General features: G+C 37.0%; 2 protein-coding genes and 1 pseudogene across 6 annotated transcripts; 2 read left to right on the top strand and 1 right to left on the bottom strand.

The window, feature by feature from the left end:
• Positions 1-8,277: 8,277 nt before the first annotated feature.
• On the top strand, positions 8,278-9,311 carry LOC124989691 (THO complex subunit 3-like; annotated as a pseudogene).
• Positions 9,312-21,440: 12,129 nt separating this feature from the next.
• On the top strand, positions 21,441-36,252 carry Rsph4a (radial spoke head component 4A). 2 transcript variants are annotated; one of them, XM_047558612.1, is made up of 7 exons: positions 21,441-22,235; positions 26,800-27,034; positions 30,991-31,731; positions 32,676-32,823; positions 33,542-33,659; positions 35,046-35,276; positions 35,831-36,252. In XM_047558612.1, coding segments are annotated over exons 1-7 (2,151 nt in total). In that variant the 5' UTR covers positions 21,441-21,558; the 3' UTR covers positions 35,832-36,252. The 2 variants fall into 2 exon arrangements, with proteins under 2 accessions (XP_047414568.1, XP_047414569.1); XM_047558613.1 differs by lacking the exons at positions 32,676-32,823; positions 35,831-36,252 and having other exon boundaries at positions 35,046-35,194.
• Positions 36,253-43,347: 7,095 nt separating this feature from the next.
• Zup1 (zinc finger containing ubiquitin peptidase 1) lies at positions 43,348-69,421 on the bottom strand. 4 transcript variants are annotated; one of them, XM_047558175.1, is made up of 11 exons: positions 69,145-69,421; positions 68,774-69,059; positions 66,664-67,227; positions 60,097-60,207; positions 57,300-57,421; positions 55,592-55,760; positions 51,301-51,489; positions 50,845-51,010; positions 49,149-49,300; positions 47,852-48,072; positions 43,348-43,595 (listed from the first exon to the last, which is right to left on the bottom strand). In XM_047558175.1, the coding sequence occupies exons 3-11, from the start codon at positions 67,211-67,213 to the stop codon at positions 43,548-43,550; spliced, it is 1,728 nt and encodes a 575-aa protein (XP_047414131.1). In that variant the 5' UTR covers positions 67,214-67,227; positions 68,774-69,059; positions 69,145-69,421; the 3' UTR covers positions 43,348-43,547. The 4 variants fall into 4 exon arrangements, with proteins under 4 accessions (XP_047414131.1, XP_047414130.1, XP_047414134.1 ...); XM_047558174.1 differs by lacking the exon at positions 68,774-69,059; XM_047558178.1 differs by lacking the exon at positions 68,774-69,059 and having other exon boundaries at positions 49,260-49,300.
• Between the last annotated feature and the right edge of the window lie 2,668 nt (positions 69,422-72,089).

The following is a 72,089-nucleotide window of genomic DNA, read 5'->3' as shown; positions in this document are numbered from 1 at the left end:
TTATCGGAGCCGGACAGGGCAGCTAGAGTCATCCACAGGCAGTCCTGCGCACTCCGGCGGTGGGCCCCGCCCACACAGCCAGCTTCTCCAGGTTCTCGGAACGGAACTGGCCCGCTAGTGAGAGCCTGTCTGAACAGAGCAGGCTCCGAGTCCCGGAGCCCCTGCAGTGCAGTGTACTCCTGCAAAGAACCAGCGGAGAGCCTCGATCTGCAGTCAGCCTCAGGGATAAGGGCAGGGCAGCCGGAGACCTCTTCAGGCGGCTCTGCCCACTCCGGCTGCGGGCTCTCTTCACGGGGCGATCCAAGATGGCGGCCTAGAGGGAGACTGCACCCCCAGTCGCTCCAGAACCCAGGAGTTAAGAAGGGGAGGCATTGAGAGACTCGGACTGAAGTGGAGCCACGGGTGAGTCTGCCCACCGGGTAAAGCTCGGCCCGGGTGGCAGGCCCAGATAGAGGTGGCTTATCGGAGCCGGACAGGGCAGCTAGAGTCATCCACAGGCAGTCCTGCGCACTCCGGCGGTGGGCCCCGCCCACACAGCCAGCTTCTCCAGGTTCTCGGAACGGAACTGGCCCGCTAGTGAGAGCCTGTCTGAACAGAGCAGGCTCCGAGTCCCGGAGCCCCTGCAGTGCAGTGTACTCCTGCAAAGAACCAGCGGAGAGCCTCGATCTGCAGTCAGCCTCAGGGATAAGGGCAGGGCAGCCGGAGACCTCTTCAGGCGGCTCTGCCCACTCCGGCTGCGGGCTCTCTTCACGGGGCGATCCAAGATGGCGGCCTAGAGGGAGACTGCACCCCCAGTCGCTCCAGAACCCAGGAGTTAAGAAGGGGAGGCATTGAGAGACTCGGACTGAAGTGGAGCCACGGGTGAGTCTGCCCACCGGGTAAAGCTCGGCCCGGGTGGCAGGCCCAGATAGAGGTGGCTTATCGGAGCCGGACAGGGCAGCTAGAGTCATCCACAGGCAGTCCTGCGCACTCCGGCGGTGGGCCCCGCCCACACAGCCAGCTTCTCCAGGTTCTCGGAACGGAACTGGCCCGCTAGTGAGAGCCTGTCTGAACAGAGCAGGCTCCGAGTCCCGGAGCCCCTGCAGTGCAGTGTACTCCTGCAAAGAACCAGCGGAGAGCCTCGATCTGCAGTCAGCCTCAGGGATAAGGGCAGGGCAGCCGGAGACCTCTTCAGGTGGCTCTGCCCACTCCGGCTGCGGGCTCTCTTCACGGGGCGATCCAAGATGGCGGCCTAGAGGGAGACTGCACCCCCGGTCGCTCCACAACCCAGGAGTTAAGAAGGGGAGGCATTGAGAGACTCGGACTGAAGTGGAGCCACGGGTGAGTCTGCCCACTGGGTAAAGCTCAGCCCGGGTGGCAGGCCCAGATAGAGGTGGCTTAGCAGAGCCGGGCAGGGCAGCTTGAGTCTTCCCAAGGTAGTCTCCCACACTCCGGCAGTGGGCTCTTCCCATACGGCCAGCTGCACGGTGCAGGCCCACAGTGAGAGCATTTCCGCACAAAGCCAGTTCCAAAACGTGGAACCAGTAGGGGGCTAGGGGCAGTATTCTTCGAATGAGCTGCTTTATCAGATTCCTCCAAGACATCAGGCTACTGAAGGCTGGGAGGTGATACACTGGAAATCTACTGGGACACTATAAGCCAATAGTGGAAAACTGCAATATCTCAGGGTCCCACTGACAACTGACCATTATGAGAAAACAAGGGAAGAAAATGTCCCAAACAAACCTAGATACTACATCAATAAAACCCAATGACAGCACAGCAGAAGAAATGTCAGAAAGGGAGTTCAGAATGTACGTAATTAAAACGATCAGGGAAGCTAATGAGGAGATGAAAGAGCAAATGCAGGCATTGAAGGAGGAGATGAAAGAGCAAATGCAGGCATTAAATGATCGCACTAATCAACAGTTAAAAGACCAAATACTGGAAGCAAGAGATCATTTCAATAAAGAGTTAGAGATACTGAAAAAAAACCAAACTGAAATCCTTGAAATGAAGGAAACAATAAACCAAGTTAAGAACTCCATAGAAAGCATAACCAATAGGATAGAACACCTGGAAGACAGAACCTCAGACATTGAAGACAAAATATTTAACCTTGAAAACAAAGTTGAACAAACAGAGAAGATGGTAAGAAATCATGAACAGAATCTCCAAGAACTATGGGATATCATGAAAAGGCCAAATTTGAGAATTATTGGGATTGAGGAAGGCTTCTAGAAACAAACCAAAGGAATGAACAATCTATTCAATGAAATATACAGAAATTTCCCAAATCTGAAGAACGAAATGGAAAACCAAGTACAAGAGGCTTATAGAACTCCAAACATACAAAATTACAACAGACCCACACCAAGGCACATTATTATGAAAATACCTAACATACAAAATAAAGACAGAATTTTAAAGGCCGCGAGAGAAAAGAATCAAATTACATTCAGAGGGAAACCAATAAGAATATCAGCAGATTTTTCAATCCAGACCCTAAAAGCTAGAAGGGCCTGGAACAACATATACCAAGCCCTGAAAGAAAATGGATGCCAACCAAGAATCTTATACCCAGCAAAACTTACCTTCAAATTTGACGATGAAATAAGATCCTTCCATGATAAACAAAAGCTAAAGGAATTTACAAAAAGAAAGCCAGCATTACAGAACATTCTGAGCAAAATATTCCATGAGGAAGAAGATGAAAACAACGATGCAAATCAGCACATGGAGGCGACTAGCCTAAAGGAATAGCAAATAAAGGAGAAACCAAATCATGTCAAAAACAAAATATAGTCACATTGACTAGGAATACAAATAATATCACAATAATGACCCTGAATGTTAATGGCCTGAACTTCATCAATCAAAAGACACTAGACTGGCAGATTGGATTAAAAAGAAAGATCCAACAATATGCTGCCTGCAAGAGACTCATCTCATAGAAAGAGAAACACAGAGACTAAAGGTGAAAGGATGAAAAAAAACATACCAGGCACACGGACTCAGCAAAAGAGCTGGAGTATCCATCCTTATATCAGATAACGTGGACTTCAAGCCAAAGATAGTCAGAAGGGATAAAGAAGGACATTTCATACTGCTTAAGGGAAGCATAAATCAGCAAGACATAACAATCATAAATATCTATGCCCCCAAAAGTGGCTCATCCATGTATGTCAAATAAATCCTTCTCAATTCCAGAAATCAAATAGACCACAACACAATAATACTAGGCGATTTTAACACACCTCTCTCACCACTGGATAGATCTTCCAAACACAAATTGAATAAAGAAACCATAGATCTCAATAACACAATCAACAATTTAGACTTAACCAACATATAGAATATACCATCCAACAAAGAACGAATACACTTTCTTCTCAGCAGCACATGGATCCTTCTCTGAAATAGACCATATTTTATGCCACAAAGCTACTGTTAGCAAATACAAGAAGATAGAGATACTACCTTGTACTCTATCAGATCATAATGGATTGAAATTAGAAATAAATGACAGAATAAAAAACAGAAACTTCTCCAATACCTGGAGACTAAATAATACACTATTATATGATGAATGGATAACAGAAGACATCAGGAGGGAAATAAAAAATTCTTAGAAGTAAACAAGAACAAAGACACATCATATCAAAATCTCTGGGACACTATGAAAGCAGTACTTAGAGAAGATTTATTTCATGGGGCGCATTCAACAAAAGAAGTAGAAATCAACAAATAAACAACGTTAACACTACAGCTCAAAGCCCTAGAAAAAGAAGAGCAGACCAATACCAAAAGTAGTAGAAAACAGAAATAGTTAAAATCAGAGCCGAAATCAATGAAATTGAAGCAAAAGAAACAATCAGAAAAATTAACAAAATAAGTAGTTGGTTCTTTGAAAAAATAAACAAAATTGATAAACCCTTAGCCACACTAACCAAGAGAAAGAGGGAGAAAACTCAAATTATTAAAATTGGAATGAACAAGGAAATATCACAACAGACAGGAGTGAAATACAAAACACAATTAGAAGCTATTTTGAAAATCTATTCTCCAACAAAACAGAAAACCTCGAAGACATCAACAAGTATCTAGAGACATGAATTACCTAAACTGAACCAGGAGGACATACACAACTTAAATAAATCAATTTCAAGCAATGAAATAGAAGAGGTCATCAAAAGCCTACCAAAAAAGAAAAGGCCAGGACCAGATGGGTTCTCAGTCGAGTTCTACAAAACCTTTAAAGAAGAGCTCATTCCAATACTCCTCAAAGTATTCCGTGAAATAGAAGAGGAGGGAACCCTCCCAAACTCATTCTATGAAGCCAATATCACCCTGATACCTAAACCAGACAGAGGCACATAGAGGAAAGAAAATTACAGACAATATTCTTAATGAACATCAACAAAAAATTCTCAACAAAATTTTAGCAAATCGCATACAAATATATATTAAAAAGATAGTGCACCATGATCAAGTGGGTTTTATCCCAGGGATGCAAGGTTGGTTCAACATCCAGAAATCAATAAATGTCATTCACCATATCAACAACTTAAAGTTAAGAATCACATGATTATTTCAATAGATACAGAAAAAGCATTCGATAAAATACAGCATCCCTTCATGCTCAAAACACTAGAAAAAATTGGGATAGTGGGAACATTCCTTAACATTGTAAAGGCCATCTATGCTAAGCCCAGGGCCAATATCATTCTAAATGGTGAAAAACTGAAAGCATTCCCCCTAAAAACTGGAACAAGGCAGGGATGCCCTCTTTCACCACTTCTATTCAACATTGTCCTTGAAACTCTAGCCAGAACAATTAGACAAACCAAAGAAATTAAAGGGATACGAATAGGAAAAGAAGAACTCAAACTATCCCTGTTCGCTGATGACATGATTATATATTTAGAGGAACCAGGAAATTCCACCAGAAAACTTTTAGAACTCATAAGTGAATTCAGTAAAGTAACAGGTTACAAGATCAATGCTCATAAATCCAATGCATTTTAAAATAAGTGATGAATCTTCAGAAAGAGAAATTCGCAAAACTACCCCATTCACAATAGCCTTGAAAAACATACAATACTTAGGAATTACTCTCACAAAAGAGGTGAAAGACCTCTACAATGAGAACTACAGAACACTAAAGAAAGAAATTAAGGAACACCTTAGAACATGGAAAGATCTCCCATGTTCCTGGATAGGCAGAATTAATATTGTCAAAATGGCCATACTACCTAAAGTGCTATACAGATTCAATGCAATTCCAATTAAAATCCCAATGATGTACCTCACAGAAATAGAGCAAGTAACCATGAAATTCATCTGGAAGAATAAAAAACCCAGAATAGCTAAAGCAATCCTTGGCAGAAAGAGTGAAGCAGGGGGTATCGCAATACCAGATCTTCAACTTTACTACAAAGCAATAGTAACAAAAACGGCATGGTATTGGTACCAAAATAGAAAGGTGGTCAATGGTACAGAATAGAGGACATGGACACAAACCCAAATAAATACAATTTTCTCATACTAGACAAAGGGTCCAAAAATATGCAATGGAGAAAAGATAGCCTCTTCAACAAATGGTGCTGGGAAAACTGGAAAATCATATGCAACAGAATGAAATTAAACCCCTATCTCTCACCCTGCACAAAACTCAACTCAAAATGGATCAAGGACCTCAGAATCAAACCAGAGACCCTGCATCTTATAGAAGAAAAAGTAGGTCCAGATCTTCAACATGTCAGCTTAGGACCAGACTTCCTCAACAGGACTCCCATAGCACAAGAAATAAAAGCAAGAATCAATAACTGGGATAGATTCAAACTAAAAAGCTTTCTCTCAGCTAAGGAAACTATCAGTAATGTGAAGAGAGAGCCTACAGAGTGGGAGAATATCTTTGCCACTCATACTTCAGATAGAGCACTGATTTCCAGAATATATAAAGAACTCAAAAAACTCTACACCAAGAATACAAATAATCCAAGCAACAAATGGGCTAAGGAAATGAACAGACACTTCACAGAAGAAGATGTACAAGCAATCAACAGATATATGAAAAAGTGTTCAACATCTCTAGTAATAAGAGAAATGCAGATCAAAACTACCGTAAGATTCCATCTCACCCCAATTAGAATGATGATTATCAAGAACACAAGCAACAATAGGTGTTGGCGAGGATGTGGGGAAAAAGGTATACTCATACATTGCTGGTGGGGCTGCAAATTAGTGCAGCCACTCTGGAAAGCAGTATGGAGATTCCTCAGAAAGCTTGTAATGGAACCACCATTTGACCTAGCTATTCCACTCCTTGGCCTGTACCCAAAGGACTTAAAATCAGCATACTACAGAGATACAGTCACATCAATGTTCATTGCTGCTGAATTCACCATAGCCAGATTGTGGAACCAACCTAGATGCCCTTCAGCTGATGAATGCATAAAGAAACTGTGGCATATATATATTTATAGTGGAACATAACTCTGCCATGAAGAATGATAAAATTATGGCATTTGCAGGCAAATGGATGAAATTGAATAATATCATGCTAAGTGAGATCAGCCAATCTCAAAAAACTAAAGGACGAATGATCTCGCTGATAAGCGGATGAGGTCATATAATGGAGGTGGGAGGGGTTAGCATTAGGTTTAGGGTTTGTTTTAGGGTTAGGGATAAGGAGGGTGGTAAGAATGGAGGAAGTAAGGACTGTATAGAGGGAAAAGAGGGGTGGGAGGGGTGGGGGGAAGGGAAAAAATAACTGAATGAATCAAACAACATTACCCTATGTAAATTTATGATTACACAAATGGTATGCCTTGACTCCATGTACAAATAGCGAAACAACATGTATCCCATTTGTTTACAATAAAAAAAAAAAATTTCCCAAACCTGAAGAATGAAATGGAAAATCAAATACAAGAGACTTACAGAACACCAGGTGCAAAAAATTACAACAGATCCACACCAAGACACATTATAATGAAAATACCTCACATACAAAATAAAGATAGGATTTCAAAGGCTGTAAGAAAAAAGCATCAGATTACATATAAGGGGAAACCAATATGGATATCAGCAGATTTCTCAACCTAGACCCTAAAAGATAGATGGGCCTGGAACATTTTTCAAGCTCTAAAAGAAAATGGATGCCAACCAAGAATCTTATATCCAGCAAAACTTACCTTCAGATTTGATGACAAAATAAAATCCTTCCATGATAAACAAAAGCTAAAAGAATTTACAAACAGAAAGCTGGCACTACAGAACATTCTCAGCAAAATATTCCATGAGGAAGAGATGAAATACAATGATGTAAATCAGCAAAGGGAGGAACTACCCTAAAGGAATAGCCAAATAAAGGAGAAATCAAGTTTTGTCAAAAAACAAAAATGAGACAAATGACTGGGAATACAAATCATATCTGAATAATAACCCTGAATGTTAACAGCCTGAACTCATCAATCAAAAGACATAGACTGGCAGATTGGATTAAAAAGAAAGATCCAACAATATGCTGCCTGCAAGAGACTCATCTCATAGAAAGAGAAACACAGAGACTAAAGGTGAAAGGATGAAAAAAAACATACCAGGCACACGGACTCAGCAAAAGAGCTGGAGTATCCATCCTCATATCAGATAACGTGGACTTCAAGCCAAAGATAGTCAGAAGGGATAAAGAAGGACATTTCATACTGCTTAAGGGAAGCATAAATCAGCAAGACATAACAATCATAAATATCTATGCCCCCAAAAGTGGCTCATCCATGTATGTCAAATAAATCCTTCTCAATTCCAGAAATCAAATAGACCACAACACAATAATACTAGGCGATTTTAACACACCTCTCTCACCACTGGATAGATCTTCCAAACACAAATTGAATAAAGAAACCATAGATCTCAGTAACACAATCAACAATTTAGACTTAACCAACATGTATAGAATATACCATCCAACAAAGAACGAATACACTTTCTTCTCAGCAGCACGTGGATCCTTCTCTGAAATAGACCATACATTATGCCACAGGGCTACTGTTAGCAAATACAAGAAGATAGAGATACTACCTTGTATTCTATCAGACCATAATGAATTGAAATTAGAAATAAATGACAGAATAAAAAACAGAAACTACTCCAACACCTGGAGGTTAAAAAATATGCTATTGAGTGATGAATGGATAACAAAAGACATCAGGGAGAAATAAAAAAATTCTTAGAGGTAAATGAGAACAAAGATGCATCATATCAAAATCTCTGGGACAGGGGAGAAACCTCAGCATGGCGGTGCCCATGGCAGTCATGGGGCCCTCGGCACTATGGCACCAGGCACTATGGTCCCCTGGTGCTTGGTAAGCAGTGGCCCATCGGGATGTAGGAGCTGTTCCGGGGCCACAGCAAGATGTGCAAGTTCCCTGCTCACAGTGCCAAGGTGTACTCAGTGGCCTGGAGCTGCACGGGTGTTGCTTAGCCTCCGGATCTTTCGACAAGATGGCCAGTGTCTTCTTGTTGGAGAAGGACGAATTGGTCAAAGAAAACAACTACCGGGGACATGGGGATAGTGTGGACCAGCTTTGTTGGCATCCCAGTAATCCTGACCCCTTTTTCACTGCATCTGGTGATAAAACCATTCGCATCTGGGATGTGAGGACTACAAAATGCATTGCCACTGTAAACACTAAAGGGGAGAACATTATTATCTGCTGGAGTCCTGATGGGCAGACCATTGCTGTAGGTAACAAGGATGATGTGGTGACCTTTATTGATGCCAAGACACACCGTTCCAAGGCAGAGGAGCAGTTCAAGTTTGAGGTCAATGAAATCTACTGGAACAATGAAATAACATGTTCTTCTTGACAAATGGCAATGGTTGTATCAACATCCTCAGCTACCCAGAACTGAAGCCTGTGCAGTCCATCAACGCCCATCCTTCCAATTGCATCTGTTTTGAGTTTGACCCTGTGGGGAAATACTTTGCTACAGGAAGTGCAGATGCTTTGGTTAGCCTCTGGGATGTGGATGAGCTAGTATGTGCATGGTGCTTTTCCACGCTGGATTGGCCTGTGAGGATCCTCAGTTTTAGCCATGATGGGAAAATGCTGGCATCAGCATCAGAGGATCATTTTATTGACATAGCTGAAGTACAGACAGAAGACAAACTATGGGAAGTGCAGTGTGAGTCTCCAACCTTCACTGTGGCTTGGAACCCCAAAAGACCTCTGCTGGCATTTGCCTGTGATGACAAAGATGGCAAATATAACAGCAGCCGGGAAGCTGGGACTGTGAAACTGATTAGACTTCCTAATGATTCCTGAGAGGGGGACCTGACGTAAGGAGAGGAAGACCTGCAGAGACACTCTGTAGTTTGGTCTGCTCTCTTGGACTTGGTGGATACCCTAAATATTTGTAAATTGGTAAAAATTTTAAAAGTCTTTTATGAGGCTGCCCATTCCTATTCCCTTCCCATTTTTTGTGTTAGCTGTTTCCATTTTCCCCCCAAGTACCAGTTAGCTAAGGAGGACTTTGCGCTATGGGACCTCCTATCTTCCCTGATTTTAGATATGTGGTAGACTTTGTTGAACTTGATGCTGCTTGAGTAATACCTAGTTTGGAGAGAGGGTGGGATGAGAATGGAAACTTTTTAATGATTAAGAAGGAAATACGTATGTATAATTTTGAGAGTTGAGCATTTAACACAACTGACTTTATTATGGAGTTTTTGTACTTACATAGCTATGGTATGATTATTACAGGAAGATATTGCAGTTTGTATTTTTTTTAATTTGAGAAATAGAGTTTGAGTAGTATAATTCTGTTTAATGTCCTAACCAAAGAGCCTGAAATAATAGGAAGAAAGCATTTAGTGCATGGACTCCAGCAATCCTTAGAGATCATCAGTTGTTTCTGTTAATATGTGTGTATGCCTGAATTCAGTATACACAGGATTTTTAGACAAATTATGACAAACACTAATAAAAGTTATAAAATATAAACAAAGACAAAATCAAGATAAGACAAACATAAACTAGAACAGAAATTTTGACTGGGGAAATTAAATAGTAATATGTAAATATTGTTAAAAAGAAAAACATGCCAGCTCCTCATGGAAAGTAAAACTTACCTCTAAGAGAAATGGCTCATGCCATTTCTACGAATGATATTTTGATTTTCATTGTTTCTTAATGTTTTCTGTCATTAGAAATAAAAAATAGAAATGTGCCTCAAAAAAAAAAATCTCTGGGACACTATGAAAGCAATACTTAGAGGAAAATTTATTTCATGGAGCGCATTCAATAAAAGAAGAAAAAAATCAACAAATAAAGGGCCTAACACGACAGCTCAAAGCCCTAGAAAAAGAAGAACAGAGCAACACCAAAAGTAGTAGAAGACAAGAAATAGTTAAAATCAGAGCTGAAATCAATGAAATTGAAACAAAAGAAAAAAATTGAAAAAATTGACAAAATAAGTAGTTGGTTCTTAAAAAATAAACAAAATTGATAAACCCTTAGCCACACTAACAAAGAGAAGGAGAGAGAAAACTCAAATTACTAAAATTTGGAATGAACAAGGAAATATCACAACAAACACGATTGAAATACAAAACATAATTAGAAGCTATTTTGAAAATCTATACTCCAACAAAAGAAAATCTCGAAGACATCAACAGGTTTCTAGAGACATATGAATTACCTAAACTGAACCAGGAGGATATACACAACTTAAATAGATCAATTTCAAGTAATGAAATAGAAGAAATCATCAAAAGCCTACCAACAAAGAAAAGGCCGGGAACAGATGGGTTCTCAGCTGAGTTCTACAAAACCTTTAAGGAAGAGCTCATTCCAATACTTCTCAAAGTATTCCATAAAATAGAAGAGGAGGGAACCCTCCCAAACTCATTCTATGAAGCCAATATCACCCTGATACCTAAACTAGACAGAGACATATTGAGGAAAGAAAATTTCAGACCAATATCCTTAATGAACATCGACACAAAAATTCTCAACAAAATTTTAGCAAATCGCATACAAAAATGTATTAAAAAGATAGTTGAACATGAGTTTTATCCCTGGGATGCAAGGTTGGTTCAACATCTGGAAATCAATAAATGTCATTCATCATATCAACAGACTTAAAGTCAAGAATCACATGATAATTTCAATAGATGCAGAAAAAGCATTTGATAAAATACAGCACCCCCTTCATGCTCAAAACACTAGAAAAAATTGGGATAGTGGGAATATTCCTTAACATTGTAAAGGCCATCTATGCTAAGCCCATGGCCAATATCATTCTAAATGGTGAAAAACTGAAAGCATTCCCCCTAAAAACTGGAACAAGGCAGGGATGCCTTCTTTCACCACTTCTATTCAACATTGTCCTCGAAACTCTAGCCAGAGCAATTAGACAAACCAAAAAAATTAAAGGGATATGAATAGGAAAAGAAGAACTCAAACTATCCCTATTTGCTGATGACATGATTATATATTTAGAGGAACCAGGTAATTTCACCAGAAAACTCTTAGAACTCATAAGTGAATTCAGTAAAGTAGCAGGATATAAGATCAATGCACATAAATCTAAGGCATTTTTATACATAAGTGATGAATCTTCAGAAAGAGAAGTTAGGAAAACTACTCCATTCACAATAGCCTTGAAAAAAATACAATACTTGGGAATCAATCTCACAAAAGAGGTGAAAGACCTCTACAATGAGAACTACAGAACACTAAAGAAAGAAATTAAGGAACACCTTAGAAGATGGAAAGATCTCCCATGTTCTTGGATAGGAAGAATTAATATTGTCAAAATGGCCATATTACCAAAAGTGCTATGCAGATTCAATGCAATTCCAATTAAAATCCCAATGACGTACCTCACAGAAATAGAGCAAGTAACCATGAAATTCATCTGGAAGAATAAGAAACCCAGAATAGCTAAAGCAATACTTAGCAGGAAGAGTGAAGCAGGGGGTATTGCAATACTAGAACTTCAACTATGCTACAAAGCAATAGTAACAAAAACAGCATGGTATTGGTACCAAAATAGACAGTTAGATCAATGGTACAGAATAGAGGACATGGACACAAACTCAAATAAATACAATTTTCTCATACTAGACAAAGGGTCCAAAAATATGCAATGGAGAAAAGATAGCCTCTTCAACAAATGGTGCTGGGAAAACTGGAAATCCATATGCAACAGGATGAAAATAAACCCATATTTCTCACCCTGCACAAAACTCAACTCAAAATGGATCAAGGACCTTGGAATCAGACCAGAGACCCTGCATCTTATAAAAGAAAAAGTAGGTCCAAATCTTCAACATGTCAGCTTAGGATTAGACTTCCTTAACAGGACTCCCATAGCACAAGAAATAAAAGCATCTTCTTTGCAAGGCTGGGGATACCGTGAGGATCACGAGAAGATTGACCCTTGAGAGACATCTATTGCTGGTGACAAAAATTAGTCGACTGCACTTTCTGCATCTCCACCCCAAAACACACACACACACACACACACACACACACACACACACACTTTTCAGCTGTGTATAATCAGTAAATGAAAAACATTTAAATTGAATGAGAGAGGTTTCAAGATGGCGGACTGGAGGGCGGCTGCATTTCATGTTGCTCCAGGACGCAGGATTCAAAAGAGGAGATAGTGAGAGACTTGGGACCAACTCAAAGCCTCTGGGTGAGTCTCTCCCGTTGGGGAGGCGTCCCGGATGGGGCGGTAGCCCCGGAATGCAGGGAACTTTGTGAAGTAGAGTTGCGCGGTGAAATGCCCCTCCCCCCGCTGAAGCGGTAAACACGGACAACTGGGAACACCATAGAGGTGGCTGCTCAGCACAGCGCTTGGACTCGGAGCAACCACTGGGGCTCCAGGCGGCTACCTGAGGAGAGCTGCGTGGCGAGCTGTTTGGACTCAGAGCAATCACTTCTGAACACTGGGGGTCTGCCTGGAGGAAGAGGAGGAACGTGGCAGGTCGCTTGGTCTAGGAGTGACTGCATCAGAGTCACAGGCGGTTGCCCGAGGAGGAGGCGAGTGGTGAGTTGATTGCACTCAAAGTGACCGCTCCTGAACACCGGTGGCCTGCCTGGAGGAGGAGCGCAGTGGGTCACTTGATCTCCGAGCGACCGCTCCTGAACACCCGGGGGGCTACCCTGAGGAGGAGGAGGAACAGGGCGGGTCACTTGGACTCGGAGTGACTGCCTAGGGCTACAGCGGTTGGCGGGAGGAGGAGACGCGAAATGAGTTGCTTGGACTCCTAGTGACTGCGTCGGAACACCGGGTGGCTGTCCGGAGGAAGAGGTGTGTGGTGGGTCTCTGGGTCTCAGAGCTATTGTACGGGGCTCCAGGTGGTGGCTCAGAGGAGGGGCCGCATAGCCAGGCAATTAGGTGCAGAGCAGGGTCCAGGAGCTAGGTGGCTTCTTGCTGGAAGAGCCGCACAGAGACACGCCTAGGGGCGGAGCGAAGTTTCCAGGACTGCGGGCAGAGTCTCTGAGGAGAGGCAGCCTAAGGAGACTCGTCTGCGAAGGGTGAGGCTCCCAGGTCCAGGAGGTAGGTCTGGGCCCCTGGGAACGTTGAAGAGGAAGGCAGCCCAACCCAGGCGGTAGTTGTAGATTGAGGGGAACCTCTAGGAGGGGAACTGACCAGCGAAACCTCCCCACTGGGTGAGTCTTCCCTGCCGGGTGAGGTTTTCCCACAAGGACGGTAAAACCAGAGACACAGGCACAAACAGGCCTTGCCTCAGCCCGCAGCCTAGTTCCCCTTTGGATGACCATTGGTCAACAAGTGGAGGCACCTCTGCCCACTATCAGGGAATATACCCCACCTGAGGGTCACCAACCCTAGACAGGCAGCTTCCTTGTGGAACACCGCATTATCACCTTTCTCCAAGACTTCAGGCTACTGAAGGATAAGACGGGATATATTAGCAATCTTCAGGGACATTATAAGTCAATAGAGGAAATCTGCAATATCTTAATGACCCACTGATCATGAACAATATGAGAAAACAAGGGAAGAAAATGCCCCAAATAAATCTAGATGTTACATCAATAAAACCCAACAACAGTATGGCAGAAGAAATGACAGAAAGGGAGTTCAGAATGTACATAATTAAAATGATCAGGGAAGCAAATGATGAGATGAAAGAGCAAATGCAGGCATTGAATGATGAGATGAAAGAGCAAATGCAGGCATTGAATGATCGCACCAATCGACAGTTAAAAGAGCAAATACAGGAAGCAAAAGATCATTTCAATAAAGAGTTAGAGATATTGAAAAAAAAACAAACAGAAATCCTTGAAATGAAGGAAAAAATAAACCAAATTAAGAACTCCATAGAAAGCATAACCAATAGGATAGAACACCTGGAAGACAGAACCTCAGATATTGAAGACAAAATATTTAACCTTGAAAACAAAGTTGAACAAACAGAGAAGATGGTAAGAAATCATGAACAGAATCTCCAAGAACTATGGGATATCATGAAAAGGCCAAATTTGAGAATTATTGGGATTGAGGAAGGCTTAGAGAAACAAACCAAAGGAATGAACAATCTATTCAATGAAATAATATCAGAAAATTTCCCAAATCTGAAGAATGAAATGGAAAATCAAGTTCAAGAGGCTTATAGAACTCCAAATACACAAAATTACAACAGACCCACACCAAGGCACATTATGAAATACCTAACATACAAAATAAAGACAGAATTTTAAAGGCTGTGAGAGAAAAGAACCAAATTAAATTCAGGGGGAAACCAATACGGATATCAGCAGATTTTTCAATCCAGACCCTAAAAGCTAGAAGGCCTGGAACAACATTTTTCAAGTTCTGAAAGAAAATGAATGCCAACCAAGAATCTTATACCCAGCAAAACTTCCCTTGAAATGTGACGATGAAATAAAATCATTCCACGATAAACAAAAGCTAAAAGAACTTACAAAAAGAAAGCCAGCATTACAGAACATTCTCAGCAAAATATTCCATGAGGAAGAGATAAAAAAACAAAGAAGCAAATCAGCAGAGGGAGGAATTATCCTAAAGGAACTGCCAAATAATGGAAGAACCAAGTTTGTCAAAAAATAAATAAATAAATAAAATTTAAAAAATGAACCAAATGACCGGGAATACAAATCATATCTCAATAATAACCCTGAATGTTAATGGCCTGAATTCATCAATCAAAAGACATAGACTGGCGGATTGGATTAAAAAGAAAGATCCAACAATATGTTGCCTGCAAGAGATTCACCTCATAGAAAGAGATACCCACAGACTAAAGGTGAAAGGATGGGGAAAAACATACTATGCACATGGACTCAGCAAAAAAGCTGGAGTATCCATCCTCATTTCAGATAATGTAGACTTCAAGCCAAAACTAGTCAGAAGGGATAAAGAAGGACATTTCATACTGCTTAAGGGAAACATAAATCAGCAAGATATAACAATCATAAACATCTATGCCCCAAACAGTGGCTCATCCATGTATGTCAAACAAATCCTTCTCAATTTTAGAAACCAAATAGACCATAACACAATAATACTAGGCGATTTTAACACGTCTCTCTCACCACTGGACAGATCTTCCAAACAAAAATTGAACAAAGAAACCATAGATCTCAATAACACAATCAATAATTTAGACTTAACAGACATTTATAGAGTATACCATCCAACCAAGAGCGAATACACTTTCTTCTCAGCAGCACATGGATCCCTCTCTAAAATAGACCATATATTATGTGACAAAGCTAATGTTAGCAAATACAAGAAGATAGAGACACTACCTTGTATTCTATCAGATCATAATGGATTGAAGTTAGAAATAAATGAAAGAGTAAAAAACAGAAACTACTCCAACACCTGGAGATTAAACAATATGCTATTATATGATGAATGGATAACAGAAAATATTAGGAAGGAAATTAAAAACTTCTTAGAGGTAAATGAGAACAAAGACACATCATATCAAAATCTCTGGGACACTATGAAAGCAGTACTTAGAGGAAAATTTATTTCATGGAGCGCATTTAATAAAAGAAGTAAAACTCAACAAATAAACGACCTAACACTACAGCTCAAAGCCCTAGAAAAAGAAGAACAGACCAACACCAAAAGTAGTAGAAGAAAGGAAATAGTTAAACTCAGAGATGAAATCAACAAAATTGAAACAAAAGAAACAATACAAAAAATTGACAAAATAAATAGTTGGTTCTTCGACAAAATAAACAAAATTGATAAACCTTTAGCCACATTAACAAAGAGAAGGAGAGAGAAAACCCCAATCACTAAAATTCCGAATGAACAAGGAAATATCACAACAGACACGACTGAAATACAAAACATAATTAGAAGTTATTTTGAAAATCTATACTCCAACAAAATAGAAAACTTCGAGACATCAACAGGTTTCTAGAGACATATGAATTACCTAAACTGAATGAGGAGGACATACACAATTTAAGAAGACCAATTTCAACTAATGAAAAGAAGAAGTCATCAGAAGCCTACCAACAAAGAAAAGTCCAAGACCTGATGGTTTCTCAGCCGAGTTCTACAAAACCTTTAAAGAAGAGCTCATTCCAATACTTTTCAAAGTATTCCATGAAATAGAAGAGGAGGGAACCCTCCCAAACTCATTCTACGAAGCCAATATCACCCTGATACCTAAACCAGACAGAGACACATCGAGGAAAGAAAATTTCAGACCAATATCCTTAATGAACATCGACACAAAAATTCTCAACAAAATTTTAGCAAATCGCATACAAAAATGTATTAAAAAGATAGTGCATCATGATCAAGTGGGTTTCATCCCAGGGATGCAAGGTTGGTTCAACATCAGGAAATCAATAAATGTAATTCACCATATCAACAGACTTAAAGTCAAGAATCACATGATTATTTCAATAGATGCAGAAAAAGCATTTGATAAAATACAGCACCCCTTCATGCTCAAAACACTAGAAAAAATTGGGATAGTGGGAACATTCCTTAACATTGTAAAGGCCATCTATGCTAAGCCCATGGCTAATATTATTCTTAATGGTGAAAAACTGAAAGCATTCCCCCTAAAATCTGGAACAAGGCAGGGATGCCCTCTCTCACCACTCCTATTCAATATCGTCCTTGAAACTCTAGCCAGAGCAATTAGACAGACCAAAGAAATTAAAGGGATATGAATAGGAAAAGAAGAACTCAAACTATCCCTATTTGCTGATGATATGATTATATACTTAGAGGAACCAGGAAATTCCACCAGAAAACTCTTAGAACTCATAAGTGAATTCAGTAAAGTAGCAGGATACAAGATCAATGCTCATAAATCCAATGCATTTTTATACATAAGTGATGAATCTTCAGAAAGAGAAGTTAGGAAAACTACTCCATTCACAATAGCCTCGAAAAAAATAAAATACTTGGGAATCAATCTCACAAAAGAGGTGAAAGACCTCTACAATGAGAACTACAGAACACTAAAGAAAGAAATTAAGGAACACCTTAGAAGATGGAAAGATCTCCCATGTTCCTGGATAGGCAGAATTAATATTGTCAAAATGGCCATACTACCAAAAGTGCTATACAGATTCAATGCAATTCCAATTAAAATCCCAACAATGTACCTTACAGAAGTAGAACAAGCAATCATGAAATTCATATGGAAGAATAAGAAACCCAGAATTGCTAAAGCAATCCTTTGCAGGAAAAATGAAGCAGGGGGTATTGCAATACCTGAACTTCAACTGTACTACAAAGCAATAGTAACAAAAACGGCATGGTATTGGTACCAAAATAGACAGGTAGATCAATGGTATAGAATAGAGGACACGGACACAAACCCAAACAAATATAATTTCCTCATACTAGACAAAGGGGCCAAAAATATGCAATGGAGAAAAGATAGCCTCTTCAATAAATGGTGCTGGGAAAATTGGAAATCCATATGCAACAAAATGAAATTAAACCCATATCTCTCACCGTGCACAAAACTAAACTCAAAATGGATTAAGGACCTCGGAATCAGACCAGAGACCCTGCATCTTATAGAAGAAAAAGTAGGTCCAGATCTTCAACATGTCGGCTTAGGACCAGACTTTCTCAACAGGACTCCCATAGCACAAGAAATAAAAGCAAGAATCAACAACTGGGATAGATTCAAACTAAAAAGCTTTCTCTCAGCAAAGGAAACTATCAGCAATGTGAAGAAAGAGCCTACAGAGTGGGAGAAAATCTTTGCCAATCATACTTCAGATAGAGCACTAATCTCCAGAATCTATAAAGAACTCAAAAAACTCAACACCAAGACTACAAATAATCCAATCGACAAATGGTCTAAGGAAATGAACAGACACTTCACAGAAGAAGACCTACAAACAATCAACAAACATATGGAAAAATGTTCAACATCTCTAGTAATAAAAGAAATGCAAATCAAAACCACCCTAAGATTCCATCTCACCCCAATCAGAATGGCGATTATCAAGAACACAAGCAACAACAGGTGTTGGCGAGGATGTGGGGAAAAAGGTACACTCATACATTGCTGGTGGGGTTGCAAATTAGTGCAACCACTCTGGAAGGCAGTATGGAGATTCCTTAAAAAACTTAGAATGGAACTACCATTTGACCCAGCTATCCCACTCCTTGGCCTATACTCAAAGGACTTAAAATTAGCATACTACAGAGATACAGCCACATCAATGTTCATTGCTGCTCAATTCACCATAGCCAGATTGTGGAACCAACCTAGATGCCCTTCAGTTGATGAATGGATAAAGAAACTGTGGCATATATATACAATGGAATATTACTCAGCCATAAAGAATGATAAAATTATGGCATTTGCAAGCAAATGGACGAAATTGGAGAATATCATGCTAAGTGAGATAAGCCAATCTCAAAAAACCAAAGGAAGAATGATCTCGCTGATAAGTGGATGATGATACATAATGGGGCGTGGGAGGCGTTAGTTTTAGGGTTAGAGTGAGGGTTAGGGAGGGGGGCAAGAATGGGGGAAGGAAGGACTGTATAGAGGGAAAAGAGGGATGGGAGGGGTGGGGGGAAGGGGTAAAAAATAACAGAATGAATCAACCAACATCACCCTATGTAAACGTATGATTACATAAATGGTATGCCTTTACTCTATGTACAAACAGAGAAAGAACATGTATCCCATTTGTTCACAATAAAAAAAAAAAAACTCAGTAAATGGAGAAAAAAAAAAATTTAAAAAAAGAAAACAAAACAGTGACATCTCAATCAATAATCCAAGCTTCCATCTCAAGATACTAGCAAAAGAAGAGCAAAATAAACCCAAAGTAAGAAGGAAAGAAACAACTAAGAACAGAAATCAATGAAATAGAAAACAAACAAACAAAAGTAATACAGAAAATAATCAAACGCAATGCTAGTTTCTAAAATATACAGAGAAGTTGATAAACTTCCAATAGGTCCAAGAAAAAAAGCAGAGAAATTATCATTATCAAGAATGAAAAAGGAAATATTACTGCAGACTCAACAAAGTTTAATAGAATAAGAAAGGGTACTACAAAAAAACACAAAATAACCTGCATGGTGGTGCACACCTGTAAACCCAGCTGCTCTGGAGGCTGAGGCAGAAGGATCAGAAGGTCAAGGCCAGCCTCATCAACTTAGCAAGACCCTGTCTGAAAATAAAATAAAAAGACTTGGGGATGTATTTTAGTGGTAGAGGTCCCTGAGTTCTATCCCCAGTCCCAGAAACACACACACATACACACACACACAAACACGCACACACACACACACACACACACACACTCCTCATGTAACAAAATTATTTTAAAACTGCAAACTACCAAAAGGCATCCAAGATAAAAGTGATATCTGAAAGTTCCTATTAATATACTATAAAAGAAATTTAATTTGCAATTTAAAACCTCCTGAAATAGAAATCTTCAAACCCAAAGTGTCCCTATAAATTTTATTAAACATTCAAAGAAATGGTGCCAATACACAATCCACTTCAGAGAATGGGAGGGAGTGCTTTATCACCCATTTTATGAGTCCAGAATTTGTAGGAATGGCTCAAGATGAAGCTGGGAAGGTAAGCAGGTTAAGAACTCTGGACTTTATTCTAAGAACAATGAGAAGCAACTTTGGGATTATTCAGTCAAAGTCTAGGTAAAGTTTGGGGCTGAAACTAGAACAACAATGGACATTTTCTTAGAATGTTCCTTTCAATTGCTCTTTTTCCTCAAATGGAGAGATAAGTGAAATCTGAATGTTCCTTCATGCTCTCTTTCTCCTGGTTCTACCTTCCTACTTTGCAGTTTTGTTGTGCTTTGTTTTGTTTTGCTTTTTGTTTGCTTTTTTTCAAAAAGAAAAAACCTCCATCATATATTACCAGCTCTAAGGGAGAAGAGAAAAGATTCATGCAAGAGAAAAAGACCTACTCTAAACCTTGCACAGTTAAATAGAAACCAATTTATAGTTCTAATTCATCTTAACCTTTTGTTTCATTTTTAGAATTCTAAATGTTCTAAATCTAGGGTATTTAACTTTAAGGAGTCCCAGAACCAACAGGAATTATCTGCAACATTTTGTGAGTGTGCTTAATTGTGTATTTTGGGAAGGGAAAAGATCCACAGCTTTTATCAAATTATCAAAGAGTTTTTTATTCCCCCTCTAAACGGGGTGGAGGAGTAAAATTATGTTCATCCATGAAGGTAAAATTTATCACCATTGTGAATCAGAAGATCATTGTAACATACTATACTATATAACTATACTATATAACATATACTATATATTATATGTACTATATTTTACTATACATACTATATATTACTATATATTAATAGGCAAAATCATGACATGAAATCATTGCAAAATTCTGAGTTCATATTTACATTATCAAGTAAAGATTTATTATATTGACAGGTTTTAGGGTTAACTTTAATTTCAAGTATTAGGCAACAGGTAATTTCAAGTATTAGGCAACTATATCATATAGGGTAATTTTCTGCACTACCTCCTTCTTGAAGATAGCATTCTCTCCCGCAAACCCCCATCTACCTAATATCTACCTTTCTTCCTTTCTGTCTCGGTCCCTAGCGCACCCTTACTCACAGACTAAATGCCTGGTCCCTCCGCTAATGCACGATAACTCCTCACAGTTATCAATCTATCAGACCTTAAAACCCTCCTGCACGGCACCTCCAATCCTTCCATTCAGTGCTCAAGACACAGAGGCTGGAGTTCTCGGGTTTCCAAATAGGACTGGTAGAGTCCAGGTCGGATTGGCTGAACTAGATAGAGCGGCAGGGGCTCCATCAAATCACAAACCTAGGAGTTTCCTCTTTCTTGGGCTCCTCCCTAGAATTCCTGGCAACCGACTTGTATTGTTCCCCTTAAGGAACCCGGCCTGGGGTTGCTATGGAGATAGGACGCTGCAACTTACAGCTTAATCACTTAAAAGACCTCAGCAAAGCACCAGCCTTGCCTGCCTTCTTCCATATCTTCACGCCCATTTCACCCAGAACTTTTGTTTTCTTGGCTCGTTCCATGGAAGACTCGACTTCCCCTAAGCAAGAAAAAGAAAACCAAGAACTGAGGGAAGTAGAGGGACCATGGGAAGAAAGGACAGCAGCTTCTCCCCAAGATCCTGACCCTCAGTCATCTGAGCCTTTGGAGGCAGAGCAGGTTCCAGAAACTGGGCCCCAGCCCAGGAGCAGCCCCCCTTGGAGCCCCCAGTCTAGAGCCAGCACATTTCTGGGAGATGTCACAGGACAAGAAGCATCACCTCCCAATTCCCCTCCTCAGCAAACTTCTTCCACTCCTCCCTTGACTCTGGTGGAGCAGGATCTTGGAGCCCCACTGCAGTCAGGCAGGACCACTACTAGGATTCCTGATGCTGGGACACCTCTTTTTGGTCCTTTGGAACAATCATCTGACAAGAGAGAGTCAACTTTTCATCTCACAAGACAATCGGAAGAAAACACCGTTCCAGAGCCTCAGCAACCCAAACCTGACCCGTATGGGCTGAGGGACCCAAGCTATGATACCTCTAAACAAAAAGAGCTGAGATTTGATATTTTTCAGGAGGAAGACTCAAACAGTAACTGTGATCTCCTGCAGTCTGAGCCTGGGGCCTCAGAAGTGACTCCCAGCATGCTTGAGGTTGCCATTCACAATGCTAAGGCTTACCTACTGAGGACCAGTAGCAAGTCGGGCCTCAATCTGTAAGTCTCCAAGATGAAAAAAAAAAAAAAAAATTGTCAGAGCAAATGGGGGTGTGATTATCTCTGTGTGAGAGTTTGTTTCTGTGTGTGAATGCCAATAAACTCGAAGAGATTTTATACTAAAAGAGAGTTAGTAACATAAGCTTTGTATCAAAGGACTCAAAACAGGTCACCTCTTAGGATTCTTCAAATTTCTTTGAAGAACATAGGCACACAGAAATAAAACATAGGATTTATGGTCAAGGGCTTTGTCAGAAACAAACAAACAAGAAAAGGTAGTGAAGTCTAAGCATCTTTCCGGGATTATTGTAATAAATAAGTGTCTGCAGGGATAGAGAGGTACAAGCCTGCAATCTAAGCATTCTAGTGCTTGCATGGCTTGGCTTTGAGTTCCTTCCCATCGCAGTTTTCATGGGACTGTCCTGATTTGAACACTGAAAGTTCTTCCTCATCCTAAGAAACCTCTTAGTCCTGGGCAAACTAGGAAAATTGGTCACCACAGGAGGCCTTAGAGCACATGCTATTTATCCAGTTCTCCCTTAAAATGGGATAGCCAGTTAACTTCAGGGCATTCCACTGTAGCTTTAATTTCAGAGTCCTTGACAGCAAAGCTCTGTAGAGATTCTTGCCTCCAGAGTTACATAAAAATACTCAGCTGAATTTTATGGCTAGAAAGAACTTTAGAAAACATCAAATGAACTCATTTGTTTTTAAGTGGAGGAAATGACTCTGAGAGAACAGAATTTGCTCAGTTCCACTGGCTCACATCTCTCCTATCTGCCTCTCCATCACTATGCTACAGTCACATGACCTAGTCAGTTTCAGGTTGTTCTCTCTGCACAGAAGTTGCCTTTCCTTAGTCTTCCTGCAGACTCCTGACTCTTCAGAATTCAGCTTCCATAGAACTTTGTTATTGTAACTTATTCTTTTCTTTCATTGCACGTAATGCCCCTTAAAATTTTGTAAACGTTTATGGGCTTATATCTTAATGTCTTCCTCTTCCACTGGAATGGATGCCCCAAGAGTGAAGGGACATGTGAGTTTTGTACACCATTGTGTACTCAGTGCCTAGCACAATGCTGTCAGCTGATGATTGAATGAGGATGCATGAATGAATGGCAGCACAGGCAGTACTAAACCATGCCCTCTGAATCAGTTTCAGTTCTCATCATAATGTGCTGAGGCGCCTCCTGTTTTGTCAGTAAATTCTGAGTCCTTAATGAACATGCAATGTGGCAAATATTTGCAGCTCTTACTAGACTTCGGGAAATGTAAAATATGGTTTTGAGTTCTAATGAAAAAAATATTTGATGTAAGAAATCTTCCACTAAACTTGATATCGAACAATTTAAAATATTATTTATTATCTATCATTTTAAACTATAACTTGCTTACACTGTGAGAATGTAATTTTGCAATTCAGTAGAAGATTCTACTTGAATAGCTAGGATAAATTTGTCATAACAAGCATGAGTTTATAAAACTTTTTGCAATTGCAAAAGAGCTTCATAAAAACACTTGTGCGTTTACTAAACATTTAAAATTGAATAAAAAAACTAAAGTGAGAAAATTTCCCTTACTAAATTATTTCCTAACTTACATTACTTAAAATTTACATTTGTTTTAAAATGCTGTTTCTGAGTTAATAAATGAATAGTTTCCAAAATATTCACTATTATCCTCTTTAGAGCCTGCAGTTAAAAACTACTTAGTAAAGATGCCTTTGAGCCCCATCTTTTATAAGCGAATCTAATTTGATCTCATAAAAACTATTTTTGTGGCAATGAAAATCTGTCATTAAATACAGGATCTAATAATACTTTTCCCATTATTGAACACAAAGCCTACAGAAAAGAATTATTTCCTCCTTTTCTTATCATTCTATTAAAACAAATAATTAATTGAAAAAATGGTGACATATGCCTATAATCCCAGCAACAAAGGAAGCTGAGGCAGGAGGATCACAAGTTTGAAGGGCAGTCTCAGCAATTTAGTGAGACCCTCAACAATTTAGCCAGACCCTGTTTTAAAAAATAAATAAATAAATAAATAAAAGATTGGGGATGTAGCTCAGTGGTAAATACTCTGTTGATTCAATTCTCAGTTCAAAAAATATATACTTATTATGCATTAAGATCTAATAAAAGCCAGGCATGGTGGTACTTACCTGTAATCCCAGTGACTTGGGAAGCTGAGGCAGGAGGATTGGAGTTCAAAGCCAGCCTCAGCAACTTATTGAGACCCTATCTCAAAATAAAACACAAAAAGGGCTTAGTGGTTAAGTGCCCCTAGGTTCAGGAATGTGGCTCAGTGGTTAAGGCCCTTGGGTGACAGAGTGCCAGTACTCTGACAGAGCAGATTCCTGCTGAGAAAGTGTGAGCTGCCTGAGAAAATGAAAAGTCTGAAATAATCAGCAAAAGATTAGAGACAAAACCGAAAGTTAGATTTAAAAAGCAGAGCACCTGATGGGTCTGCCAGTCCAGATAGGAACTGGAACTGAACAACTGAAAAAGGCTCCAATTCTTTATTTAAGGGGGAGTACATCAAAGGCAGGGATAAGGTTTCAGTGGGAGAAGTTCTGTTTCGGTGCTTGTTTCCTGGTGTGGCAGGGTCTTGCAGTAAACAGGTCGAATGACGTTTGGCAAGTTACACCCATCTCAGGAAGGCTGTACTTGAAATTGAGCAGTGAGCTAAGACAGGCTGCCACTTGAATCAGGTTTTCTGGAACCAGTGGGTTCCAACTGGGTGTTCCTAAGACCAGGCTTCCCTGCTTAGTGGCTTGAACATAACTGGGTTCACACACATGGTTCATAGGTGGCTCTCAGCACTTGGGTTCAATCCCTGGTGCGAAAAAAAAAAAAAAAAAAAAATCTAATAAAATACATCAGGTAAGGTATGAACTTAAAATTTTATGCAATACTTGAACTGAGGAATTATGAATAAAACATTTATGGACATTATATTGAAAAATAAAATGAAAATTTTGACTTGGAATCTGATTTCCCTAGACACTACTGGAGCAAATCAAACACTCTAGTTAAAACTCTTCTATTGCCTGGTAACAACCATCTTTTTAGTTTAGAGAGTTCTTTGTGAGTTTCAACACTAAATGGAAATTAGGCAAGCTCGATGGCATGTTAAAGAAACTCCTAGTCAAAACAATCCTGTTCATGTATAAGAACAGCGACATTTGGGGACAGAATAACATATTCTTTAAACATAATATTTGTGAACTGCCTTTCACATTGGTTCCACATAGAATCTACATATTTTCTTGTGATATTTTTAAGGTCTAAGTTGAATACATACATTATTAATGAATAAAACTCAAAAATAATATATCAGATCATTAATAGGAAATATATACTTATCGATCATGTATTTATTGTGTTTCTTTCTAGCAAGGGAGGAAATAAATAAAAAATAAAATTCTAATCTTAATCATGGAAAAACCTAACGCATTTTCTGAATAGGAAATATATAATATACAAAATTTCATAGCAGCATGTCAGTGTTCTCTGAAAGGGTTACTTTAAACTGAGGAAGAATTGTTTGAGAGAATGTCTTAAAGTGGTGAGTCCTTGAGCAAAAAAGGAATTTTAAATTATTTTTTAACAGGAATGATATATTGAGGAAAAATAAAGGTTCTCAGCTGGGACTTCAGCAAGTATGAAAGTGACTTTTGTTAGGTTTATCTCACTGGACAGAAGGTCAAATAATTAGAAACAAAATTTGAGAGATACAATGCACATCCAGCAGAGAGGTAATTTATGCACCTTTCCACATTGAACAGGAAGGTTTCTTTCCAACATGAAAGCAGTTTTGATCGATTTTTGTTTTCCTAAAAGTAAATCCACATTACAAATCTGCTATTTGAAAAATCACACCCTATCAGTTATGTATAAAATGCAATGAAATCCTGAGAGGGTAGGGATAGCTTCATTAATTCAGTTATGAAATAAAAAGTAGGGTTTTTGATACAACAAGATATTAAATGTCACTTTTTAATTAAGGGGAGTAATATTTGATGACAATTGTCTTTTAATTGTGTATGACTGGAGATTGCAATATGAAATGTATTTCTTGTAGGTCTAAAAACACTGAAGTAGATAATTGGCTTAAACAGCATGATAGAATCAACAGGATTTAAAAATCAAATTGGATTTGGTGAGGGCAGAGGAAGGGGAAATGGAAAAGAATTGAAGATAAAGCAGTGAAAAGTGTTTGTCACTTTGAAATATGTAACCAAGAGATTTTGGTGTCAGAAATGAAATGTAAAAATGTAACTGATGTGGAATATGTATCTTGTTATAATGTTTTTCTTTAATAACTTAAACATCCAAATTATTTGAGGTATTTTCTAAGAAAGTTCTAGGATAGATTCTTTCATGGTATAAATTATCTTCACTAAAATACCTTTGAACACTTCAAGTTGTTGAAGTTCCTTAAAACCCAACTGAGTCTGAATCAAATGATCAAATGCTTGTTTAAATGCTCTTGATTGTGTGTGGGAGTGTGTGTGTGTGTGTGTGTGTGTAATCTGAAATCTTCTCTCTTTGGGCAGATACGATCATCTTTCTAATGTGCTGACCAAGATATTAGATGAGCGTCCTGATAATGCCGTTGACATCATCGAAAATATCAGCCAAGATGTGAAAATGGCACATTTTAGTGAAAAATTAGATACACTCCAAAATGAGAATGAGCTGCTTCCAATGTATGAAATAGCAGAGATGCAGAAGGCACTTTTTCTCCAGGGAAATTTAGAAGGAGCTGATCAGGAATTAGAAGAAGAAATAGTGAGTCATTGTTATAATTTTTAATACTTAAAATTCTGAGGGTTTATTTGGATTGAGCAGGGTGTTGCTTTAAGTTTCTTTCTTTCTTATTTTTTAAGCAATTATATATTTTATAGCTCTCCAAATAGTATTTGCATCTTATTTTTAAAAATCTCTTCAAACCTTCTCCAATCAACCCCACTTTTCACCACCTACATCCTAACTTAGTTATTTTTACAGTTTCATATTTTGCTAAATGCTTATGGGGTAAGTTTCTCAATAACAGAAAAAATGGTTTCTTCCTATTTTATGAGCTCCAACTTGATGTTTCATATTAAATATTTGTTGAATAATGAATGAATGTCAGATATAGTTATACACCAGGTAATGGCATTTCAGAAAATGACAGCCCACATACATGACAGTGATCCTTTAAGATTTTAACGAAATGTAAAATTCCTATCATTTAGTGACACTGAAGTTGCCATAAGGTCATAGCACAGAGCATTATGCGTTTGTGGTTATGGTGTAAAAAAAAACCTACTGCACGACCCATTATATTGATGAATAGCACATAGATTTTTGAATACTAGGTGCATAGTAGGTTGTCATCTAGGTTTGTGTGAGTGCATGCTATGATGTTTTCATAATGACACAATCACTTAGTGACATATTTCTAAGAATGTGACCTTGTCATTGTGATGCATGAGTGTAATGAAAAATGAAGTTTTAAATTAAGTTGCATATTTTTCCCTTAAATTTTATTGAAAATTTAAGACTTTTAAGTCTTTTTAATGTCATTTGCATTCTTTTTCAAGGCAAGTGTCTTACATTACAAGAGGAAAGGAATAAGCGCTTCTTTTAATCTAAATAGATAAATAGGTGAAAATATTTAGAGAAAGTTAGTAACAAAGTGAGGTAGCTACATTAGAGAGTAAAATCTTACACGTCACAAAAATTTTAGCTTCAAATTTTTAAAAATAGTATCTAATATTCTATTACCTATTGCCTAGGTGTTTGTAATTTATACACTTCCACTGAAATTTCATGTCATCATTTCTAGACTATTTATAATAAGTTTATATAGTAGAAAACTTACTGTGTAGAGAGGTATCTTCAAAAGGGACCCTGTTGGGGTCTGGGGTTGTAGTTCAGTGGTAGTACACATGCCTAGCATGTGTGAGGTACAGGGTTCTATCCTCAGCCCCACATAAACATAAATTTATAAGACAAAGGTATTTTGTGTCCATCCATTAGAAAGGGACCCTGTCATGGAAAAGATAGAGGAGCAGGGAAAGATCAGGAAGTAGGCACAACTCCTACAGCTCAGCAACCCAAGGAGGAGACTCAGCCTGGTGTAGTGAGTTCCAGAGTGCTCAGACTGAAGGAACACGCCATAGGTGTTAAGGAGTTGATGGTAGGCTGTTTTGATTGTTTAACCATACAAGTGATAGGAGTGAGGGAGTGCACAGCAGGTGGGGATCAGGCAGCTAGGCAGACATTCTTAGGGCAGGTTAATCAAAGACTCCAGCGTAAGAATGGGGCATAGAGCTATCTATAAGCATAGCATCACGAGGCAGAGATCTGCATTCTAAACTTAGGGTTTGGTGGGAATACAAATAAACTGCATTTAATCCTCAACCCTGAGACCCTAAGCTAGATTCCATAACAAAGGTAGGACTGTTTTTAGAACCTGGAAGAGCTGAATCATCAGGTGCAGATGAAAAGCTCCATCTCAGAGTGGAAAGATGCAGGAACAGGAAGGGAGGAAGGTCTCTGAAGCAATGAAATCTGAGCAACTCTGTCCCACATTTATGTTACAGTGCTCATGGTTTTATTCCTGTTTTGGGCCACACCATGATTCCTGCTCTTAGTCCTCAACTTTCATTTATTCGTTCACTGATTCACTTACAAACTGTGACTGCATGTCAGGTCCAGAGAAGTACATGTGAAAAAGACTTCTAATTTTGAGTTGCTTACAATTTAGTGAAAGAGAAAACAAAGATTGGATAAGTGTAATATGATGGAAAAACTTGGGCTAAGAAGTTACATCTGTGTTGCAATGCTAGATCATTCCCTTAATAGTTGTGTGACCTTGAGCAAGTAAGTAACCTTCTAGCTTTGGGGACAATCACATGGCAACAAGCTGAGCAGCAGAGGTAGTCAAAAGGTATAAAATACGTATAAAAGTCTGGCATATACTAGAAATATAGCAGTTATTATTATATTGTTTTGACAGCAAGCTACAGGGTCAGACAGAGTGGAATAACTCTGGTGTCGGCAATTCGGCGAGGCTTTGTAGCGCAGGTGATATTTCATTTGGAACATGAAGGATAAGTAGATCACCAAAGTGAAGACTAAAAGAAATAAAATTCTGGGAGAAAAAAGAACAATAATAGAGTTAGGAAAAATGATTTGTTATGGTTTGGATAGGCAGTGTCCCCCAAAAGACTCATGTATGAGGCAATGCAGAAATGTTCATAGGTTACATGATTATAGAGTTCTGACCTATATAATAATTAATCAGTGGATTAATCTGTTTTATGGATTAATAATTTGAAAGAACTACTGTACTGGGTGGTGACTGTATGCAGGTTGAGTGTTAGAGGAGGTAGGTCACTAGGGCCATGCCTTTGGGGTTTATGTTTTGTCCCTGGCAAGAGGAGTTCTCTCTCTGTTTCCTGGCTGTCATGTCCTGAGCAGCTTTCCTCAGTCACACCCTTCTGCCATGATGTGCAGTCTCAGCTGGGGCCCAGAGCTTTGTAGTCAGCAAACCATAAACCATCAGCCCAAATAAACTTTTCCTCCTCTAATTTGTTCTTGTCCAGTATTTTGATCACAGCAATGAGAAACTGACTAAAACATTATTCACATTTCAAACAGACATATATCACTTGAGTTGGATAGGAGAACTCCTGTAAGCAAAAAGAACCGAGTGACAAGATGACTAAAAAGGGAATTTGAGAACAATAATGTAGGGCTCAATTAAGAAAATGGGAACCATGGCAAGAGGCTAAGAAAAAATAGGTCTAGAGGACTGAGTAGGATTGAAAGTGATCCAAATGCCAAAGAGAGTTTCACAACTCTACATCAAAAACATGAGGATTTTAAAAGACATTATCTTTTAAAATACAGAGTAATAATACAAATACAAGCAGATCATTTGTAAGAACAGCAAGTACTCTCGATTTCTCCATCTTGTGAGTCGACATTTTGTCTTACAAATTATATTGACCTCAGAAAATTCTCTAACTTTCCTACATTTTTACAAACGTTTTCCTACAGTATACTTGAGACTCTGCCTGTTCATTTTTCTATATTTCTATTATAGAATTAATTATTTATATTCTCTTCATTATTTAAGTCCAAAAATATTTATCATAAGTAGAGGCAAGCATCTGACTACATCTGTCTTTGAGTATAGGCAATGCCTGAGCACTTATGATGTTTTCTTTTTATTTACCCTGTATGTTACCCTAAATATGTTAACATATTGATTTTTATTTACCACAAGCACACACACACAAGTAAAACCATGTATTTAGTATTTTTTATGTGGCAATGTAAGCACATATATAACTATGTTCTTTCTAAATACATGTGTACATAAGTTAGATATATATATATATATATATCTTATTTTATGGTAGTAAGAGTTACTTAAATATTTTTTATAAAACAAGGGTGTTGAGTTTTTATCACTGATAGTAGTTTTTATTTTTTTCTGCGTAAGAGCACACACTAAACAGGGCCACTATAAAATATTAGCGAGTATAAGACACAATGAATATAAGAAGTTACACTTACAAGTAATAAGAATTTAAATTCAGGAATTATATTTTTGAGCTAAATCTTTGAAAATTGTTTGAAGAAGTGGTGGAGACAGAAATTAGCGCTAATATCAAGACGTATAAGAAGGAAAGGGAAGCAAGCATTCCTTTATGGACGAAATTTTAACCACAGCATTTGTTTTCCAGGCTGAAGGCTCTCTTCCAAATGTAATGGAGGCAGCTTTTTATTTTGAACAAGCCGGAGTTGGTCTGGGCACTGATGAGACTTACCGCATCTTTCTTGCCCTCAAGCAACTTGCCGACACCCACCCGATTCAAAGATGCCGTTTCTGGGGCAAGATCCTGGGTATAGAAAAGAATTATATTGTAGCTGAAGTAGAATTTCGTGAGGGGGAAGATGAAGAGGAGGTGGAGGAGGAGGATGTAGCTGAAGAGAGGGACAATGGAGCTATTGAGGCTGATGAAGATGAGGAAGATGAATTCCCAAAGGCCTTTTACAAGGCCCCACGGGCCATACCCAAAGAAGAAAGTAGAATGGGCGCCAACAAATATGTCTATTTTGTTTGTAATGAACCAGGAAGACCGTGGGTGAAGTTACCATCAGTTATGCCTGCACAAATTGTGATGGCAAGAAAAATCAAGAAATTCTTCACTGGGAGATTGGATGCCCCCATCATAAGCTACCCACCTTTCCCAGGAAATGAGAGCAATTACTTGCGAGCACAAATTGCCAGAATTTCAGCAGGAACTCACGTCAGCCCTCTAGGATTCTATCAGTTTGGTGAAGAGGAAGGAGAGGAGGAGGAAGAAGTGGAAGGAGGGCGAGATAGCTTTGAGGAAAACCCTGATTTTGAAGGCATCCAAGTGATGGATCTAGTGGAATCCCTCTCCAATTGGGTTCATCATGTACAGCACATTCTCCCACAGGTAGGGGTATTTGCCAGGTGATGTACAGGTTTAATATAGCTGTGTGCATTCATTTTTAAAACAGTTCTTTTACTCTATCTTCATAAAACCTGAATCTTTATTTCAAGAGCACTATAGGATTATAACAAAAATGAAAAATAAAAGCAAACATTATAGGATTATAACAAAAATGGAAAGAAAAAAAGGCCAACTATAGGGCAGGTATATAGAACCTATTGTGGCAGGTGCTGTTAAGAGTAATATGTCTATAAAATTATACATAATCATATTAAATTAATTCATGTATAAATCTCATATACATGTATGTAATTTAATCTTCACAAAAATTCTATGAAAGATTGAATATTCTTATTTTTATTTTATAGATGAGGAAATTGAAGCAGAGAGTTCAGGAAACATGGCAAAGTAATATAGCTAATATGTAACAGATGTGAGGCGGTGCAGAATGGACCCAGAGTCCACCCTCTTAACCATCTGTTATTCTTCCTTATTTGAGGGTAGAAAAATCTTCATTATACTTTTATCTAGATAAGAGATATTCTTAGCTCTAGATAAGTTGAGAATTATAACTGCCTTATTACCACACTTAAAATTTTGTTGTTAATAACCATACCATACTAGCTTTACTTCATTTACATAAACCATATATTACAAACAAGTAAGAAAAAATTATTACCTTTTCACTGATAGTTTTAAAGCATATATAAACCTTCAAGTCTTGCAACTTCAAGAGGTGGACAAATTCTTGAAGTAAATAATATATTTTATTTTTGAAATAAATAAATGGAAATAGCTTTGGCAAATATCTGTAGAATGAATGAATGGATAATTGACTGATTCCCACATAATGAAAACTCATTCTAATAATTGCTTTAATAGGAACAAATATTCTGAAATTTTAAGGTCCTCATGAGACTATTAAATAATGCAAAATTCATTTCCAGGGTCGCTGTAATTGGTTCAATCCTGTACAAAAAAATGAGGAAGAAGAAGAGGAGGAAGATGAAGAAAAAGAAGAAAAAGGCGAAGATCCTGACTACATAGAACAGGAAGTGGGGCCCCCTCTTTTGACACCAATCTCTGAAGATTTAGGTAACTTTACATGACTATTAGCCCAGAGTCACATAAACTGTATAATGTGCAAATAGGTTAAGAGTTCAAATCTCTAAAAGTGAACTGGAGCCAGGAATTCCTCCCCTTTCCCCTTCTTGTGTTCTAGAACGTTGGGAGAATGCTGCTGTCCATACCAACATGCTCTGACAGAAGCTGAAGGAATGATGCGGGGAGGGAATACAAGTGGGCTGTAGCTTTTGCTGGAAATGTTCAGTGTCTTGTGCTTTATTCTTGTCTTGCTTTTTGCAAACCTAAACACATGGTGTAACTGTAGCAAAATATCACATGTGGCGCTTACATCTTTACAATCACTCTAGTCCCACATTCTTGTTTCTTCTTGCCTGCTTTGTAGTGATCCTCTGTGCTTGCAGCCCTTAGTCTCTTCCACAGTAACAATCTGAGCTTTCATTTGGTTATGAAGTAGTACTCCTTCTACCACAGAAACTCGCTCTCCCTTAATAAAGCCTCTGTTGCAAAAATGGATATATGCATGTATATACATACATATATTTCAAATTTTATTGTTCCAAAACACTCATAAATTCTTTCCTGATTTTATGTTAAGCTGCCATCTTAACTTTTCCTTCTGTATCAAGTATGTATCTATGTGTATAAGATTTATAAAAATAACTTTGGTTATACAGTAGATTCTTGTCTGTTTAAGGATTAAGTTTTCAAATCTCTCATTGGGTTCCAGAGATTCAGAATATGCCCGCTTGGACAACACGGCTGTCCTCAAATCTCATCCCCCAGTATGCTATTGCAGTTCTCCGATCCAACCTTTGGCCTGGAGCGTATGCCTTTTCCAATGGCAAGTAAGTATCTAACCACTTACAAAGTCATTGTTGTGACTGTTTAACTCTGGAAATTATATTGTCACTAGCATATTAAGCTACTATTGCTTTAACTCATCTTTGACATATCAGGTATGTGTGGCCTAAGATGTATTCAAATAGCATCTGTATTAAACAGTAAAATACGTTAGAACAATTCAGGCTTTTGCCTTTTCATCTTAGTTATGCAATTAATTGAATTAAAATATGGTTTTTCATCTATGATTATTGGGATAATTTACTTATATATTCACTTAGATTAATGGAGATAATTCCAATCAGTGTTTAAATTAGTTTAAGACTCAGATCGTTTTTGTTGAATATCTTGGTAAAAGATAATTTTAAATATGCTTATTTAGGCTGACAATCTCAAGGAAATGAAGATATAGAGGTTACTAAAAATCCTTTTATCCCTCACTTGCATGTACACTTCTGTTTGTCTCATGCTTCTATTTCTTTCCTAAAAACCTAGTGTTGAAAGCTCAACTGAATTGGAGAGAGCTGAGCTGCCAAGAGTATCTTGTGGCAGTTAAGCCTTTCATGGTTACTGTGCTAGCATAAGCAAGAGCCAATTTTGTCTTCTCCCTATTCCATTTTCTCCCATTGAATGTCCACCAGTGGAGGATCAGATAAGAGGGCAGAGATGTGGGTGTCATAGATGTAGGGTCCTGGCATCATCATCTCACTGACAAGGGAGTCCCTGAAGAAAAGGCTCCTGCAGTATGGATGGAAGATGGGGTCGGGGAGCTAGATGGGGATGAAAACTGAGGCCTTCAGGACTCAACTAGAATGCTAGGAATAAGGCACCTGGGCTAGGAATGTGAACATGTGAAGAGCAAGGCCAGTCAGAGGGGTCACAGTCCTTGGCCACAGCTCCTTAGATAAGGCAACTCACTGGTTGAGCCCCATGTCTGCTGTGGGAAGAGCAGTAGTCCAGTGAGGTCTCCCAGGTGAAGCCTTTGCAATCTCTGTAGTCAGGCCTGAGACGTAATGCATAGGTTTTTAGCCACAAGCCTGACTCCTTGCACAAGCCACGAGCTTGCTGAGTTAGCAAGGTTAGTTTGACCTTCTTTAAATTTGTGTAAGGTAGCAACTGTTTTTTGAAATCATTAAATAAGGCCTTTACTTGTGGTCTGGGTATAGTGTACATCTTGACAGGGTCTGGACCCATGGTTTTCTTAACCAGGTTAAGCAATTGAATCAAAAACAATTCAGAATTACTGAGGGATATTTTATTTCTAGCATTTAAAATGTACTGTTTTTCAAAATTATGGATCGATATAGTAATAGCACTTTATTGCTATAAAAGGGTCAAGTTTTCTTACTGAACAGAATATATAGACTTATTTATATATTTTTTACTTACAGAAAATTTGAAAATTTCTACATAGGGTGGGGTCATAAGTATAGTGTGGACAATTACACACCCCCAGTTCCACCACCTGTCTATCAAGAATACCCCAGTGGACCAGAAATTACAGAAATGGATGATCCTAGTGTGGAAGAAGAGCATGCTTTCAGGGCTGCACAAGAAGCGAGTGTATTTGCAGCTGAGGAGAATGAAGAAACTGAGGAAGATGAAGATGAAGATGATGACTAGTAAGAATAAAATTAGCTGGCACCTATGTGACATGAATATACACAAATCCCTTATGTGGGACTGATTATACATACATATGAATACACATATGCACACACAATATATAAACATATATACAAATTGACCACTGTGTGCACGCCATTCTTTGAAAATACCAAACTTGACATTTCATATGCAGAACTATTAATGTTTTTATAGAAAGATGCTCAATGGATTTTCCAGAAGCGAAATGACACGCAATCACATCACTCTGCTGATGACCCTAGCTAACAGAATGTATGCATATGTATTCCTTTTTTTTTAAAGGTCTGATTTAATTTCTAATACAATAAACATTGAAATTGTAATCCACACAGTTCCTTAGAAATTCTATATTTTTGAGTGTAGAGGAGTAAGGAGATCAAAAGCAATGGTAGCCACTAAACTAGAGCATGTATTTCTAACCTTTGTAAAAACTGAACCAAGGCATGTATTCTTAAACCTTTGTGATTGCTGGTGGTTGAGTCTGTGATATTGAATGCAAATACTGTTTATGTTCATTTTCTCTTTGTAGGTGGAATGTTCATATTTTCATGACCTGCTCAATGACTACTGGAACATTTTGAGTTTTTTGTATCGTTTGAAAATTAATGAGGCAATTCCCAAAATCCAAAGGTTGAATGTTCTCTCTGATATGTGAATGCTAACACACAACAAGGTGGGTGGAGAATAGAAGTTCAGTGGATTAGACAAAGGGGAATGAAGGGAAGGAGGGGTAGAAATTGGAAAAGACAGTGGAATGAATCTGACATCACTTTCCTATGTACATATATGAATATACTACAGTGAATCCCAACACCCTGTACATCCTCAGTACTGGGATCCTAATTAGAAAAAGATATGCTCCATGTTTTTATGTAAAAATGCAGTATCATACTGTATTTTAGTTATACATATCTAAAAAGAACAAACAAAAAAAAGACTATTGAACAAATTTTTGCACACCACCCCAACCCCTGCCAGTTTCTTGGTACTGGTGATTGAACTCAGGGGCACTCTACCACTGAGCTACATCCCCAACCCCGTTTTTTAGAATTTTGAGACAGGGTCTAAGTTGCCAAAACTGACCTCAAACTTGTGATCCTCCTGCATCAAGTATCCCAAGTCTCTGGGAATATAGGCATGTGCTACCATGCTCAGCAAGCCCATTTTTTCTTCTCAATTTCCTCAATTGTAGTCCTTTTTCATCTTACAGAAATTGATTTGAATTTGAAAAAAAAATGATTTGCAGAGATGGGAAACTGGCAGATCCAAACACTTCAAACTTACATTCTCTACCCCTACATCTCTAAAACATTTTCATTCAATTAGGAAGGGGGGATTTTTAAGTCGATGTATTAGTCACCCTGAATTATGAATAAAAACTAGATGCTGCTCCTGAAATCATGGCTTTCATTGACACAGAAATATGAAAATGTAAATATAAAGTTAGATTGCAATTTAGCAAGTAGTATAATGTGACCGTTACAGGGTCCCATAGAATAGTGTTTCTCAAATTGTGGTAAAGGACCAATTAAAAAATTAATTCCATTATTAACGCTGATATGTTTGTGAAATTAAAAAAATCACAGCAATCCTTAATGTCTACACTTACCTTGTCTAGACTAGAAGTTTGTGGATCACTCATCTACACTGAGTTACACTGCTTCTAGTACCTGAAAGTATACCTAACTCCAGACTTGAGCAGGTCAAGAAGCACCTTTAAGAGCCACCAGGTGGCATGGTACGAGGGAAAGGTTCTAGATAGAAAGAGCTGCATTTTGGCAAAGGTCTTGATTAAGTCTGGGTGAACTTGCCTTAAAAGGGGTGAGAGAGGAACCTGGAGAGGTAAGCAAACGGCAGAGTGTAGGAAGGTCGGATTTTACCCATAAACAATGGAGAGGATTAAACTAGAAAATCACACAAACTCATTTGTATTTTAGAACACTTTAGCTTCAGTTTGGAAATCAAATAATAAAAAATTAAGATTTAAGACAGGGAAACTAGGAAGTTATCAGATCACCTAGATTAGAGAACATGGTGGCATTGAAGCAGAAAACTGGTCATTAGAAAGGGTGGCTCCAGCATTCTCAATATTATTTCATTCATAATTGCCATATTATTTCTTTCTTAGAGCACAAATTTCAGTTTTGCTGGAATACCTAAAATTCATAAATCTTCATTCAGGTAGATTCTTGTTCATTGTATGGTTACACTTTTGCTTTTTTTTTTTTTTCTATTGTTGCTTAATTTCCATTTCTTCCTCATTCACCTTCCGAGGACCTCTTATTCCATTAGTCTCCTGTCAATCAAATGAGTCCTGTCTAGAATCTGAATTCTGAGCAAACCGTCCTACTGTGGCTCCTCCTCAGATTGTTCCTGCTATAAATTTTACCATGTTAGCCTCCAATTGACTTGGTTCCAGCCCAGTTCTCTAGTTACCCATGGATCCTGAGGGCTTTTGAAAATCTATTGATAATTCTCTTCTGTTTATGTTGACCAGTGCAGGATTCTTGCTTGCAATCATATAAGATATTCAACTTGAATCCTTTCCTACAGGACACATTAAACACAGGACTCTAGAGAGTAGACTGTATAGTTAGTGTAAATATATAACAAAAGCAAATCCTTGAGAGAGCCAGGCCCAGCACAGAGCCACCAGGCGAGACTTCCCCGCAGGGGTGGTAGGCCCAGAGATCTGGGCCCAGACCAGCCAGGCCCCAGCACACAGTCTGGTGCCCCTGCGGTTGACCATCTGTCAACATGTGGAGGCGCCTCTGCCCACTAACAGGGAATATACCCCACCTGGAGGCCACCATCCCTAGAGGGGCAGCATCCTTTTTGGGTCACTGCATTATCAAGTTCCTCCAAGACTTCAGGTTACTGAAGACTAGGAGGTGAGTTATTGGAAACCTGCATAACGCTATAAGCCTATAGGGAGGAAACGGAAATACCTCAGATATGCACTCCTAGAGGGGAAGATACATGAGTAATATGAGAAAACAAGGGAAGAAAGTGTCCCAAACAAACCTATATGCTACATCAATAAAATCCAATGACAGCATGGCAGAAGAAATGTCAGAAAGGGAGTTCAGAATGTACATAATTAAAATGATCAGAGAAGCAAATAATGAGACAAGAGAGCAAATGCAGGCACTGAATGACCACACCAATCAACAGTTAAAAGAGCAAATGCAAGAAGCAAAGGATCATTTCAAAAAAGATAGAGATTCTGAAAAAAAAAACAAACAGAAATTCTTGAAATGAAGGAAACAATAAACCAAATTAAAAACTCCATAGAAAGCATAACCAATAGGATAGAATACCTGGAAGACAGAACCTCAGACATTGAAGACAAAATATTTAATCTTGTAAACAAAGTTGACCAAACAGAGAAGATGGTAAGAAATTATGAACAGAATCTCCAAGAACTATGGGATATCAAGAGAAGACCAAATTTAAGAATTACTGGGATTGAGGAAGGCACAGAGATATAAACCAAAGGAATGAATAACCTAGTCAATGAAATAATATCAGAAAATTTCCCAAGCCTGAAGAATGAAATGGAAAATCAAATACAAGAGGCTTACAGAACACCAGGTGCAAAAAATTACAACAGATTCACACCAAGACACATTATAATGAAAATACCTCACATACAAAATAAAGATAGGATTTTAAAGGCTGTGAGAGAAAAGCATCAGATTACATATAAGGGGAAACTAATATGGATATCAGCAGATTTCTCAGCCCAGACTCTAAATGCAAGAAGGGCCTGGAACAATATATTTCAAGCTCTGAAAGAACATGGATGCCAACCAAGACTCTTATACCCAGCAAAACTAACCTTCAGATTTGAGGACGAAATAACATCTTTCCTTGATGAACAAAAGTTAAAAGAATTTATAAATAGAAAGCCTGCACTATAGAACATTCTCAGCAAATTATTTCGTGAGGAGGAAGTGAAAAACAATAATACAAGTCAACAAAGGGAGGAACTACCCTAAATTAAAAGTCAATCAGAGAAACCAAGTCAAGTTAAAAACTAAAAACAAGCCAAAATGACCAGGAATACAAATCAAATCACAATAATAACCCTAATTGTCAATGGCCTAAACTCAATAATCAGAATACATAGACTGGCAGATTGGATTAAAAACAAGGACCCAACAATATGCTGCCTCCAAAAGACTCATCTCATAGAAAAAGACATCCACGACTAAAAGTGAAAGGATGGGGAAAAACATACCATGCACATGGACCCTGTAAAAAAGCAGGGGTCTCCATCCTCATATCAGATAAAATAGACTTCGAACCTAAGTTAGTCAGAAGGATAATGAAGGACATTTCATACTGCTTAAGGGAAGCATAAAACAGCAAGATATAACAATTTTAAATATTTATGCCCCAAACAAAACCCTTCTCAATTTTAAGAATCAAATAGACCAAAACACATTAATAGTGGGGGACTTTAAAACACCGCTCTCACCACTGGATAGATCCTCCAAACAAAAACTGAACAAAGAAACTATAGAACTAAATAATACAACATAGACTTAATGGACATTTACAGAGTACTTCATCCATCATCGAGCGACCTAACATTACATCTCGAAGCCCTAGAAAAAGAACAGATCAACACCAAAAACAGTAGAAGACAGGAAATAATTAAAATCAAGCTGAAATAAATGAAATTTAAACAAGAGAAACAATTCAAAAAATAGACAAAACAAAAAGTTGGTTCTTCGAAAAAGTAAACAAAATTGATAACCCCCCTAGCCACACTAACGAAGAGGAGAAAGAAAACTCAAATTACTAGAATTTGTGATGAAAAAGGAAAGATCACGACAGACACCACTGAAATACATAATTAGAAGCTACTTTGAAAATCTATACTCCAACAAAATAGAAAATATCAAAGACAGTGACAAATTTTTTGAGACATATGATCCTCCCAAACTGAATCAGGAAGACGTACACAATCTAAATAAATCAATTTCAAGCACCAAAATAGAAAAAGTCATCAAAAGCCTACCAACCAAGAAAAGTCCAGGACCAGATGGATTTTTAGCTGAATTCTATAAGACCTTTAAAGAAGAACTGATACCAATACCCCTCAAAGTATTCCAGGAAACAAAAAAGGAGGGAACCCTTCCAAATTCATTCTATGAAGCTAGTATCACTCTGATACCAAAAGCAGACAAAGACTCATCAAGGAAAGAAAACTTTAGGGCAATATCCCTGATGAACATAGATGCAAAAATCCTTCAAAAATACTGGCAAACTGCATACAAAAACATATTAAAAAGATAGTGCACTGTGATCAAGTGGGGTTTATCCCAGGGATGCAAGGTTGGTTCAACATCCAGAAATCAATAAATGTAATTCATCACATCGATAGACTTAAAGTTAAGAACCAAATGATTATTTCAATAGATGCAGAGAGAGTGTTTGATAAAATACAGTACCCCTTCTTGCTTAAAACACTAGAAGAAATAGGAATAGTAGGAACATACCTCAATATTGTAAAGGCTACCTATGCTAAGCCCACAGCCAACATCATTCTTAATGGAGAAAAACTGAAAACATTTCCTCTAAAAACTGGAACAAGACAGAACAAGACAGGGATGCCCTCCTTTACCACTTCTATTCAACATTATCCTTGAAATACTTGCCAGAGCAATTAGACAGACCAAAGAAATTAAAGGGATACAAATAGGAAAAGAAGAACTAAAGCTGTCACTATTTGCTGATGAAATGACCCTATATTTGGAAGATCCAAAAAACTCCACTAGAATACTTCTAGAACTAATAAATAAATTCAGCAAAGTAGCAGGATATAAAATCAATATGTGTAAATCTAATGCATTTCTATTCATAAGTGATGAATCCTCTGAAAGAGAAATTAGGAAAACCACTTCATTCACAATAGCCTCAAAAAAAAAAAAAAAAAAAAAACTTGGGAATTAATCTAACAGAAGAGGTGAAAGACCTCTACAATGAAAATTATCGAACATTAAAGAAAGAAATTGAAGAAAACCTTCAAAGATAGAAGATCCATGTTCTTGGATAGGCAGAATTAACACTGTCAAAATGGCCATTCTACCAAAGGCACTGTATGGATTCAATGCAATTCCAATTAAAATCCCAATGACATTCCTCATAGAAATAGAGAAAGCAATCAAGAACTTCATCTGGAAGAACAAGAGACCTCAAGTAGCCAAAACAATCCTGAGGTGAAAAAGTGAAACAGGAGGTATCACAATACCAGACATTCAATTATACTACAGAGCAATAGTAACAAAAACAGCATGGTACTGGCACCATAATAGACAGGCAGACCAATGTTACAGAATAGAAGTCACAGAGACAAAACCACATAAATACAGTCACCTACAACTAGACAAAGGAGTCAAAAACATACAGTGGAGAAAAGATAACCTGTTCAACAAATGGTGCTGGGAAAACTGGAAATCCATATGCAGCAGAATGAACTAAACCCCTCTCACCCTCAAAATGGTTCAAGGACCTCTGAATCAGACCAGAGACCAAATCTCCATTATGTTGGTTTAGGATCAGACTTCCTTAACATGACTCCCAAAGTTCAAGAAATAAAAGCAGGAATCAATAATTGGGATAGACTCAAACTAAAAAGCTTTCTCTCAGCAAAGGAAACTATCAGCAATGTGAAGAGAGAGCCTACAGAGTGGGAGAAAATCTTTGCCACACATACTTCAGATAGAGCACTAATCTCCAGAATCTGTAAAGAACTCAAAAAACTTTACACCAAGAATACAAATAATCCAATCAACAAATGGGTTAAGGAAATGAACAGACACTTCACAGAAGATCTACAAGCAATCAACAGATATATGAAAAAATGTTCAACATCTCTAATAATAAGAGAAATGCAAATCAAAACTACCCTAAGATTTCATCTCATCCCAATTAGAATGGCAATTATCAAGAATACAAGCAACAATAGGTGTTGGTGAGGATGTGGGGAAAAAGGAATACTCATACATTGCTGGTGGGGCTGCAAATTAGTGCTCTGGAAAGCAGTGTGGAGATTCCTTAGAAAACTTGGAATGGAACCACCATTTGACCCAGCTATCCTACTCCTTGGCCTATACCCAAAGGACTTAAAATCAGTATACTACAGTGATACAGCTACATCAATGTTCATATCTGCTCAATTCACAATAGCCAGATTGTAGAACCAACCTAGATGCCCTTCAATTGAAGAATGGATAAAGAAACTGTGGCATATATATACAATGGAAAATTACCCGGCAATAAAGAAGAATAAAATTATGGCATTTGCAGGCACATAGATGAAGTTGGAGAATATCATGCTAAGTGAGTGAGATATCATGCTAAGCTAAGTGAGATAAGCCAGTGCCAGAAAACCAAAGGTCGAATGATCTCTCTGATAAGCGGATGATGATATATAATGGGGGATGGGAGGGAGGCAAGAATGGAGGAAGGATGGATTGTATAGAGGAAAAAGAGGAGGGGGGGTGGGGGGAAGGAAAAATAACAGAATGTGACAAACATCATTACCCTATATACATGTATTACACAAATGGTATGACTCTACTTCATGTCCCAGAGAAACAAGTTGTATCCCATTTGTTTACAATGAATCAAAATAAGTAAATTATTTTTAAAAATATGAAAAAAAAGCAAATCCTGATTTTTAAAACTATGACTATTACTTATTAAGGTTATTTCTAAGCAATGAGAAGGGATTTCATTATGTCCTCTAACAGAAAATAGTCAAAAAATATAGTGTCAGAGAGCTTAAAAAGGAGACAACCTGTGTTTATACCCTGCATCATGATAATTTTCTTGGGCAAACTACTAACCTCGCTGAGCTTCAGCTTCCTTTTGGGCTTATTAAGAGTACTGTCTCCAAGAACTATTGTGAAGACTAACTAATTAATAGATTAAAATAGTAAGAGTACCTAACAGAAGTAAGGACCTAATACATATTAGCTTACAATGATAATACAAAGCTGGTTTCTGAAACATACATAAGAAAAAGAAAACTCACATTGCAAACAAGACATTTTATTGAAATAATTACTAAATAATGAAGTAATACAGATATAATTTAATAGAGGAATTTTAGAAATTAAATCATATGTTGAGTACTTAGAGATTTCATATTCTTAAATTGTATTAAGGAGTTTAATATCTGAATTTGGAAAACAAAGTATAATTCCACAATCAGTGAAATACTCAGTTCTTCAGGGAATCTTCTCTGCTGTGAAGACTTGAGAAGCTTGTCTCCTGGCCTTGAAAAGGAATTTTTAAAATGTATTAATTGTAAGCTAGAAATTAATTACATTATATATTAAATATTATTTTAAAAGAGAAAATTTCTGAATTTTTTTCAAGTAATGAAAATTCCTAAAGGAAAATTCCAGCCTCAAACTTATGAAATTAACAAATAAGAGTTTTTTTAAAGCTAAGACATAAAGAAATTAAAGAAAATTCTAAATAAAAACAAAACAATGAAATAAAAAGAAAATGTAATCATCCATGGCATCATGAGTCAAAAGTAAAAATGCTGGCTCACAGAGGGGGGAAAAAAAAAAAAAACAGGATGGGGGAGAGGGGAAGAGAACAACAAAAGGGGAGAGCAAGAGGGAGTTATGGAACAAAGAACCTTAGTACAGGTCTTAATCCCAGCTACCCAGGAGGCTGAGACAGGAGGAATACAAGTTCAGTGATACCCTAAGGCAACGTTGTGAGACCTTGTCTCAATTAAAAAATAAAAAGGGTTAGTGTTGTAGCATGGTGGGTGAGCCCCCAAATTCAACTCCCATAAAAATAAACACATATAAAAATACACACAAACATAGTGAAATAGGAAATACAAGGAAGAAAATATAATTATCTCCCTTATTCTAGCCTTAAAAATGTTGCTTTAAAATTTTTTTCAATGTGTTATTTTCACAACTTGAGTTACATATCAAAGCACATTAATCTAACTAAATTAAACAAATCAGGTTAAATTAAGTTCAGCATACAAGAATGACAAAATGGAAAACAAAAAATGCATGGGGTAAATTAACAAGTGCATATCAAAATGTGAAAAATAACTGAAAATGGCCATTACAAAGAGCTGTATTTATTACTTAACTGAACTGCATTAAGACATTTTCTAAAATAAATTAATTCACTTAAGTATTCCAATGTCTACAACAAGGTCTGGAAGTAGTAGATAATCAAAATATACTTTTGGAGTATATGTCTTATGTTAAGTATAAAACAGTTATAAGATAAAAAATTTTTTTTGAAAACCAACAACTTTGAATAACAGTAGCATGATTACTAAACTATCAGAACTAATTATAAGTCCAAATATAAAAAAAACATAAAATATGTAAATTTTTTAATATTGTAAAATGCCAAATTTGTTCTGAAATCTTACAATTAAAAATTTGTAGTTATTGGTAGAAGGAAATGGACATTTTAAAAGTGAGCTATACACATATAATAAAAGTAAAATCATTATTTTGTTCTTAGTAAAGTTTCAGACTTCCATCTGATGGTCTGCAGATCAATCAGTACACCAAAATATAAAAAGTACTGCCAAAACAGGCAGAATAACTATAAGACATAAATGATAAACACACACACACACCCCTAAGGATTTAAGGCAATATGTAAAAATGTTACATTGTTTTATTTTTCAAAATGTAATCTTTTTTATCATAAATTTTTATTTGTTCTTATATGTAACAATGAATTTTGACATATTATACATGTATGGAATATAACTTCTCATACTTTTGGTACATTGGTCATGTAATCATATATACACATAGGACAGTAATGTCTGATTCATTCTACCATCTTTCCTATTCACATTCCCCCTCCCTTCCTTTCATTCCCCTTTATCTAATCCAAAGTACTTCTATTCTTCCCTACCCCCACCCTTATTGTGAGTTAGCATCTGCATATCAGAGAAAAAGAATGTAATACTTTTTCAAAAATAAATGTGAAAGGGTTCATGTGAAAGTGTAGCAAACATGAAACTATGAGGCTCTATGTTCTTACAAAAGAGGCTCTACATAAAAACTGCCTGAACTGTACTCCTGACTCAGTTACTTAGCAGATGTGTGACCTCAGGAATATAGCCTTAGCAACCTCATCTGTAAACTGGGAAGAATAATAGTGTCTACCTTACAGTACTGTCTTATAATTAAATTCATTAATATATGTGCTTAGGATAGCACCTAGCACAAAATAAGCACTATAAAATAAGCATACTATACTTATTTTATTCCTTCTCTACCTGGCAGTATTGTACATTGTTAGCCAAGTTACGATTCTTAATAATGAAAGACACAGCTGCTGCCTAAAACTGAAAAAAAAAAAAAAAGGAACAGCATCAAATGCACAGTGTGGGAAACACATTTTTAATATCATAACACCAATCACCCAGTTTTCTAAACTAGAAAAGTAAAAGTCAACTAAAATGTTCAACTCCATGATAGTTTTTGACTATACATATGATCTCAAAATATTCTGTGAGTAAGCAGCTTGGTGTTTTTAAATAATTATAATGATCCCTAACTTCAAATGGACAAATTGGTGATAAGATGAAAAATATGTGTGATTTCAGTATTTAAGTCACTGCAAAGAAATCTTTTAAAGCATCATAATTAAACTGAAGAACTTATTAAATATTATATCTTAAGTTATGATTCTGAAAAGGTTATTCTACTCCTTTCATTTTAAACAGGCCTTTCTCCATGATTTTGCTATTTCCTGTGTTCTTCTCCAGTACTCAGTCTCCTCTGCCTTTAAAGGGAAGTAAAACAATGTAAAGCACTCAAATAGGGGCCCTTTTCTTCGGTTTTGGGGCCTGTGCATTTTTTAGACTTGATGTGCTATAATTTAGCTTCAGTTCATAACATATGCAGGTTTTTCCATTTCTAGAAATTTTTTTCTGTAACAAATCATTCATCACTTAACTATGAGGGATAAAGCAAGCAGCAAGTCTAAGTTAAATTCTAGAACTGTGTATAAACAATAAGATCAAGTGCATAAAGCAGAGCATCAGGAATCATGCAAGCCATATTTTACTAAACTGTTATGCCACCTGCAATTCCCCTCAGTGCTTGACAAGGATTCCGCTGAGTAATAAAGGTGTTTGCAAAGTCTCATCGTATTGGGAATTCGGTTGCAGACTTTCCTTCCTTGCTTGCTTAATATGTGTAGGTTTACTATTAATATTTTATGTGTTTTCCCTGAAAACAGGGGTCTTAACAGAACCAGGGTTAAAACATAAAAACCAGACTTCTAATGGAACAGTGATTTCAGATTTAGTCATTTGTAATGAAACTTTGAGTAACCAAGAACGTTATGAGAAAATACAAAAATAGATTCTAGCTGCTGATCCCCTGTTGACTACTCTCAGATGACCTGAAGTATGTAGGCAAATAACTCCAACCCCATCAGGAATGATTAACAGGAACAGAAGAAATAAAGAAAATAGAGTTCCTACAGTTAAAACACCTTATGACAATGTTTATTTAATTAATGGAAAGACATGACATCCCTACAGAGGGATGCCTCTTAAGTCCCTGGATTTAGACCCTCCTTTATCTCCCATGGGATATTTAGATGTAAAATCAGGATATGTTATAATCTGGTTTGAAAGTATACATACAAGAATGCAAGATATTCCATTTCTTAAAGATTAGAATTTACTAAATGCTGTAAATATTATTGGCCACCTATCCCCTGGAGAAAAAGTTCCTCAATGTTAAGTTCACACAGTAGAAGATGATGTCATATTATTGTTAGCTTAAACTGTCTAGCACTTATAAACCACAGCAGTTACCACACAACTGACATTTACTCAACCCTGCTAAACTTGCTTTAACCTTTATTAGTTAAGCAATATTAATATGCCTTATTGTTTAGTTATAGGTTATCATGAGCAAGCAATTACTAAAAATAATTAGAATATTTCATTTCCTGGTCTAGTAATGATTATACAAGATATTTTTGTTATTTTTCCTTGTGATCTTTTCCTGTTCTGGAAAAACATGTGTAACTGTCAACCTTTTAATGTATAAAAAGCTGGCTGGGAAAAATAAAATTTAGAACTTAGCATCCATTCCTTGAGTTTGTGTTGCTTTGTTCTCCACGTCGCCGATGCCTAATCCCTTACCTGAGACCACTACGACCCCTGCTAGGGCTGGACCCCGGCACCAAACAAGAATTATAAAACCACTATGAGTTAGGTCTCTGGATTAAGAGATTTTTTTCACTGTATTTATTATTATCCATAACTCATATATTAAAAATTAAGCTAAATATTTTAAAATTAAATATTTTTATGAAGTTGGATGAAGCAACTGAAAGTTGCTTTTAAGTTTAAAGTTATCCACTCCAGAAACTCAGTGATTTAAAAACAAATGCTTTGTCCACTTAATGAGACAGAATGAGGTGTTAGGAGATACAAAGGGATAATATTAATTTTAACTAAAAGTTTTAAAGTAAGTTCTGCCCATTTAAGCGTCATACTTACAACTTTCTCCTCTGAAGAAAGAGCACCCTCTACTGCCACTATCTGGTATTGCTTATGCTTTAAATTTCCCACAAATTTCCGAAGTTGCTTGAGACTGCTAGCCTCTATGTCTTGCTTTAATAGTTTCTGCATTTCTCGAGAAGGACATCCAGGATCAAATATCAGTAAACATAATGTTCTGTTTTTTCTCTCTTCAATTCCAACAATTGTTCGACTATGACCTATCAAAATATAAAGTAACCAATACATGTCACATCCAACTTCAGCTGTATATACACAGATATTACTGTATATATAATCCTGTTCTCTGTATATATGGATAGTGTGTGGACATATATTATGTGTTTAGAATATAAATATGGTCAGTCTCTAACATTTCTGTATCTGAGATCTCTCATAATGCATAAAGTAATTTTCAGTTTCCTTGTTTCTTTAGTTTTCTTTTGTTCAATTTTACTTTTATAAAGCCTTCATTACAAAAAATTCTGCTTCTACTCCACCACTTTTACCTTTTTGTTTCCTAATCCTTTGATCCCTTTTTCTTTTCCCATTCCCTATTCAAATTATCTTAAATAAAAGGGCTTGAAATTGACCTGCCTAGAACAAAAATACTCCTAAAGGGAGACAAAAAATTATATATACTAGATATCAATGGGGAGGGCTTAATTTCCCCTGGTTTGTATTCCTATACTAGATTATGACTCTTCATCCTACCAATTCAAACCATCCATTTAACAAACTTGATCAAGTATCTCTATGCCAGGTACTATTCCAACAGCAAACAACACAGCCGGAAACAGAACAGACAAGTGCCTCACATAATAATAAGAGACCCTGTAAACAAGGAAAAGAAGTGAAAGAAATGCCAGTAATGGGTAGCTGGGATAAGGAGTTGCAGTTTTAAATAAGGTGGGGTCAGAGAAGGCTTCATTTAAATGACATAAGTGATGAACAATCGAAGAGTGAAGCAAAGAAAATGACAAGGGCTGAGGACATAGCTCAGTGGTAAGTACTTGCCTAGCATACATCAGGCCCTAGGCTCTAGCACTGGTACCACAAAACAACACTACCAACCAAAAAAAAAAAAAAACAAGAAACAACAAGTTCGAAAGACCCTTAAGATGCCAGGAATATACTTCATTACCCAAAAATGTACTGTAATGACCAAGTAGTTCTGAAAATGAGAGTACTGTCATAATATTCCTCCTCCTCCCCTATTACCAGAAACTTAAATTGTCCTAAAGTGACAGACAATTTGTTGTCTTCTAAAGAACATCATTCTATGAGTTATACTAACCTTGATGCTGGAGATAGATAGGAGGTTTAGACGTACATACTACCTTTGGATTCCCTTCCCTCTCTGAAGAGTAATAGTTCAGTATCCACTCAAATAAACGAGGATGTGTACCTGAAGGACCAGTTGACTTGTGAAAATCAATAATACGGCACCTATAAAAAATTGACAAAATGGATTTTCTCTGATTTAAGTGTCAAATAAAAAAGAAATTTATTTTAGAACTAATTTTATCTATTAATTCTTCCTAGGAAGAAAGAAGATGATAAATTTTTATCAGATGATAAATTTTTATTATTTAACTGGGAAATTATTATCTTTGTGGGAGAAATAATTATGTAAATAACCATTCACCAACAAGATTTATGACTGATCTAAAGAGTAAATGAGGACCATGCTTGACTTTTAAAAGTCATCGACATATAATCAGGACATAGTTTTTATTCTAAAGCCTTTAATCCTGATGATCAGTTAGAAGCTGATTTCTGATTTTACTTCTTCAATAGCCATTGGTGTACATTAAGAATACTTTCAATTTTCTCAAATTCCAATAACAGACAAGAATACATGTAAAGATGACAGGAACCTGTGTGTGAACCCACATCTGTCCTTCTATCCATCTCCTACCTGGCACCAGATAATGGTGGTGTGATTCCTTCAAGAAGAGTCACCCTGGAATAAATACTGGTCATACTACTCAACGACTATTTTACAAAGGTCAAGTATAATAAAAAGCATTAATAGCATTATTATCACTTCAAACCACAGCACAGATGACAGCCTGTTCTTGTCTCTCTTGGCAATAAAATTTCCAAAATATCCATGCTAAACTCGGTCACATTATGTTTAATGCTCAGAGCTTGCATCTAATTACTGAGTTTCAGGTGCTCAAATAAACTTCTGGATAAACTGTTTAGATGTAGGAACAATGCTTTAGGGTCAGCAGTCTGATTTCATGTTTAGATTTAAAATAGTTAATAGTACCTTATGGAGTATAATTCTACACAGAAGAAAAGGAAGACATTTAAACTAGCACACAAATACAAGGCATATTAATAAATAAGCTTTACTAAACTTTAATAAATCAGTAAAGAAGCTAGATCAGGCATTTTAGAAGAAAATTTTTCTTAATAATAAATTAAAAGGAATATTTAAGTAAAATAGGAAGAGGGAAAAGAAAAGGCAATGATTAAGGAGAACTTCAGAAAGTTTGAGGGAATAAAATCAGCAATGAGCAACATTTATACAATTATAATCTAAACTCTTTTATTTTTGTTGGGGGGGATCAGGGATTGAACTCAGGGGACTCAGTCACTGAGCCACATCTCCAGCTCTAGTTTTTGTATTTTATTTACAGACAGGGTTTCACTGAGTTACTTAGTGACTTGCTTCTGCTGAGTCTGGCTTTGAACTCACCATTCTTCTGCCTCCCGAGCCACTGGGATTACAGGTGTGTACCACCACGCCCGGTCTAAACTGTCTTTAATAGAAACTGACTAAATCATGTTAGACTGAGGGTGAGTAGGTAGAACAATTAAAAAAAAAAAAAAAAAAAAGCAATAGACACTGTCTACAACTGGTTTTCACTACATATCTCTTAGATAAAAACAAAATTTAGGAAAAAAAAAAATCAAAACACCAAAAAACCAAAAGCTCCCAGGTATAGCAATGACATTAACTAAAATTTTCAGGTACATACTTTACCCTCAGGGAGGTCAGGAGTGTATATACTTCACATGCTCCAATCCAGGCCTTTGTTCCCTGTAACTTGTTATTAAGTTGAGAGGCTCCCTGAGGATCAAAACCTTCCTTCCACGCGTCTTCAATCATAGACTGAATTTTTGGAATGCAAGGAACTGTTATACCTAAAATTATTTTATCAAATAAAGTACATGACAGTTAATAAAGTATTAAACAATATCATCTGGCAGTATATCATATAGTGTAAAGGAATCCACAATATATTTAAGACAGTTATTCCTAACATCTATTATGTAATTCTCTCTCTCCAACCAGATTTCAATTTTCTTATGTAAATATCCACCAAAGCACTTGTTTATTAAAGCTATTAATTATGCATGTTATATATTAATTCATTCCATATCATATGTGTATTATATCAGATGACAAGTTGATAGTTCTGTATTTTACATACCTTTCAAGCAATCATCATAGGCATCGTTTTGTAATAATGATGAAAGTAGCATTTGGAAATTTCTATAACCACAACCCCAACCTTTGTCTCCTAAAGATGAATGAAAATGATCCACCACTGCAGAAAGCCAGACACGCCTCACGTCTGTGGCAGCATTCTGATAATATCTTTGAAGGGCTTCAATAATTCCTAAGAAAAGAGTTAGAAGATACAGAAGGATTTGGTTCCACATTTCTATGGCTCTACGCCAACCTCATCCTCAAACTACATAGCTAAATCCTATCCATTTCATCTTTTTCTTTACCTTCTTACTGTTACAACTTTAGTTCATAACCTTGCTTATTACTACCGACTACATTTCCTGACGCTAGAATATTATTTATTACACTGAATTCAAGTTGTTTACATCTCATACTTCTGCATCTGCAGGACTCAGTACATAAAAGTAGAACGGTTGAATGAATGAATGATCTCTTTGTCTCTTCATTTTATAATATATACTGTTGGAGACCATTCAGTTCTCAACAATTTGCTCCCACTCAAAAGACAATACCTCTCTATGACCCACAGAATAGTATCAGCTTATGGTATACGCAGCTTACTGCAAGCAATCTTCAAACTTATCTTTATTTCAGATCACTCTTCTTGCCATGAATTTGGCTGTGGCCTAAATGAACAACAGAACATTTTGTCCACTGAGTTTTAATTTAATTTCAGTGTTTCACTTTGTATTTACCTTGTACTACACTAAGTGCTGAAGATAAAAAAAGATAACTATGACAATAGTTGAAATCTCATGGACTCAGACTACAAGGGCTATATGATAAACAAGGTGTTAGAACCAGGTACATATATGACTATACTTTTTCCCTTTTAGTATATTCTTCTTGTGTTTAGAATCACAGGGATCCTTCAAGGATCAAATGATACTGTTCTCAAGGATCCTTTTTCTGTCTCTTTTTTTCTGAACAATCACTGCATTTATTTTTTGTGCCCTCTAGGTATTAGTCACATTCTATCACAGAATACTACAGTTCTGTGCAAATATTTAACATACTGTATGGACTCGTGAAGCTTATGAGCAGGGAAATCTTATTTACATACCTTATACTTTCTTATAACATGTGGCACCAAAATGACAATAACCAAATGCCTTTTATTTTAATGATGGATATCCTAAAAGATGGGCTTTTGTCTCTAAGAAGGTAGATCAAAGGTCAATAAATCAAAACAATTAAATGAACAAACAGTTGTAACTATGCCTAGTAGTAGGAAGAAGAGAAATATAAATTGTAGCCATTTTTCAAAGAATGTAGAAAGATAATTAATTCAAGAAAAAGAACAATAAAATGGCATAGAATTGAGTAGTAAATATCGTGCCATGGAAATGGTTAACCTGTGGATTTCAGTAACATAGACTTTGATGAACAGATCGAGATTAGAGATAATCCTTTAAGAATGAGAAGGAAAAAACCCTAAAAGTAACTGATACACATTATAGTGTACTTTGGAATACTTACTACATATAAGAGAGGAATACCTCACTATCTGGGTTACACTGTTTTAGCAATGACATCAAATAATTGCTTTCAAGAAAAATATTCTTATAATCAAGTATTTTTTATTCCTTAGCATCTAAATCCCTTTTTTATGTTTTCCAGGATGAACTGATCTTTTGTTAAAATAATATTCTAATGTTAAAATCATAACGAGGTTGCAAATATATAAAGGAAGATTCTTTAAATGATGGCTGCTTCATTAACTTTTGCATCATTAACAAAAAATAAATGCCACTAAATCGACCACATCTAAATTACAAGACAGTTTATAAAAAGGATATAGAGGGGAATGTTCTTCATTCTCTTACAGATATATTTAAATTATGTATACTACTGCATTTATAACTCTAAAACATATGTGCACATAGAAATTAAAGGACGACATAAAATAAATAAAAATAGAAGTTTTAACAGGTTTTCCTGTTAATGATTCATGTTGCATATCTGCTAGGATGCACTATGCTACATAGACCTTTTCCACATGCAGACCCCTGAAGAAAGTATAAGGACAGTCTTCAGGAAAAGAACCATGCATATATCAAAATATAATATATGGTATTACAAATAAATAGAAAAAATATAGATTCCATAAGTGGTAGGAAGGTAATAAGTACTTGCAGATAGTGTTAGAAATGAAGGGGAAAAAAGAGATTCCTACTTTCTCAACCCTCCACATACATATGCACTTACACAAATTCAAAGAAATTAAAAATCAACATATAAAACATAAAATATTTAAAGAACATATAAAGGAACATATATTTGTGATCGCCCCCAAAAGACACTTAGGACACAAATAATTTGGGGAAAAATTAAGAAGTTTGGTTATTTTCAGATTTTAAAACTTCTAATTAAAGACGCCATATACAAAATTTAAAGGCCACAAATAGACCTAACAAAGATATTTGCATTCATATACTCAAGAAAGGATTAATATCCAGAATACTTAAAAAAATGCCCACAAATCATAGGAAAGACAACCTGACGGACAACAGACAGAGCAAGTGAATTCATTCAAGAGGAAACTAATTCAGGAGTAATCAGGAAAATGCAAATCAAAACATGTTCGTTCCATGTTCCATTAAATGGAAGAAACTAAAAAGTGTCACCATACAAAATGTGACTGGGAATACACTGGTGTGAACACAGATCACTCTGGAAAAATCAAAGCTGAAGATTTGTATAGCCTTAAATTTAGCATTTTAGTTCTGAATATCAATCTAGAAAAACTCTTGAAGAAGTTCTGTTCCTAAAGTGTAAGAATAAAAAACTGGAAATAATCTAAATGTCTATTAAAATGAAAACAGATAAATGGCATAGAATTCACACAAGGAAATACTATAATGCTGCTAAAATTAATGGAGTACAGCTATAAGAATCACTATACTTTAGTAAAGCAATTTGGAGCATACATATTGTATTCCATTGTTAAGTAGATTAAGCACATTTAAAATGGTATATAATGTTGATGGAGATGTACGTATTAGTAAGAGTAGTAAAACATTCGTGACACTAACCAGTACAATATTAATGATAATGATTCCTTTTGTGGGGGAGTAGGAATTAAAATCAGTGAGGGGTTCACAAAGATTTAAAAATCCAATGAAAGAGTTAACAGCTTTAAAAACTAAAGTAAATGTGGAAAAACATTCAGATTAAAAAAAAAAAAACTGGTGGTGAGAACAAAGATATTTTCATATAATTCTTTTTACTACCCTAACATATATACAAAAAAGTAATTTAAATAACCACTTTTCAGGAGAAATGACATGCTTTGGAACAAGGCTGACCTGATTATAAATACTGGCTGGGTCAATAACAGTTGAATAACCTTGCCTTCAGAAAGTTATTTAACCTAAGTGATATGACCTCATGCAGAATAAGCACACAAGAAGATTTTTGTTTCAGGTTAAGTGACATAATATATAAAAAAAACTTTTAGTATCCAAAAATGTACTGAACATAGACTAGCTATTAGCTACATGGGAATACTGAGCATTTGGAATGTAGCTCTACTAATACAGGTGTGCTGAAAATTACAAAATACAAACTGAATTTAAAAGAATGTATAAAGAATGTTAAATATCTCATTAATAGTTCTTAAAATTGATTAAACATTGCAATAATATTTGGATACACTGGGTTTAAACTATTAAAACTATAGACTTGTGATGGTGCAACATGATTTTTTTGACTACTATAGTATACTTTAAATTTTACCTAGTGTATTTTAAATTCTTTTCCTGGGCTTTGGGTATGGGGTAAGATATTCTCTCCAGATGTTGGGTACCAGCTGTGAGTTACAGCTGCAAGTCAGTTATGACATCACAAGGGTAAACTACTGATACACTACAGGGTACTGTGTTGCTGAGCTATGATATTTAGCAGCTTAGCTATATTAAACGCATTTTCAACACAAGGTATGTTCCAACTTACAATGGTTTATCAGGCCATAACCCTATCGCAGGTCTAGAAGTTTAAGTTTCTATAATTTCACCTGTGTCTTTTTACTTTTTTAATGTGGCTCAGTGATATTTAACTCTGTACATGGCTTCTATTAGGTTTCTATTGGACAGCATCAGTCTAGAAGATGGTTAGCATTCTACTTGAACTTACTCCCACCTCATACCATATAAACCTTGGGTTGTAAAAATTGAGCAAAATTAAATGATTTTATTATCTCAGTGGTATATGCAATATTAAAACTATGATTTTGATGTAGAAATACTCACCGGAAGTTTTTGTTTTTCCATCGTCAGTACCAAGAGCTAGCGATTCCATCATGTCAGCTTTTCTTCTGTGAAATTCAGATGGTAGCATCCTACCCTTATTTACTTCAATCTCCATGTTTCGTAGTTGCTGTTGTTTGTATCCTCCAGAATTATCTAAACCATATTGTCGCTATTGAACATAAAAACAAAGGGCATAATTTTAATGTCCTTGTATGTTAATGAGATGGAAACATGCCACAGTTTTATTTATTTGGAAATGTATATTGAAACATTTTGGCTTACATATTTCTATATAAATCAACTTGAAGATTTTTTTAAGAACTAAAATGCACGCGTGCACATATACATATACACATGAAATCCTTGACTTATAATTAACAACTCTCCATAAACAACTACTGTGGCACTTCTCCATAAGCAAACACTTTCTTTTCTTGTAGCAGAGAAAACAGAGGGTCCTATCTTTCTTCTAAATATATTGTAAAAGGCAGAAGAATTCTGAATATGCTACTCATGTTTTCAAGGAAACTTGTCAGTTCTTGTTATTTGTTGCCAGGCTGATCCACAAAGACCTACTTAATCAATAACTCATTTTAGCAATCATGCTACATTGTAGTTATAAAACAAACCTCCAAAAATATTGGAAATTTTTTGTACTAAGAATGTTGAAAAGGCATTTTGCATTTTATGTAATTCAAAAAAGACTTGGGAAAAGCCAATTTTCTTTTCGCCTCCAAATCCTGGTAGGAAAATGTTTTGTGAATAAATGAATCACCAGTGAGAAAGAAAATTCTAAATTAGATTTTCCGAAGCACACACATTTCATGGAAAAATAGCCATGTGTGAGATGTTAGAGAAAAAAGACAAAGGTCAACAAATCTGGGAAAATTATATGTATAATGCATGTCAGCATATTAAAGCTTTAAAGAAATCTAATCAAATTAGTTTAATCGAATACTTTTAATCCTACTTGATCATAAACACTTCTTATTTCTACATTATTCTATAATACATAGAAAATCAACATTTAAAAACTCTATGAGCGTTATTAGCCCAAATGACATTATAGTTCATAAATTAGAAATGAAAAAAGAAACAACTATGAAAAATATAAATCCATTAAAAATTTAACAGATGCTTCCAGTTTAGCTCAACAAATACTAAATTCAACTAAGGTAAACACAGTCTCAATATCATTAAACTGCACTTTCTATTATAAATGCTTCTTCTTAAAAGGCTGAAATTGAAAACTATTAAAAAATTTAGGACTCAGGGGGCATTTATTCTAAATTACCTTTCCTAAGTATTTATACAGATATTCAAATTCTGAGTCTCAGTCTCCCAATTTGCCCATTTACCTACACAGGTTTGAATCCCCACTTTACCACTGAATAGCTGCCTAACCCTGGGCAAGTTACTCAATCACTCTATTTCCACTTTTTTATCTGGGAAAAAAAAAAAAAAGGTATGAGGACAGACTAACTTCTCTGTGGATTTATTGTGAAGATTCTGAAATACTCTGTATTAAGTGATTACTCCAGTATCTAATTAGGATGAGTACTTACAAAAGGTCATTGTTATGAATTATAAGATATATAGAGAAAAATATTTTTAATAAGGGCAAAAATAGGATAAAGTGTTGAAAGCATATTTTAGAAATAAGAACTCTACCAAATCAAAATATTATAACTGTTATTAATCTTTGCACCTGCAGCTTCTGAAATTCTTCCATTTCTTGTCTTGATTCTTCAGATCTCCTCTTACTGTCTTCTTCTTGTTGAAGTTGGTGAGCCAATGCGAGATCACTAGAACACTGAACTCTATCCATGCCTGTTAAATATTTATTAAAATAATGTTAAAAATAAAATAACTGCCACAATCAAAGCTTACCATCAGTTAAGTATTTTAAAAAGAGTTACAGCTACTGCTTTGCCATTTATTCATGACTGTGATATCCAACCATGGAGTACAATTCTGGCAGAACTCAGAATTGTTTTTGCTAAGGAAATAATCTCTATTTCATCAATACCTGATATTCATTGAGTGTTTAAGCTGCAACAGGCACCTTTCATTATATTTATGACCTTATGCAGTAGGTTTTATCTACTGAGGAAACCAAAATTTGAAGAGGTTAAGTAATGCTCTTAATTGATGCTCGGTAATATAAACAAGGTAGATTGATTTTTCAAAGAAATACTAAGGATGGGGGGAGAGGCAGTAATAGGAGCATAAAATTTACATTTGCAAAATACAAGTCATAAATAATAACTTATAGTTTGGTCCCAAATTATATAACTTTGTAACATCTTCCTAGTTTCTCTCAGATCCCATTAGTTAATTTCTTTGAGCTAGAACCTTGTCTCCTTGACCCATGTTATTAGTCAGGGTTTCTCAGAGAAATGGAACTGAGAAAGGGGTGAGGGGAGGGAAGGACAGGGAGACAGAGACAAACAGACTGAGAAAATATGTATGTGTGTGTACATGAAACAATTGATTACAGGATTAATTCACACGATCACAGAAGCTAAAAAGTTCTACAATAGTCTGTCTGTAATCTGGACAGCCAGAAAATCCAGTAGTGTGGCTCAGTCTAAGAAGCCAGGAGGTCACCAGCTATGGTTCAGATCTTTCCCCAAAGATCATGTGCTAAAAATCTGGTAATATTAGGTATGATATTAGGAAGTGGAGCCATCTCCCAGTTGGAAGAGGAAGTAGGTCACTGAAGGTGGGTCTTTGAAGGGTAGGTTTTTGTCCCTGGTCCTTCCTCTCATGCTTTCTGTCTCTCTGCTTCCTGGCAGCCATGAGGTGAGCAGCTCTGCTTTACCTTGTGCTCCCCACCATGATGTTCTGCCTTATCTGAACAACAAAGCTAAATTACCGTAAACGGTAACTTCTGAAACCATGACCCAAAAATAAATCTTTCCTCTCTTAAGTGACTTTATTAGGTATTTTGTCACAGGGACAGAAAGCTAAGTAACCCACCACCAAACCTGGGAGACAAAAGGTACAATGTCCAGTTCAAGGCCTAAGAACTCTAGAAAGGCCACTCGTGCAAATCTGAAATTTGATGGGCAAGGGCAGCAGTCGAGCAACTGACCCCAATGCAGAAGGAAGAAGCAGAATCTCCCCCTTCTTCAGCTTTCCTGCTCCATCCAGGTCAATTAGATGGTGCCTGCCCACTTGGAGGGCAAGTGTTCCTCACTCAGTTCACTGACACAGGTCGATCTCCTCTGGAAATATTCTCACAGTCACACCAGAAGAAATGTTTCACCAGTTCTCTGTGCATTCCTCAAACCAGATGAGTTACAGTGTCCCAACTGGGTGATTTAATTATGTAGCTGAAAATCCTTTTTTTTCAAACCTCTCAGCCACTGCTATATCTTTCTATTTGATTCCTCCTTCCATTCTTGGAATATGCTCTTTGTGACTAATTTTTAGTGCACCTTAACAAAAGATTCGGTGATTTTCTTGGATTATACCTTCCTTTTATTACCCACATTAGGCTTACATAATATATGTAACCATAGGAAGCCTATCATAAACAGAGTAAGAATTACCAGATATTCAGCTTCAAAAGGGTATTCCTTCCACAGTATTCCCTTACAATCTTGTCTAAGGTAATATGGGACACCAAATGGAGTAGGTGGTACAGAATCACCAGGATAGAAGACTATTCCATATATGCTTTAGTAACTCTCATCTTGGAGCTGGGCTGACTGAGTAGGCTTTGTTGTGCATGGAAATCACTGATTCTGGTACAAGGTTCATTGATACTGGGTACTAAGAAATCCTCCCCTTACTGGAAGTTATCTATATTCCTTTAGAAAGAGAGTAGAATACAATTGGTTTCTTTTAGGGTCTACTTTATATTTTCTTTCAGTAGGTTTGTGAAACTTATGTAAGATACTTTCATGTCTAAGGTACCATAATAATTACTTAATGTCACAATTAAAAGTGACAGAGAACAGAGGAAAACTTTTATAGAGTCAATATTAACCACTAAATAATTTTAGAAGCTAGGGAGAGCAGCTGAAAATGCATTGAAAGACTTTCAGGTTATGCAGTTCATATACATTTTGAAAATTATATGTGCCATGTGGCAGCTTCCAAGTTTAACCATTTTTGCTGGTCAAATGCTAGTCAGTTACTTCTAGCTGATTAAAGAATGCCATCAACTTGTAAATAAAATACTTTCTAAATAACAAAGTTTAAAAATCATTCTCTTAAACTTTTGCACCTTCTAAATATTGTTGGCCCTGAGCAAAACCCAGGATGCACAGCCCTAGTTCAGATGTTGCTCACCACAATTCATTCATCCTTTACAACTTTTTGTGACACACTTCTAAGGAAAAAGTTACAGATAGATAAAAATTATTTAAAGGAACCAATTTATTTTTAAATACTATGATCCCCATTCCCATATAACTAATATGAAAATCAGATTATGTGTCCCAGGAAGTAGAAGTTAAAGCAAGACATTTTTATCTTTATACACATAAACATACCTTGTCGAATGTTGCTTTCTTCTAAATGCAAGTCAACATGTTCCTGGAGAATATCGTAATTTGTACAAATGAGCCCACACATAGGGCAGTCATAGAATGGTTGATCACAGTCTGTATGAGAGACATAATCCAGTTTCCTTTTTAAAACTTTGAGATTTTTCATCCCATGTTAAAGAATATCTGCCACTTACTAACCATATAAGTAAAAGCACTTTGTGGTTAGGCTAAACATGTCTAAGACTATTCCTTACTACTCTTATTATATAAATAAAAGCTATTTAGAATTGGACTTAAAAGTTATTTTTCTACTCGTAGGGTCAAGATGAAGGACTGAGCATAGTATAAACCTCTCATCACTCAAAAAAATGAAAAATAATAATTAGCTCTAAGATCTATAGTCAAAAGAAGAAACATGGAAAGGAAAACCAAAGCTTAAAGTAGGGCCAGTCTAGATATGGAATTTGGGGCTTTATTCTCAGCACCAAAAGGTGAGATGCTGAACTCAAGCATCCTGCAAAAGGCTGAGAAATGGGATCATACTGTCTACTTGGGTGGAGATTAAAGAAAAGGAACTACCCGACAACACTGGAGGTAGACAGTTCCAGCATGCCCAGAAGAGGAGAAGTACCTCTGTAAGACTCAGGCCTAAAGGTTAATGGGCACAAAAGATGGGACAGATTTGTGTATATGCAGAATGAAATCAGTAGGCAATCCATAATTATAAGGCCTGGTTTGGAAGTGGTGATTGTGTGAAATGCCAAGGTGAAGGAACATGAAGCTGCTTTACTGGGAGGAGTTCATATGAGGGAAAATTCTCATTAAGTTGAATATTTAAATGTGAATTACAAAATATATTCATAGATCCAATGTTATTGTGGTTTGGATATAAGGTGTCCCCCAAAAGCTCCTGTGATAATGCAAAATGTTCAGAGGTGAAATGACTAAATAATGAGAGCCATAGCCTAATTAGTCCATCCTAATTTGAATGGACTGGACAGTAACTGTAGGCTGGTAGGGTGTTACTAGAGGTCATGGAGGACATATCCTTGAAGAGTTCATCTTTCCCATGGCTCCTTACCCCTGCCCCCTTCCTGCTTGCCATGAAATGAGCAGACTTCCTCTGTCATGCTCTTTGGTCATGATTTTCTGCCTCACTTTAGGCCTAGTTCAGCAGGGTCAGTTGTCTGAGACCTCTGAAACCCAAAGCCAAAATAAACTCCCTCCTCTATGTTGTTCCTGTTGAATATTTAGGTCACACAATAAAAAGTTAACACAGAAACTACTCCCAAGAATTGGGGCCTTTGCTGTGACTATACAAACTATGTGGTTGGGAAGCCTTTGGAGCTAGTTTGCAGAAGGAATTTGGAAAAGTTTAAAGATGCAGGCTGAAAGAGACTTAGAATTCTGAAATCAGAGCTTAATGACTAATTCTGGTGGAAGCTAACGTGACCAGAATGCCCATAGGAATGTAGATTATGCCCAGGAGATTTCAGAGGGAAGTGAGGACTCTATTGGGAACTGGACTAGAAGTCATTCATGGGACACTCTGGCAAAGAACTTGTCCATGTCCCGAGTCTCTGTGTAAGACTGAATTTAAAGGTAATGGTCTAATTAATCTGGCAGAGGAAATTTCAAGGCAGCACAACATTCAGACCATGGTATGGATATTGCTGGCAAATCTTAGCCCAGTTTATTTTGAAAATAGGGAGCAGAAAGCACAGCTAAATGATTTTAAAAACTTGCAGTTTAGCTAGAAAAGTGCATGTAAAACTGGGGCCAAGGAAGGTGTGATCATTAAAGAGAATACAACCACTAGAGATATTATTTATTTTGCACAGAAACAATAGGAAAGATGGCTTGAGGGGCATCTCAGAAATCTGCAGGACCACACCCACTGGAAGCTCAAGGATGTAAAAGGGACTATTCCTTTGAGAGGAGATCATGGGGATGCTCTGCTTGCATAGGGCGGCCTAGGAAGTTGCACACTATGTTCAGTCATGTGGGAGGCCAAGCAAAGTGTAGCAGGGTTGGGATCCCATGAGGATGATATGTGGAGCTCTGAAGGTGAAGCCAGAGCCCTAATGGAAACCCCAGGAATCAGGCGATACTTTTATCTGCCAAGAAAAGCTGCTAGTTGAGATGAAAGCCAGTCTAAAAGAGCGACCGCAGACACTAAAACCAGCAAGGTCAAAGTGGCAGGACTGCCCAATCCCTTGGAGAGCACATCACACTGCTATGTGTCCTAGTTGGTATGCCAGGAGTTCTGGGATGTTTGCCTGGTTGGGTTTGCATTCTGGTTTGTCCACATCCCTTTCTATGCCTTTTGGAATGAGAATGTTTATTCTGTGTCACTGTATATTGAGTATACATAACTTGTTTATGATTTTTACAGGGGCTCACAGCCAAGAGTTTGCCTTGAGTCTCAGATGAGACGTTGGACTTGAACTTGCTGGGAAATTCTTTAACTGTTAAGACTATGGTCTTCATGGAGATGAACTAAATGTTATTTTGCATTGTGAGATGGACATGAGTTTTAGGGGCCCAGGGGAGCAATGCTATAGTTTAGATATGTGGTGTCCACAAAAAGCTCCTGTTAATGCTATAATGTCCACAGGTGAAATGACTGAATTGTGAGAGCAGTAGCCTAATTAGCCCATCCTACATTGAATGAACTGCATGGTAACTGTAGGCAGATGGGGCACTGCTAAAGAGGTGTCCTACTGGGGTTGTACCCTAGAAAGAAGAGTACATCTTCCCTGTGGGGTGGGTCTCTCTCTGCTTTCTGGCTGCCATGAGGTAAGTGGCTTTCCTCTGCCATGCCCTTTGGCCATGATGTTCTGCCTCAAGTGTGTAAAGCAATGGAGTCAGCTGTTTATGGATCGAGACCTCTGAAACTGTGAGGCAAAATAGTTTCCCTTCTTTAAGTTGTTCATCAGGTACTTTGGTGAACAAAAAGGTGACTAACACCAATGCCACGAAAAACGGTTCAGAAATCCACAAATTCAAGAAATCATCTGTGAAGAAATGGAGGTAAAAGTAATCTACAAAGCACTCTAACATAAGTATGTTTAACATAAGGAGGAAAGTGAATCTTTGAAAATATTCCCCAAAGCAGCACTCAGTGATAAAAGTATGTGGCTTCCATAAAGGACATTAAAAAGGTCATATCTAGTACATTTAAAAAGGCATTCAGTCAGTTCTCTACCATAAAATGCCTCAGAGTCAATACCCAGAGGCAGTTTTTGCTCATTTTTTGGTTCATCACACTTTGGCAAGCCAATCCCTCCATTCCTTCTAATCTGAACTCATCATCAGCTTTCCTCAACAGGCAAGCACTATACCTCTTATCCTTGTATACTTTACCACCAGAATTCCAGGCTCCACAGATTAGCTATCATCATCCAATGGGCCATCCAGGGCTGATATTATCTCTGTCACTGTGCTAACAGTGAATCCATTTCAATTAGTCAGGGGCTATGCCTTAACAGTCTTTAACTATCCTTAGTACATCCACTCATTTTGCTGAACTATCTTTCCTTTTCATTCCCTCAAAGTATCCTATTGTACCTTCCAGAAATTACATTATGTCATCAGTCAGCCTCTTATATCCACAGCTTTTATCTAAATATTCACTGCACCTTCTGGCATTAACTGAAATCTGGGTGGTCAATTTCCTTGACAGCTCCTGAACACACACATAGGCAATTTTTCTTTCATAATTCAGGGTCCCAGAAGTAGAAACAGTGTCTCTTTTGTTCCCTTTCATTGTATTTTCAAACAAGTTCTCTTCCTTGCTTCTTCAAAAACTCCATCTTTCATTAGCTCATATCATTAGAATATAGCATTCCATATCCCTTCTTAGTAGTTAATATTTTCTGAAATTCTACACATGACCTTTAGTTAGCTAAAGATTTCAGCACTTGATTGGCAATCTTCTTTTTCTAGCCCCTATATTGTGATCATTCTTAGCAAATTCAGTATCCACAGGAATGGTTCTTTGCCTTCATTCCCAATAATCTTTTCCTTCACCCTAACTGAACCACTGATTAACAGAGATATACTTCATTTGTATCTCCAATAATGGACCCACCTTTGAAATCTCTAAACATTTTTCCTCCCATTCTCCCACCTCACTTTTTTAGTTCTACCACTCTAAAGTCTTTGACTTAATTAAAATCTGCTAAACAGAATGTACATACAGGCCCTGTGTTTTTGTCATTCATCACCTCTCTCTTGATTTTTCACTTTCCAGCCTACATTCTATGCCCTCACTATATGACTATTGCTCCTTTAAACCAGCTTCAAACTCCCTTGTTCCATTTTTTGAACCCGAATGTTAGTTAAACCCAACTATCTACTGTTGCAATTTCTGTACCTTTAATGACAGTCAGCTTGTTTTTCACTCAACTACATTCAAATTCATTTAGCATTAGCATTCTGAGAAACTTATAGGAAACAGTACACAATAGAGTAGCATCAGGCACTTATCATTAGTGAAGTCCTCATCGCAGTTCTTAAATTTTTCATTAGCAGATAATAAAAGCATTTACTTAGAACACTGGTAGGAATCAACAGATGATTATCAAAATCAGTAAGACTTGAACAAGATTAAACACATTAGAAATTATAGAAATTTTGTTTCTATAAATGTGTAAGAGTTAAGTAGAAAAGAAAAAAAAATCCAATTTACAAAAGCAAAGGAAACTGAACTACAGAGGAATAAAGCTAGCAGAAATATACAATGAAAAAAATGAACAAACAAAAAAAATATTAAGGAATATAAGATGACCTGAATTAATGTGGAAATGCACTTTGATCTAATTTCAAATATTTCAACAGAATTTCAAAGAATTTGACAAAAGTTCTAAAACTCAAACAAAATAATGAGAATGTCTTATAATGAAAAGAAAAAGAGCTGTCTTATCTGATATTGATGACATTATAAAATTATAAAAACAGCGAGAAAGTAAGGAAATAATAGTCAAGCAAATAGATAAACTAGTAATAAAAGAACAGAAACTGAGCCATACATATATGGAAACTTAATAAAAGTCAGATAAAGTACTATGAATCAGTGTTAAACCTAGTTTCTGTAAAAGGAAAAAACTCAAAACTTAGATCCCAGAATCTCACAATATATACAGTACACTCAATACCTACATACACAATTCAGATAAAGAGTTTTAAAAATGTGAAAAAAAGAACAAAGCATTAAGACTTTTAGGAGAAAATATAGAGAATACATCTACAAACTCAGGGCAAGAGTACTTTTTTAGATAATACGTGAAAAGTAAACATAAATAAAGGTTAAATTCTGAACAAAATTAAAGTATAACCTATAGCCTATTGAATACAACTGCAGTAAAGGACTAGTATTGAAAATATATTTAAAGAGCAACTAAAAAAAGACAGTAGATAATTGGACAAGAATATAACAACAGTTGGAGAATGCACTAACTCAATAGAAAAGTATACAAAAAATGTAACATATACCTTGTAATAGAGAAAATTGAAATATATATGTGAAAAAGATACTGATTTCATTGACAATTAGGGAACACATAAAAAAGAATCTAGACACTATGCCATTTACGAAATTAATTCAAATGGATCAGTAATCAGTAATCTAACCGTAAAATGCAAAAACATTTAGACATTGGCACTGAGTTGTTAGTTATAGCACCAGAAGCATGAGTCATAAACAAGTGTTGTGTTTCATTAAAATTAAACACTTCTACTGTGATAAATACTATTAAAATTAAAAGTTCACACTGAGAGAACATAATTGCAAAATACATATAAAGGACCTACACCCAAAATATACAAAAAAATCTTAAAGCTTGACAATAAGAAAAAGGCATAAATCACATAAATGTATAGCTATAATGCACCAATAAAAATATGTGGGAAAAAAAGACAAAAAATCATAAATGTACATGCACCAACAATAAATCCTCAAAATACATGAAGCAAAACCTGACACAGCTGAAAGGAAAAATTAGAAAATTTATAACTATAAATGTAGATTTCAATAATTTCTTCTTGAAAACTTGGTAGATAGTACTAGACAGGAAATCAGCAAGAAAATAGGTAATCTGAGTACAAACAATAGGTTCTAAGTAACATAGAGAACGCTCTACCCAAGAAAGCAGAAAATACTTTTTTCCCCAAGCACCCATGAAACATGACCTAAGATCATATCTTGAGTCATAAATAAGCCTCAATAAATTCAAAAGAACTGATACCATAATGTATTTCCTGGTCATAACGGAAAGAAGAAGTTAACAAAAAATTAGAATCCAAGACAGTCCAGATACCAATGGGTTAGGGGAAGTAAAAGAAAAGTTCCAAAATTAGTCTTAATGGAACTGAAATGTTATATATAAATCTGCATCAAAATTATTTCTCATAACTGTATTTTCATATTGCAATAATGGCAATGTTATAGACATAAACTTGATTGTTTTAAAGTAGTAATCTCACACACAAACCAACTTTAAGACACCTCATATATTAAATTGAGACTACTGTTACTTATAATAATTTATAATAAAATGAACATTTTACCTTCTAATGGAGTATCTAAAAGACTGGCATGCTTTGTTTTCACATGAGTTTCCATATCTTGACCATATTCCTCTATTTTTCCACAAAATGGGCATTCAGGAGGACTATACATTGTTTCATAAATTGATTCTTTCATTTCAGATAAGCCAGACTGTTTTCCCCTACTTTTCAGGAATTTTCTAGATTCACTTAAATTCTCTGAATAAACTTCATTATGTTTTAAAGTATCCTCAGGCAAGCTTTGAGCTGAACCTTTTGGATGATTAGATGCACAAGCTGAATGAATACTTAAATTAACTCCCACTGTACTCTGTAGACTGTCGTCCTTGTTATTTAAAGTTCCATACTGTGTTGTATCTAAGTTTCTTTCCTCTAGTGTATTTTGCTCAAAATGAGCAGTTTCAATATGAAAACACATTTCATCATAATTTACACCTGACAACTTGCAAAAAGGGCATATAACTTCATTCTCCATGTGAACAACTAGCAGGTGAGCCTTCATATCCGGTTCAGAGGTTACTGTTTCACCACAAATGTCACAGGAAAGCATGGTATGACAGGTAGCTAGAAAAGAACACAATATTGTTTTAGTGTCAAAGTAAGACTTGAAAAAAATGCCTTTCATAAAATGATTTAGGACAATTCTTTGGTAGTTAATACTGTATTATTTTGATGAAGAAATTTTCAATGTACTTACTGTTTCTGAAATACACAAACTTATTGACATCTCAACGAAAATTTCTTTACAGGTTGAGCAATCCCAATTCGAAAACCTAAAATCCTACACAATTGAAAACTCTGAGTATTGACTGACATGTTGCCACAGTTGAAAATTCTGCACGTGACCTCAAAGGATGGGTGGCAATTAAAATACGGCACATTTAAAACACTGTAAATAGGGCTGGGATATAGCTCAGTTGGTAGAGTGCTTGCTTCACAAGCACAAGGCCCTGGGTTCAATCCCCAATGCTGCAAAAAGAAACAAACAAACAAAAAAACTGTAAAACTTCACTTTCAGGCTATGTGTATAAGTTTATGAAACATAAACAAAGGTACAGATGAAACATAAAAAAATTTTTGGTTATGTTTGGGTCCCTTCCCCAAGATATCAATATCATGTGTTTGTAAATATTCCAAAATCCTAAAAAGTCCAAAATTTGAAACACTTTCAGAACCAAGCATTTCAGATAAGGGATACTACATTTCAAGATTGTAGTTTCAAGTGGCAAAGGTAATAACAATGAAAACAAATAAATTTTAAAATAAAGTATTTCAAAAGTTATGTCTGGGTCAAGGCAGCAGAAAAAAATTATGTTTAAAAATTGTCCAGGGGTTGGGGATGGGGGCTCAGCAGTACTTGCCTAGCATGTGTGAGGCCCAGTATAAACCAATGAAAGATATTTTTAAATTAAAAATAAATTTACTTTCCAGGTAAGAAGTAAAAGACAACAAAAAGAAGTAATGTAGGAATTGGGGATTTAGCTCAGTGGCAGTGGGCTGGCCTAGCAGAGCAAGGCCCTGAGCTTGCTTGGTCCTCAGTCCTGGGTGGGGATCAAGGAGAGGCCACCTATTTATTGACTGATTAACCTAAATATAGAACTTTAAAGTTGATTGCAATGGAGAGAAGAACTAAACATATCTTAATGGCACTTCAATAGCTTTAGATATGTCAAACTAATTTAGTACTATTTGATATTTTTCTACACATAGAGAAACCATGGGTCAGACAGGACAAGGTAGCCAAGGAAAGGTAGAAGCCAAAATGCTAATCTGGTCATACTCCACAGTCTGTATTAAACCCAAAGGAGAAAAGCAGAGAGGTTATAATAGAAATTTATCTCTGGGTCTAGAAAACTGGCTTACAGTTTCAGGTTTCACCATTAAGTGGTGTCATCTCTGAGGTTTGGTCGGTAAACCGAGTTGTATTAACAGTTACTTTTGGATTTTATGAACTAATAAAGTACTGACTACAAACCAGATGGTGTTAAGCAACTTGTAAACAATCAAGGTCACCACTCTCCTACTACAGCCCATTGTTCAGCTAAGAATTATTCTAAAATAAACAGGAAAAGAAAAATAAGGGCATTATTCCTTTCGTTTAACTATTTACCAGGCCTCCCTACGATGTCCTCCTTCTCCTCATTTCTCTACATGCAAGTGAAAACAAGTCTCTGATTTTACAAGGACGTTCTCTTGGTTCCCCAGTGCTAGGAACCCCACTTTCGGAGTTTCTTCAAACGGCTAGGACGTGGTACAGGATACACTTGGATGTGGACTCAAAAGTGAGCGAATGAAGGCCAGTGGCAGGAGTCGGGCAGGGTACGCGGTCAGGAAGGCGGTAGGGGCAGGATTTCCGCAAGGCGGAATCTGTCCAAGTTCTGCGCCAAGGTCCCGAGCTAGAACACGAAACCAATCCAGACTCTAACTGGGTCAAGGCTTGAAACGAGGTGGGGGGATTAGAACGGGACCCTCAGCTCTTACCCGCCCGGGGTCCAGCAGGTGCCACACTGCGCTCGGCTCAGCTTCCTTTTCGGTCCCGGCGCTGCAGCCCGGCGATCGGTCCCGCAGGCAGAGGAGCGAGGGCGCCAGTCCACTACCTCTCCGGCCTGAAAGGATACAGCCAGGCCCTCCAAATCCCCAAATACCAAACACAGTCAGCCGACAACTAATCAGGTACACCCCGAAACCCTAGCCCCAATACTGCATTCAAAATTTAAAAAAAAAATTCCTCATTGCCCAGGAAGGAAGGAATCCCAGTATACCCTGCTCCACGCCGGTCTGCGTTGCAGTGCATTCTGGGAGTCGTAGTCTTATGGGGTTTTTGTTTTCTGTTTCTTTCTTTTTTCTTTTTCTTTTTTGGCATCCTTCCCATTAGTAGATTTGGTCCTATCATTAAGATTTGAACACATAATCCGCTAAAAAAGCGATAGAATCTGAAAACTTTAATACCGCATTTGATTAAATACATTGGGTGGGTCCTAGAGCAAATTGGAGTCTAAATTACTCATTGTCTAGAGTAGCACTCTATTCTAATATAAATAAAGGGTTTGTAATGCTACTAGGTGTGAAGCTATAAATTGTTCCACAAGCGGAGAAAAACTCTGACTTTTTCCTCGTTACGATATCATCCACACCTAATATTTGTCTCTCAGATCATATTCAACAAATATTAAGACTGCACATTAAAAAGCTATTCTAGACAAATTAAAAAATATGGGGGGAAAGGTATTTTGCTTGAAACTGGAGCTGCAGCAGTAACCAAAATACACAACATCCGAGATAACTAAAGTTTATTCTGGTGAGGCATAGAAAATAAACAAGTAAATGAACTAATCTTGACAAGTGCTATGAAAACAACTAAAATTGGCTTAAAGAGAAATTAATGTTAGGTCTCTGTGAGGAGGTGAGTGTACAGATGAACAAACTGAGCACCAACATGGGAACATTTCAATCACATAAAACGACAGGAATGAAGGTTTAAGAGTGAAAAACCAACAAAACAACAACCAAAAAAAAAAAAAAAAAAAAAAAAAAACACTTTGGAATCAGAACAAAATGTACTATAGAAAAAAATAATTACAAGATGAAGCCAGAGTTGTAGACAGTTATCAAATAATGTAGAACCTTAAGAAAGCTATTGGGATATTTAAATAAGAAGACACATTATGTCATGACCAAAGCTTAGTTGTGCCAGGGCAGTGGGACAGATTTGTAACCTTGGCCCATGCCTTGCTGCTCTGCCACTGTGACTTATTTTTTAAAAAACATGTTTCTCTTCCTTTCTCCCTCCTCATCCCTAATCTCTCCCCCTCCCTGTTCTCTTGGGAAACAGGGTTTCCTTTCTTCCCCATCCTAGGCAGAGTTATATGTCCTTGAGCATACACCACCATAAGAATGAAGTAATTCAGACTTTGGAGATGACACCAGAAGATCTAAGAAATAACTCTCTCTCAAATGTACAAGTGAATTACAACTCTGGACAGAATACATGAAATGTAGCCTTTGAATAACCTCTTTAAAAGTCCCCTGGTCTCCTTGATGGGCAGAATCACAGCCTCTGGGACAGGAATGCTTTTTCTTTGATAGCAAAGCAATAAATTTCTTTTTCCTTTTTCTCAAAACTGTGTCCTTGGATTGGCATTGGGGACAAGGACCAAACTTTCCATAATAAATCTGGTACACCAAATGGAACCCAAGAGAAGCCCCTGTTACAGCTTTCTTGAGCAGGCCTGGCTCTCCAAGCAACCACATTTCCATGCTGAGGATAAAGGGTGGCTGGTGAACTTCTTGAGATCCAACTGCAGGAGAGTTAGGAGTCTGCCTCAGGTCCAACCAGAGGAGCTATTCCTGCGAGTAAAGGGAGGGGCTGAGGGACTGTTCCAGCAGTTGCCAGAGCTTATTTTGCTTCACAAACTCCTGGCTTCTCTCCCTGAAGTGTACAGGTTGCTCCATCTTGAGCCACTTTGAAAAAAAGGAAACTGAACTCAGTAAAGTAGCCACACCCTTGGCCATTGGGTAAGTCCCTTGGTTTGCATGCTGAGACCCTCAATTCTACACATCTGATTCCTCTTCACAGAAACATCTGGTCCCTTTCTGTGGGGACATCTGTGGTGCCACATGTATAAGAGTCATGGTTAAGTGGGACTTGAGAATCAAGAGATATTTTTACTCCCTTCTGGTCTGTTTTAGGTTTCCATCTGTTGGCCTTGGATTTGGAACTTCCCTTTGGTTGTGTTTTTGTTTGTGTCTGTTACTGCCCCTTTTAAGACATGGGCAATACTATGTTGATTCTATAGGAAAGATCTTGGTTGGTCTGTTTGTTTTAAAGGCTCCAGTCTGTGGATCATGGTTTTGGGGATCCTTTCTGGTCGTTTCTTTTTTGTACAATCTTGCAACTGGAGTTGTTCTGTCAAAGATAAAATAAGTTGAAGAAAGATCCACCTATAGGTTAATCCTGTCTAAGAAAAAGGTAATGTTTTACTGTAACCATCAGGATTTTGAATAGCTTTCTGAATTATACACTCTTGTAGTGGGAGTTGGTCTGTCAGAGGTACTGTGTGTGAGTGGAAGAAATTCTGTATGCACAGAACACAGAATTCCCATCTGTCAGCCATGGTTTCAGGGATCCTCTGGTTGTCTGTTTCTGTGTTTCTTTTTTCATATCTGTTAAGACATGGGCCATACTACCTTGATCTTATCACCGGTGGTCTCTTGGGAAGAAAGATCTTCCTGAATGGGCCACCTGTAGGCATAAGCCTAATACTTAAGGACACAAGGCAGAAGGCTTTATTGACAAATGCTTAGAGAAGATTCAGTAGTGACAGGATGAACAGAGAGCACCTGTCCCTCAAGGTACTTTGCCAAGCAGTGCCTCCTCTTCCTCAAGTTTTTTTGTTAAATGGCAGCAAGTGAGATGAATGATATGT

This window comes from Sciurus carolinensis, chromosome 7 (assembly GCF_902686445.1).
Source record: "Sciurus carolinensis chromosome 7, mSciCar1.2, whole genome shotgun sequence".
Classification (NCBI taxonomy): domain Eukaryota; kingdom Metazoa; phylum Chordata; class Mammalia; order Rodentia; family Sciuridae; genus Sciurus; species Sciurus carolinensis.
This window is presented reverse-complemented; position numbering and strand designations above follow the sequence as displayed.

Bases quoted from the DNA above. Each gene is read 5' to 3' on its own strand.
- Rsph4a (XM_047558612.1), top strand. From the start codon at position 21,559: ATGGAAGACTCGACTTCCCCTAAGCAAGAAAAAGAAAACCAAGAACTG. The intron at 22,236-26,799 runs GTAAGTCTCCAA...CTCTTTGGGCAG, and splicing joins AGCAAGTCGGGCCTCAATCT to ATACGATCATCTTTCTAATG. The intron at 27,035-30,990 runs GTGAGTCATTGT...TTTGTTTTCCAG, and splicing joins AGGAATTAGAAGAAGAAATA to GCTGAAGGCTCTCTTCCAAA.
- Zup1 (XM_047558175.1), bottom strand. From the start codon at position 67,213: ATGCTTTCCTGTGACATTTGTGGTGAAACAGTAACCTCTGAACCGGAT. The intron at 48,073-49,148 runs GTTAGTATAACT...ATATTTTGATAG, and splicing joins TATCTATCTCCAGCATCAAG to GTCATAGTCGAACAATTGTT. The intron at 43,596-47,851 runs GTAAGTATGACG...TTCCTTTTCAAG, and splicing joins TTTCTTCAGAGGAGAAAGTT to GCCAGGAGACAAGCTTCTCA.